General features: G+C 41.3%; 1 protein-coding gene across 1 annotated transcript; it reads left to right on the forward strand.

The window, feature by feature from the left end:
• The first annotated feature begins 15,467 nt into the window (after positions 1–15,467).
• PHF24 (PHD finger protein 24) lies at positions 15,468–45,583 on the forward strand. The gene is given in 11 exon segments (XM_078152702.1): positions 15,468–16,106; positions 27,303–27,353; positions 29,712–29,797; positions 29,800–30,092; positions 30,653–30,838; positions 35,446–35,524; positions 36,004–36,209; positions 36,715–36,875; positions 37,192–37,293; positions 39,599–39,656; positions 39,658–45,583. Coding segments are annotated over 9 exon segments (1,206 nt in total). The 5' UTR covers positions 15,468–16,106; positions 27,303–27,353; positions 29,712–29,715; the 3' UTR covers positions 39,697–45,583.
• The last annotated feature ends 26,506 nt before the right edge of the window (positions 45,584–72,089 follow it).

A 72,089-nucleotide genomic window follows, 5' to 3' on the forward strand; every position in this document is an offset into this window, starting at 1 on the left:
CCAGCACCACACCATTCGTTATAGCAAATGGAGAAATTTTGAATGTTGTGGATAAGTTCACTATTCTTGGCAGTATACTTTCCAGGGATGTACACATAGTGATGATTGATGATGCAACATTGTCAGGTGTAGCTTACTGTTTGGGAGAGTCCCAAGGAAAGTATGGGAGAGAAGAGGTATTTGTTTGGCTGCTTACCAAACTGAAGGTCTACAGAGCCATTGCACTGACCTCTTTGTTGTGTATCTGTAAAACCTGGACTATATACCAGTGCCTTGCCAGGAACCTGAATCACTTCCATTTGAATTGCCTTAGGAAGATTCTAAAAATCATCTGGCAAGACAAAGTACTGGACACTGATGTCCTTTTTCAAGTTAAACTACCAAGCATTCAAACCCCACCACAGAGAGCACAACTCCAATAGGTGGTCCATATTGTTCAAATGCCAAATGTTTGTCTCAAAGACTATTTTAAAGAGAACTCACACAAGATAAGCACTTGCACAGAGGTCATAAAAAGCAATAAAAGGACACTCTCAAGGTTCCTCTGAAGAACTTTGGAACTGATTGGCAGACATGGGAAACGTAGGTACCAGAGAACCTAGCATGGCATGCCCATATCAAACAAGGCAGTGCTCAATGGGCAAAGCAGAACTGCAATAAGCTCAAAAGAAATGTGAGATGCACAAATTTAAAGACACTACAAATATTCACATGGACTATTTGTGCCTGACCTGTGGTAGAGCCTTACAAGCTCATATCTGTCTGATCAGCCAGTCAGACACACTGTACTTGACCCCAACACAGTCATATCATTTTCATCCTGGTTTTGATGGGGGGGAGGGGTTGGGTTTTGGTTTTTTTGTTGTTGTTTCTTTTTTTTTGCTTTTAGGTGAGGCAGTTGGAGTTAAGTGACTTGCCCACAGCTAGGAAGTGTCAAGCATCTGGGATCAGATTTGAACTCAGGTTCTCCTGACTCCAAGGCCGGAGCTCTATCCACTCCTCCACCTAGCTGCCCCTGTTTTCATCCTGTTCAAGCACAAAGTACAACAACCAACTTAGAACCACATCTGGATATTGTGTTTAATTCTTGGCACATTTCAGGAAAGACACCGATAAACTGAAGAACATCCAGAGGTGATGAAGGTTCTCAAAGTCAGATTTTATAAGGATCAATTGAAGGAATTGGGGATATTTAACTGGACAAGAGAAGGCTTAGGGAGGAAATGTCTTCAAATATGAGAAGAGCTATTATCTGAAAAGATTAGACTTGTTCTGTTGCACCAGATGGCAGAACTAAAAACAAGGAGTAAATGATGCAGGTGTAGATTTAGACTCAGTGCAAGCAAAAAAATTCCTACCAGAGCTGTCTAAAAGTGGAACAGACTGCCTACAGATGTAGTGTATTCCCCTGACAAGACTGTTGGGACCATGACATCAGGAAGGTGATGTCACAACATGCAAGTGAATTGGATTTAAGCGAGGCAGGGCTGTACAAAGCCACCAGCCTCACTCTTTCCTCTGGAGCCATCTTGGTCCAGTGGCTAGATACAGATCAAGACGACTGCAGATGGCTACAGATAGAGTGGGAGACCTTGGCCTTTTTAAGCTAAAGTCTTCAATAGGACTCAGGTTGACTGAGGTAACACCTCATTCAGTGATTAAGGCTAGGTAAGAAATAAGGCACAGAATGGGGCCTCTTTCACCTAGTCAAAAAAAAAATCAATCTGGGAGGGGAAGACCCTCAGGGTTTCTGGCCAAAACAGAAACAATTGCTATTTACATTCACTCTGAGCCAATCAGGACTCAAACAATGACCAAGTGGTACTTGGCCTGGGACCTATTTTTGACCAGTCAATAAGAGCCAGCAATTTGGGTCCAAGGCATGGTCCTTTAAGCAAAAAAATAAAAAATTTTTAAAAAATAAAAAAATATATATATCCCAAGATATCTTGGGAGGTTTCAGCGATCAAAATTTACTTTCTTTTGGGCAGAGCACCTGCAGGTAAGGGTATGATAACCTATGTGGAACAGAGGGAAGGGAAAAAAATAGAGAAAGAGAGAGCAAGAGCAAGCAAGTGAGAGAGAGACAGAGAAGAGAGAGAGAGATGGTGTGTTGCCCAACTGACCAGTTCCAGTTGGGTCCCAGAACTTTCCAGGTGAAGACTGGGCAACCACTTGTCAGCCATGATGTACAAGGGATTCTTGTTCAGGTGCAAGCCTCTGAAGCCTCTTGTTTCATTTTGCTACCCTCAAATTCCAGCCTGACACTCTTCTTTCACAATCCATTCTTCATCTCTCAAGTCTTTTCTTCTTAAGCACAGTTCACACTTCCTGTCTTCCCCTATTAATCACCTCCTTACTAGAGGTCATTTGTCTCTGGCCCTGAGATTCCTCCAGTTTCCAATTTCTCCAGATGTTTGTTTCTGCCACCATCCTGATTCTGTCATTCAGCTTTTGTCTCTTCATCAAATTATCATCTACAAACCCCACATTTAAAACACATAAACAAGATGACTTGGCTTACATTCCTTCTCAGCTAAACTTGAAAAAGCTGTCTACATTCAGTGCTTCCATTTCCTCTCAAATGGAATATGGAAGAATGTTACATTCTATTGATTTTATTGAAAGTTCTCTTTCCAAAAGTGACCAATGATCTCTGAATTGCTAAATCTAGCAGCTTCTTCTCAGTCCTCATCCTTCTTGATCCCTCTGAAGCACTTAACACTGTTGACCAACTTTTCCTCTTCAATACTCTCTGGGTTTTTGTGACTATTCTCTCTTGAGTCCCTTTTCCCATCTGACCATTCCTTCTTAGTCTCTTTTGATGGACCTTCATCTTTGTCACTCCCACTAAATGTGGGTGGCCCCCAAGGCTCTGTGCTAGCAGGGGTGGGGAACCTGCGGCCTCGAGGGCAGTATGGCCTTCTAGGTCCTCAAGTGTGGCCCTGTGGTTCCCCACTCCTTAGTCTCTTGTCTCTTTTGTCTTTATACTCACTTATTTGGAGATCTTATCAGATCCTATGAATTCAATTATTATTTTAATGCAGATAAATCATCGATCTTTTTATCTAGTCCTTGTCTCTCTCCTGAGCACCAGTCCCACATCTCCAACTGCCTACTGGGCATTTCAAACTGGATATCCCATAGCCATCTCTAACTCAACATGTCCAAAAGAGAATTTATCTTTTCCCTTAATGCTTTCCCTCTTTTGAACTTCCTTATAACTGTGCAAAAGCACCACTATCCTATCAATCACTTCAACCTCTGTTATGAACTTTCTCCCACACATCTAATTAGTTGCCAAATCTTGTAATTTGCTTCTAATATAACAAAGAAAAAAAAACAAAGAAAAAATTATGCACATTAAGGAGAATGTATATCAATAGCTATATGAGATAGAAAAAAGATATATCCTTGTCAGTACAGCTGGTTGCACTAAATCAAACCAATCTGGCCAGATAAAGAAGGAGGGCATTCCAAAGACTGTTGAAGTCCATTTTCTTTTCTTTTTAGCAATTTAGTCTTTTTATACCAATTAAGGGAGGAAAGAAGACACTAAAGGGAACCAAGTATTACAGCTGGTCTTGCAGTTCATGAAGGGGTGAGACACAGCAAAATGGCAAATATATAACAAAATGGAATCAGTTATATCTTCCAAAAAATCACTTTCAACTCTTCTAATTGCTCTCCCTGCCTCAAACCTCTCAATCCATCCTCTACTCAGCTACAGAAAGGGCAACCTGGGCCCTTTCTATCCTTCCAATTTTCTCCTACCTTCCATGAACATTATGATTCAACCATACTGTCCTAGTTACTGTTCCTCACGTGGGATGCTTCATCTCCCGCCTCTGTACTTCTTCACTGGCCGTCCCCTATGCCTGCAACGCTCTCCCTCCCAAACTCCAACTCTTAGAATCCCTGGTTTCCTTCACTTCCTCCAAAAGGTCTTTCCTGCACCCCCAGCTGCTAGTGCTACTTATGCCCTCTAAGGCTACCTACCATCTACCTCATATTTCTCTTGTATGTTTTGACATATTTGCTATCTCCCCCATCAGAATATAAAGTCCTTGAGGACAGACATTGTTTTTTACTTTTCCTTCTTATCCCCAGCACTACAGGTATAAAATATGTGCTTAATGAATGAATATTGAACATTAATTTATTTATAGACTGATAGTGATATATTTAGAGATTTATTAATAGCCAAGGAAATAGAGGGAGCTCTGAAGGTTGGGGCAAGATGAAAAAAAAGAGCACAGGATCATTGATTTGAAGCTGGAAGACACCTTAGAGGTCATCTAGTCCAATCTTCCCCCATTTTAGTAGATAAGGAAACTGACCCCCAGAGAGTTGGGTGACTTAGCCAAGGTCACACAGGTAATAACAAAACAGGTGGGATTCAAACCCAGGCCTACAGTTCTAAGGTAACAGATTCTATTTGTTCCCATATGCATGTGTTTGTATTCTTGCTTAGATATGCTAGGCAAATTTAGCCTTGCACTTCCACCCCTCAAAGTGGTGAGAGAATCTAACGACCGGAAATATATAGAAAGATATTTGGAGATCAAGAACGATCAGAAACAACTGGATTTTTGCTTGTGGGGCAGCTTCTGTTTGCTTCTGTCTATGTTATGGACTAGAATGAATTGTCCATTATAGGAAGCTGAGTAATTGTAGAATTATATCACAGAAAAGATAGAAAGCCCACCCTAAGTAAATTAAACCTTGCTCAGGGCCCCCCAAAAGATTAAACGTTTTCTATCTTAAAGGCAGATTACCAGAGCAATTAGCAACATCATAAGCCATGTGTCACCCCCCCCAAAAAAAAAGGAAAAGAAAAGAAGAAAAAGGCAGTAGTTCTTGAATCAAGTAAGTATTATAGACAAGGAACATTTTGCAGAGGCCTGCAGAGAGCTTGCTAAATTTGTATTTCTCTCACTAAAATGTATGTGTCTGTACAGAGTTAATGTTGCTATCCACCCTAGAAGACCACATGAAAAGGTTAGAGGAACAGGTCTAATCTATAACTTGGGAAACATGAAGTATTTCTTGAAAGAATGGAAGCTCTTCAGGAACAAAAAGAAGATGAAAATATGGAGAATTCTCACCTACATCAGAGTTGGAATATAGAAGAATGTTACAGAGAATAAATGGAAACATTACAAAATATTTGGTGTTTGGTTCCCTGCTCCCCCTGCAGCTACAAGATCCCCTCTTTGTTGGGGAGCTAAACCATTTCGGAATATACAGTTTCTAATGCTCCAATGAACAACGATGAGAATTCACATAAGATGAGACACATGCACGAGAGTCAGAGAAGTAAAGACAAATCGTAGTAGCTGGGGATTTCCTACTGAGAAATAAAAAATAGTCATTTGTTTCAAGTACTTAAAGACTGGCATGTGAAACAGGAATTATTAGGCTTACCCTGTTTGGCCCATGAGGTAAAAAGTAGGAGCAATAGCTGGAAGGCACAGGGGCCAATTCCAGCTCGATATTAAGGGAAAACTTCCTAATAAGTAGAAATGTCTAAAAGTAGAATAAAACTTCCTCAAGAGAGAATCAGTACCCTTTCAATAGAAGGGATACTTCACAAGCAGAGAATACGGATGTTGTAGAAGCAATTTTGGGCTAGGTACAAGTTGGATAAGATGGCACCTCTGGTACTAACTCTTTGAGTGTGTGATTCTGTGAAAAATGCAGCTGGCAAATTACTCATTTTTAATAGATTTCTATAGCCTCTTTGCTAGCATTTTATTTACAATTTTGCACTAATAGTCATTCAGATGAAAGTCTGATTTCAAAGATATATAGGGAACTGACACGGAATAAATATGACTAAGAGCCATTAGCAATAAATAAAACTCTTCAAAAGAAGAATTGCAAACCATCAAACAACCATATGAAAAATGCCCCACATAGCTAATAATTAGAGAAATGCAAATTAAAACAACTCTGAGGTTTTACCTCACACCTATCAAATTGGAAAGATGAAAAAAGAAATAGTGTTAGAGGGGCTATGGGAAGGCAGAAACACTAACTCACTGTTGGTGGAGCTGTAAATTGGTCCAAACATTTTGGAAAACAATTTGGAATTGTGTGAGGAAAGTTATTAAATTATTCACACCCTTTGGCCCAGTAATCCTATTATTAGGCATACGTCCCAAGGAAGTCAAAGAAAGGTCTCATATATAGCAAAATATTCATAGCAACACTTTCGTGGTATCAAAAGGCTAGAAACAAAATGTATAACCATCAATTCAGAAATGGCTGAGCAAATTATGGCGTACAAATGTAATGGAATATTATTGTATCATAAGAAACAATGGATATGAAGAATTCTGAGAAACCTAGGAAGACTTGTATGAACTAATGCAAAGTAAAGCAAGCAGAACTGGGAACTTGGTACCCACAAAAAGTACAGCCCTATAATTTAAACAACACTAGAAGCAATCAAACTCGGATTAATTGCAACATCCAACCGCAGTCCTAGAAAACAGATGATGAAACATACATCCCTTCTCTTAGTTGGGAGATGAAAGGCCATGGATGCTGAATATTGCAAATGTTATTAAAGAGGGTCAGCTAGTTTTGCTTAACTGTTCTACTTTGCACCAGAGTTCTATGTGGGAGAAACTACTATAAAATATTTGTTGTGTAAAAAACATCCTGGAGGGTGGAGCCAAGATGGCAGAATAAAAGCAGTGACTTGCTTGAGCTCTCCCCCAAACCCTCTCCAAATACCTATAAAAATGGCTCTAAACAAATTCTAAAGCAGCAGAACCCACAAAAAGACAGAGTGAAACAAATTTCCAGCCCAAGACAACCTGGATGATTGATTGGAAAGGTCTGTTGCGCTGGGCTGGGAGAGGAGCGCAGTTCAATGTGGGCCACACAGGCAAAGACAGAGCCTCAGTGAACCTGAAGCAGGCCTCAGGGGACTGAATCAAGGGGAGCTACGGCAGTTTCCAGACTTCTCAACCCACAAACGCCAAAGACAACTTAGAAGGTCAGTAGGAAAGGTCTGTCAGACGTTGGTGAGAGAGGAGCATGGTCCAGCCCCAGTCCCAGCACAGCCCCAGGGTGGTGGCTGCTTCTAGAGCTCTCAGCCCATAGATTGAGGGGAGATCGAGTGGCTGATCAGAGGGGGATTGCAGGGATCTCTTTGCTGGTGTTGAGGGGGATTTTCTTGCTTTGCCCATGCCTGGATCTGAGTCACAGTCCTGGGTGGTGGTTCTGGGAGAGGAGGAACACTGGTGTGGTGGAGTTTATGGTGGTATTGAAGAAGGAATCCTCACAGTTCCAAAGCAGAAAAGAATGCTTGTGGTCACTCACAGACCAGAGCACAGGCCAGGAAAGGAATAAACACCTCGCCTTTGATCATATCACCTTGGAAGAACTGAAAATTTATAGATCTCTAGAAGTATCTCTGAAAACAGCTACACAAAACCCCTAAAGCTTGGGACAGTACATTCTCCAAACTAGAAGCAGACCCCTACCTTAACAAAGAGTTTAATAGTCAATTAATTGACTGGGAACGTGAGCAAACAGCACAAAAAAGTCAGACCATAATGTCTTACTTTGGTGACAAAGAAGTCAAAGCTCCTACATCCAAAGCCTCCAAGAAATATATGAATCAGTCCCAGGCCATGGAAGAGCTCAAAAAGGATTTTGAGAAGCAAGTAAGAGAAGCAGAGGAAAAACTTGGAAGAGAAATGAGAATGACGCAAGAAAATCATGAAAAACAAGTCAACAGGTTGCTAAATTCTGGAGAAAATAACACCTTAAAAAACAGATTAACCCAAATGCAAAAAGGTCCAAAAAGCCGATGAGGAGAAGAATGCCTTTCAATTTCTATTTTACCCTCTGGTTCAAGAATATCAGGGCAGTTTTCCTTAATAATTTCTTGAAAGATGATGTCTAAGCTCTTTTTTTTGATCACGGCTTTCAGATAGTCCAATAATTTTTAAATTCTCTCTCCTGGATCTATTTTCCAGGTCAGTTGTTTTTTCAATGGATATTTCACATTGTCTTCTATTTTTTTCATTCTTTTGGTTTTGTTTTATGATGCCTTGATTTCCCATAAAGTCATTAGCTTCCATTTGCTCCATTCTAATTTTTAAGGAGTTATATCCCATTCTTGAACCACACAGTAAAATAGAAATGAAAAGAATCCACCAATCACCTCCTGAAAGAGATCCTAAAAGGAAAACTCCCAGGAATATTATAGCCAAATTCCAGAATTCCCAGATCAAGGAGAAAATATTGCAAGCAGCCAGAAAGAAACAATTCAAGTATTGTGGAAACACAATCAGGATAACACAAGATTTAGCAGCTTCTACATTAAGGGATCAGAGGGCTTGGAATATGATATTCCCAGAGGTCAAAGGAACTAGGATTACAACCAAGAATCACCTACCCAGCAAAACTGAGTATAATCCTTCAGGGGAAAAATGCATATTCAGTGAAATAGAGGACTTTCAAGCATTCTTGATGAAAAGACCAGAGCTGAATAGAAAATATGACTTTCAAATACAAGACTCAAGAGAAGTATGAAAAGGTAAACAGGAAAGCGAAATCATAAGAGACTTAATAAAGTTGAACTGTTTACATTCCTACATGGAAAGATGATATTTGTAACTCATGAGATTTTTCTCAGTATTAGGGTAGTAGAAGGGAATATATACAGGCAGAGGGCACAGGATGAGTTGAATATGAACAGATGATATCTAAAAAATAAAATTAAGGGGTGAGAGAGGATTTTACAGGGAGAAGGGGAAAGGGAGAATGGAGTAAATTATCTCACATAAAAAAGGGAAGAGAAAGCTTTTACTGTGAAGGGGAAGAGGGGGGAGGTGAGAGGGAATGAATGAATCTCATTGGATTTGGCTTAAGGAGGGCATAACATACACACTCAATTGGGTATGGAAATCTATCTTACCCCACAGGAAAATAAGGGGGAAAGGGATAAGAGAGGGGGGATGATAGAAGAGAGGGCAGATTGGGTGAGGAGGTAATCAAAATCAAACACTTTTGAGAAAGGACAGGGTCAAAGGAGAGAATAAAATAAATAGGGGATGGGATAGGACGAAGGGAAATATAGTTAGTTTTTCACAACATGACTATTATGGAAGTGTTTTGCATGACTACACATGCATAACCTGTATCGAGTTGCTTGCCTTCTCAGTGAGGGTGGGTGGGCAGGAAGGAAGGGAGAGAATTTGGAACCCAAAGTTTTAAAAACAAATGTTAAAAATTGTTTTTACATGCAACTGGGAAATAAGACATACAGGCAATGGGGTATAGAAATCTATCCTGCCCCACAGGAAAATAGAAAGGGGAGGGGAAAAGAGAAGGGGGAGGGTGATAGAAGGGAGGGAAGATCAGGGGAAGGGATATTCAGAATGTACACCATCTTGGGGTGGAGATGGGGACAAAAATTGGGAACTCAAGATCTTGTGGATCTTGAAAACTAAAAATAAACGAATTAATTTTAAAAAAGAATATCCTGTGCTTACTACCTGATGGGCAAATTTAACCTCACCTCTCCCACCAAGTAGTGAGAGAACCTAGTGATAAGGAATGCATAAAAAGATATTTGGAGATCAAAACTTTTTAAAATAAAATTTACAAAGTAGGGCTGGAGAGGCAATATAAAAGAGTTGACAAAACTTTATCCATCAATTGACCTTCATTAAGCATCTACTATCTGCTTGGCATGGTTCTTGATGCTGCAGTGAGTCTTTGAGGACTAAAAGAAAACACCCCATTCAAGAGGCAAAAAATTAGACGAACTAAATAAATTGTGGATTAATCTTCCCATGAAGAAGAGAGAGGCAATTGCTGGCTTAAACCTGACAGTGACTCAAGGAAGTGACCTTTTAGTAGCCCCTAAACATTAACCATTTCTGAACAACTAATTATGAGAAATATTCCTTTGCCACCCTTGGAAAATAATGGTTTATTTCTGAGAAACAATATAGAAGGGCATTGCATAGTAGGTCAGGCCAATGATCCATCCAACTCAGCATCTCACTTCTGACAATGGTGCCAAGATACAATTGATGGGACTAACATCTACTGGGAGAAACCTTCCTGCCATTTTCTTTTTTTTCTTTTGGCTAGGCAATGGGATTAAGTGACTTGCCCAGGGTCACACAGCTAGTAAGTGTTATGTGTCTGAGGTTGGATTTGAACTCAGGTCCTCCTGAATCCAGGGCCAGTGCTCTATCCACTGCACCACCTAGCTGCCTCTCCTGCCAGTTTCTTGGTGGATAAAGAGCAAATGGAGCAGCCTAGAAATTCCAGACGGAAAAGCCCTGGGACTTCTCTGAAGGGAATCCAGTGATTCCTCGTTGGTTGCCATAGTAATTCCTCATTCTAGGTCATCAAGTAAGAAGAGAAGCATGGAGCCTGTGTTTCAGCAGTAAATAGGAGCATTTGGCATAAGCAAGCAACATCTTAAGCACTTCAGTGAACTATATCCCAAAACCAATTTAGGAAAGATGTTCTTGTGAGGCACCTATCTCTAAAAGCTAATAAGCTACTTTATTAAGATGGGAGAGTAGCAGGAATTAATGAGATACTGTGTTTCTCTTTCTCCCATACACAAGGAACTGTTATAAAATTAAAGGACTAACACCTAAGTTAAGTGTCTCTCTTCTTTATAATTAGATAAAAAATGTTTTTTTAAACAGTAGGCAAGAAAAAATATGAACTACCATTTAGTCTTTTATCTAGGAGTCACTATGCAGTTTCAACCGCATTATTCCTCTGCTTTTTGTTTTAATTTTAGATCCCTTACGGAGGATGTATGTGAAGAAACGGAGAAGAGTCACAGGATGAGAAAGCATGCGTGGATAGGTTGAGATCTGCACCACTGAAGGGAATACCTACCCTGAAGACATCATAGGCCCAGTGAAGTATTACCCTGCTTAAGAAAATACAGTGCCCCTCTCGCCACGCATTTATAACTGGTCTCATTTTTGCTTCTCAATCGTTTGATCAATAAGTATTCACTGAACATCAGTTATCTGTCATACACACAGTTCTCTACTTAAGGGAGATGAAAAAGAAATTGAAAACACAAATCCGGACTTTTGAAAAGCATCAGTCTGGTTGGGAAAACAAAACATACACACAGCAGGAGTTAGACTGGGGCACACTCCATGGAAATGCGGAGCCATTTCTGGGGAAGGACTCTGGGATGAGGAAACAGTCCCCTTATTGACACTGAGCAAGAACAGTATCGGGGGACTTTAAAAGGGGAGTGACTCTACCTTCTACCTCTCTTCTATCTGGAGATGTCAGCATCTCAAGGGGTGAGGGTGGGGCTGATGACCTGCAGAAACAGTAAACTTGGCAGACGGCAGCTCCAGCATGCTCAAGATTAGGTGACAGAGACTAGGCCTTGGGCCCGGGGCTGCTGCTTCTGTTTTATTCCTTTCCTGAGTACAGGTTTATGAAAAGTAATTTCTGAGATAGACATGTCCAGCCTCGGAGACAACCTTTAAGTTCAAAAGACCCGGAGATCCTGGGTCCCTTGTTTAGAGGCAGTAGAGAGAGTTTCTGCATTGGAGAGGATAACCACGACAGGAGAAGATCAATCAACCCTTGGTCAGGCTTTCCAGAAGACAAGAACATGGTGAGAAGAGGTGAAATGTGAAATCCAGCAGTCCTGCAAACTGCATCATGTGCTGATGTTTTGAGTATCAACCTCTGGAAAAAGAATAAGAATAGCTAAGGTTACTGGCTTCTTCTGGCAATGGGCACTTGTGGGTTTTGTGTGTTAAACATTTCTTTTGGAGGAAATAAATAACTGGCCTTATCTGCATTGTAGATTGAGTCCTTTTCTACTCCCCACTTTTTGGAGGAGATCTTGGGCATGAGCCCAAACTAAAACCTTAAGCAATTCTCGGTGGGGCTCCAGGTTAGGATTATAAAGAGCCAAAGAGTGTGAGAAAGAGGCTGACCCTTCTCTTAGGTTGTCAGACTCCCCCAGGACTGAAGCTAGTTCTTGTTCATGGGTCCAGACCCATCCTGGAGAGGAGAGTATACACCACCACAGCCTCCAGGGCCAAGCACACGTAAAACAACAAAAGACCAAATGATATAAGAATATGTTACAAACTACTTCCCATCACATCCTTTCTATTCTAATCAGGTTAGCCCCATCCAAATCTCACACACTCGTCCACAGGGCTTTGTTCATTCCTTTCCTCTTCCTAGGCTGCCTGATGCTCTTTTTTCTCCATTATGACTCAGCTCAAAGCTCAGTTTTTTCAAGAAGTTTCTTCTGAGTATCCTATCCCACTGTGATCAATCATATGCTCTGTCTCTCTTCAATCCAAGGATCTAGTATATCCTAAAATCACTTGGGCAGAGGAGAAAGAAATGCTGCAAAGGGCAGAAAAATATAAATAAATTAAGCTATGGCTTATTATACTTTTAGATAAGCAATAATGTATATTTTATGCATTTTATACATTATCATATTCCAGGAAGTCAGCAGAGATTTCTTAAGGAGCAGATTTGTGACATCTTCCTCTTCATTGATAGCTCTAGTTTTAACCCAGAAAGAAGCTCATCACCCTTTACAGGGTCCTCTGCCTATAGAGTTACTGGAGTAATTCAGCTCTGAAGGGGGTCCCAAACACCACTGCCTACCTGCTTGTCTGGGCTGTCACAGCAAATGATGTAGATGTTTATTTATCAAACATACCGAGAAAGGAGTGAGGGTTGCATAACTCAGTACATTATTAATATAGACAATTGAGCACCAGGAAAAGTAAGTTATAATAATGTAAATCAGGGGGTTTATTGAATATCATTGGCACTTATTCATGTCTTTTTATAATTTTTTTGTTTCAGGCACATATCAGTTTCTTTTTTGGTACAACCTTCCATCCTAGCTTTGAACACTAGGTATTCAAAGAATGTATGATAGGTGAACAGAAAAATCCATTGTATTAATCAGTTGTATAAAGTTCCTGAGTAAATGTTGTCAAAAGAATCTTGGGCAGTCTAGACATAAAGTAGGCATTCATTCTTTCAAAAAACACTTATCAAGTGTCTATTGTGGACAAGCCTAGGACAAGGATTGTCCTAGGCACTGTGAGAGATGTAAATTTAGCTAAAATACAATCTCTGTTCCCACAGAGCTTACAGCCTAATGAAAGATAAGACACAATCACGAATAATTACAATATATGATATTACATGATACATTAATTAGATTTGCAAAACAAAATGTTATATGAATTCCAAACGGGGCGGGGGAGGGGAGTCATTACAGATCAGGGAAGGATTCACAGAGGAGATGGCATTTACACTGAGCTTTAAACAACAGGTAGGAATCCAACAGGTGAAGGGGGGAGAGAGACATTGTTGATATAGGAAAAAGCATAAGCAAAGGCACATAGGCAGGAAAGTGTGTAAAGACAGCTAGACAGACCTTGCTCTTAAAAATAGAAGCCTTATTAATTATGTCAGGAAATGGTACCCAGAGGGCTGGTGTCATCAGCTCTCGAGGGCTTAGTTATCTCTATGAGGATGATTCCCAGATCCAAATCAATCAATCACTGGCTTCTCAAACTCCAAGAGAGCTCATGATTTCTCCCCCTAAATTCCCTCCTCCTCCAGACTTTCCTGTTCCTACTGAGGGTACCACAGCTCCTCTATCCGCCCAGGTTTGCAGCCACTGTGTCATCCTCAACTAGTAATCCCCCTCCTACCACTTGCCCAGTTACCAGACCTCACCAATTCCACCAAACTCTGTCATTCCTACCTCCCCAACATTTCTTGCTTAGGCCCCTTTCCCTACCCTTATATAGGCACCACCTCTGTTCTTGCCTGAACTACTCCTCCAGCCTCTCATTTTGTCTTCCTGCCTCAGGTCTCTCCCCACTCCAATCTACCCTCCACACAGTTGCCTAGTAATATTCAAAAGCACAGATCTGACTGTCATTCCTTACTCTCTAAACTCAAGCGGCTCCCTATTACTCTAGGATAAAATATAAGCCTTTGCTTGGCATTTAAAGCCCTTCACAACCTGGCTGGCCCCAATCTACCTCTCCAAACAGCCTTATTTCATGTTATTCCTCTTCATGAATACCAAGGCTGTTCCTTGAACACAGCACTTCATCCTCATATCTTTGCATGGGCTGCTCTTTCTTGTGCGGAATGTATTCCCTCCTCACTTCTCCAAGAACCGTTGGTTTCTTTCAAGGTTTGGCTCAAACATCACCTTCTACATGAAGCCTTTCCTATCTCACCAACTGCCAGTGCCTTTCCTCCAAACTTATCTGGTATCTGTTTTGCATATATACCTATAAATGTGCATGTGATCCCCCTCTTCCCCCAGACTAGGCTTCTCAAGGTCAGCTACTGCCATATAAAAGGTGCTTAATAAATGCTTCTGGATGGATTAATGTGACTAGTCAACAGTTAGCAGAAGTTAACAAACAGAATACATGTCATGTTTAAAAACTGTGACAGAGCTACTGAAAATGAGCTCCTGTGATTGGATGGGTCTGCCTGAAAAAGGTCAAGGAAAGGGAGCGAAAAGTCCCAGAGTAAGTGGGAAGATCAGAGAACAAAATCCTACACTTTCCAAGGGAGGGTGGGGAACAACTCTAGTTGTTCTATTTAGCGCTTTTGTGACCTTGGAAAAATCACATCCTCATTGGGCCTCAGTTTCCTCCCCTGAAAATCGAGGGGTTGGCCTAAAAAGAGCTGGAAGGTATCTCCTAACCAAAGCTAAACCTCCTAATCAGTCATTCCCGCTTCCCCAGACAGATGTGCAATGCAGAGCTTCACTCTCTCAAATTGCCAATCTGGCTCCACTGCAGCTTCACGCTTCACGGCTCGGGTCCACGTGGGAGTGCTTTCTAACGTAAGATACCTGTGCACCCACCACGAATGCAAAGCCACAGCCAAAGGTGAAGCCGGCTGGACCCCAACAGCAGCCCCGCCCCGCCCCCCCCCGCATTTATAGAAGGGTGGGGAGGGGTCTGAGTTCAGTTTCAGTTTTTCGATTGTATCGGGTTCCTTAGGTCCAAATGCTCTAATATGAAGCTCAGATTGGGTTGGATTGGCGCCTCCTCCAGGAGTCACAGTTCCTCTGACCTCCCCCTCCCTCTAAGATGCTTCCAGAGACTTGAGTCTGGAGGGGAAGTTGATGAGGGCCCGTGAATGAATGAATGAATGAACGAATGAATGGACAGATGAATGAATGAATGAACCAATGCATACACGCATGCATACTTCCACAAACTCCCTGCAATCTGCTGCTGAATGTATGCACGCACGCATGCATACATGCACACAGCCCCCTCCGAGGGGCCTAGCAGGGGAAGGCTCGGCTTGTGACTGACCTTGCTGGTGCAGTCACAGGCTCTGCAGTCCCCGGGCTTGGCGGGGGGGCGCTCATTGGTATTCCCCAGCCCGCCTGCGTCAGGCCGAAGCTGCTACACCGCTTCCCCCCCACCCCCGTAGCCTCGACTCCTGCCCCAGCCCGCCAGCCCGCCACCCTCTTCGCTAGCGAACAGCACGCGCTCTTCCTCACTCTCGCCCCCTCCCTCCCCACCTCGTGCGCCTCCTCCCTTCCCCCTCCACCAGGCGGCGCGAGCTGAGCCTCGTACCCGTCCCTGCGGCTCTGCTCCCCCCACCCCGCCACCGCCTTCCAGCGCGCTCCCGCCCGCCTGTCGAGAGGGGGAAGGGGAGGGGGCGCACAAGCTCCCGGCCCGCCCCCCTCCCGCCCACCAGCCGAGGGCGCTTCTGCCAGCGGGCCGGAGTAGTCTCGGCTGTTGGAACGGTGGGGCCGCAGCTGCCGCAGCCGGTAACAGCCGCCGCTCGAGCGGAACCGAGCCGAGCCTGCCTCGGCGGGTGCAGGCGGGGGGCTTCGCCCCGGGCTGGGGTCTCTCGCTCAGCCCCCCGCGAGTCCGGCCCCCGGGTGGGGCAGGTGGAGGGAGCTCAAGGTAGGACCCTCCCTCCGAAGCCCCCCGGGAGCGAAGGCGCAGCAGCTGCCCCAGCTCCCGAGCAGGCGGGGATGCGCAGGGCGGGGGTCACGTCGTAAGTCCCGGACCGGAGCCGGAGCGAGTCCCCGGGTAAGCGGTGGGGACGGCGGTGGGGTATGAGCTTGGGGCGCGGCCGGGCCGGGAGGGGGCAGGGCAAAGGGGGCCCCCGGCGGAGCGCGATCTCCTCCAGGGGCCGCCTGCAGCTGGCAACGCCCTGCAGCTCCCCCCACCTGGCCTCGCCCCCGCCCTGGGCCCCCGGGGCGTGGCTACCCCCCATCCCTGGAGATGAGGGCCCCCGGGGCCGAGCGTGAGCTCAGTCCGGTGGAGGAGGTGCCCCCTGATGCTGAAGAGCCCACCCTCGCCTGCCTTCGGCCGGGGTCTGGCCTTGAACATTACCGATCTCCCGGACTGACCACTTACCCCGCATGGCACACAGTAGGTGCTTAATCAATACTTGTTGTCTTGGGAGAGGAGTGGTTTTGCACCTGGCAAAATGTTTGGCGAAATGACCCCGCCAGGACTCAGAAGGCGCTTTGGGGTCCCATCTGCAGGAGCTCCCCCAGAACTTGACCGTGGGAAGGAAGAGTGTAGAGGAACTGGCCTGGCAGGTGCCGAGATCGAAAGTTGGAGCTTTGTAGTGGGGGGGGGGGGAGGCAAACTAAGAGGGAAGCCAAAGGAAGATTAAAGGACCCGTCTGTCACATTTGGCAGAAAGGGAAAGATTTCCAAACTGGGGAGTATTTGGCCTGAGGACACAGGCATTCCAGAAAGATGCTTTAGGTTCTTTAGGTATAGTATATAGATTGTTAATTGCCATAAAATTCTGTGTTGCTTTAAATATAGGTGGTATAGCTCTCTGTACATTCCTAGCTTGGTATGTACTGAGGTTGGAGAGGAAGGCGGTAACCAAGGAGAAAGATGGATTTTAGCTAGTGATCCTGAAAACTGCTGAGTGGTTATTTATTAAGAGCATGTAAGAGAGAAGGCTATCTTAGAGCAGTAAAGAATTTGTGTTTGTTGGTGTTGCTGCATTTAGAGCCTAAGGAAAAAAGATAGTCTACTTAGGCAGGAGTTCTTAACCTGGGGTCCACAGGACCACAAGGGGTTGGGATAGATTTCAAAGAGTCCATGAACTGGGGTGAAGGAAGAAAATTACATCTCTATTTCAACATAACTGGTTTCTTTTGTAATCCTATGTGCTTTATCTTATGCATTGTAAAACATTCTGAGAAGAGAGGTTCACAGGCTTCCCCAGACTACCAAAGGGTGACAAGTAAAATGTAGGGATGGTACCCTATGACTGAGTTCCAGTGGCTCCTTTTATTATTCAGCCTATGTAGAGAGCTCAGCCAAGTTGAAATGATAGAACTGGAAGGGACTTTAGAAAACATTTTTACAGATGAGAAAACTGAGCTCTTGGAATTCTCCAGGAAAGAAATTATTTGCCCAGGTCACTTAGTTGATATCAAAGCTAGAACTAAACCCCAGATCTCCCGACTCCCAGTTCAGTGCTTTCTTTTTTTTTTCCTACTGCATCACAGGGTTTCTTTCCAGGCTCTGGCCCTTGACATCATAAGCATTGTGATATTTCCATATAATTTGGGAAATCTCAAATCAGTAGTCAAGAAAAGGCAACTTGAAAATGGTCACTGATCCAGGGCTAGTACAAGAAGTGAAGGGAAGCACGGTGTAATATGATGGTGACGCAGAGGTGACCTTACCGGTTGCGAAATAATTGAGATTAATGAAGGACTGTTAGTCTTACCGTGTCTGACCATCTCTCAACTCAGCAGGCCCATTCTCACAGCCATTTGTGTGAGGAGTGACTAACGCTAGAGCTTGGGGTTAGAGCTGGGTGGCATTGAACTAGGAGAGTGTTCCAGTAAGTATAGAGCCACAGATCTGCACCAATACCTAAGATGAGCTCTGCTGGGAATCAGCAAATAGGAATCAGGAGTCAAGCAAAGGAAAGTGAAAAGCCTGGGTCTGACATTTAAGCAAATACTCTAGTTAACTTAATCCATGTCACCAAAGGACCATTTAGAGAGAATATTCCTCCCACCTCCATAGAACCAAAGGTAATGCGCTTCCCTTTTTTTTCTGGTGCCTTGATTGCCCTCAGTCTACTGCTCTTAACACTCTTGTATGTGCCCTCTGACCACACTCTTAGGATTTTCCTCCTACCACTCATATTGTTCTACCAGCACCTTTAATAGCTCCTCTTCTCTACATCCATTAATACTAGGCTAGTGGTTTAAACTAGTTCAGTACATAGGTGACTAATCTCTTACCTCTATCTCAGTTCTCCTGCTTCTAGATACTCTTTCAACACAACAAAAATGAAACTGTCTTTCTTCCTATCCTTTCCTTTGTCCAGTTTACTCATTTTACCCAGCTACCAAATACTACTGCTAATGCACAGGTCTGATTACATTATTCCCCTGCTTTTATACCTTCAGGAGTTTCCCCTTTGTCTACTACTGAAAGTACAGACTCTTAGCCTGGCATTCAAGGCATTCCCTAATCTATCTGGTTCCAGCCTTCTTCCAGGCCTTATTTCATACCATTTCCCTTCATGCATCCTACACTCCAGCCAAACTGGACCACTTAATGTTTCTGGGTTTCTTCTAGCCCTATCCCATCTCCATGCCTTGTACATGCCACCCTGTGTCTGCAGATTTTCCTTACGTGATGAAATCTTTTTTTTCCTACCCAGCTCAGGTGCAACCTCCTAGAATCTAGGACCTAGATGCTACCTTCCCTGATTCACTACCATCTGATCAACCACTATACTCCTCTTCTCAGATCACATATTCTAATTTGTATTCTGATTTGTGTACCTCTCTTATTTCTCCGTACTGGATTCTGAACTCCTTGAGTGCAGAGACTATTTTCTCTTTCCGTTGTTATATTCTGAGTTCCTACTAGTGTGCCTTATATACAGTAGGTTCTTAATAAGTGTTTGTTGAATTGAGTTGAAATATCTCTTCCCATCATAGCCCCAAATCCAGGAATTCAGGAGACTATGATCCTGGAGTTGACCACAGCCACCCATTTGGCTTCTACCTCTCCTGTTGATCCAGGGGAATCTATAGCATTTCTCACTTTCACCATCCAGCTAGGGGCACAACAACTCATTTAATAAGGCACTTTAAGGCCCACTGAAGCTCTCCTCCACTATCTCAGCCTGGTATGGAGGTGGCTTGGGATTCTCAAAGCCTATGACAGGGGAGCATAAGCTCTGGCAGGTCCTATCAAGTGAGACAATTTCAAATAGGGATCTACAGTTGGCCTGTAGGTCTACTGCCAACAGATCAAGCTAGCTAACTAAGATCAGAGATTCAGGATCAGGTTAGCCCCAAGATGATCAATTTTTTGGCCACAGCGAATCCTCAAAATCATGTACTAAGTTATAGGAGCAGAACAGTCTGTTCTCTACCGTGGGAGTACCTACACCAGTGAAATCATACACTTGAAGTGTTTTAGATCTACAAAATACTTTGCTCATAAACGCTGTATGAGCTAACTATGAGTTATGTGAGTATTTATCCCATTTTACAAATGAAGTCAGAGAAATTAAGAAATTAGCCCATAGTCACATAACTGGTAACATCGGAGCCAGGGTTCAAACTCAGGTGTTGGGATTTCCATTGCTGTGCCCCTTCCACTGTACCAGGCTGTCTTCCAGCCTACTGGTTGGGGAAAGGGATGGGGGTAGGGGTGGGAGGCAGTAACAGTGGTTCAGTAGAGAATCAGAGAAACTGGGCTTCAAATCTCAAGCTTTGCTACTGCCATTGTGGCCTTGAGCAAGTTATTTCATTTCTCTGGGCCTCAGTTTCCTGATTTATAAAATGAAGATAGTGGAATAGAAGATGATCCCTGCTAGCTTTGAGTCTATAATCCTAAACTTTCTATCTCCCTTAGCAGCTAGCAAAGGGCTCTCTGTACTTAGTAGGTGCTTAAATATTTCTTGATTTATTTGCTGGTTAATGTGCTTATATAACTTCTTGACAAAGCAGTTTTTACCAGTTCCTCCAATTTCATACAATTCTGTGCAGTTTGGTTTTTTTCTAATTACTACTAACTAGGGCTCACAAGTGTTTTAAAGATTTACAGAGTTCCAGAGTTACTTATAAAGCTACATAGTGTTTATTTATCTTCCTTTATTACATTGAAACTGTATGGCTATCCTATGCCTAATGTCCCAGTAACATCTTGATGAGTTGATCTTATTTCTCAGCAAACATACTTTTAGGTCCTAGAGGAGAAATGGCATTTCCTATCTGAACTCCTAGGTTACTATCCTGACTGTAAGCTGCCTATATAGACTTTCCTACTTGGTGGAGTTAAGGGACCATTCTTCTCCCCTATTTTCCTCTTTGATCCAAGGTATTCTCTTCTAGTCATTCTATCTTAACCATACTGTAAGCAATCTAGAAAAAGATTTTAAAGACCTAGCATGGCATGATCAAGAACAGGTTAATAGGAGGAGTTAGATTTGTTCTAGGCCTTAGCTGGCTGAACTAGGAACAATGCGGTAGATATGCAGAGAGGCAGATTTAGACTTGATACAAGAAAAAACTTCCTAACAATTCACGCTATCCTAAAGTTGAATTGATTGCCTTGAGAGATAGTAAGTACTCCTTCAGTAGAGATCTTCAAGCAAAGGTTGGATAACCACTTGTGGATGGGTTGTAGAGGGACTTTGTATTCATTTATGGGTTGGATGACATGAGCCTTTGAGGTCCTTTCCAACTCTGAGATTCTGTGATTTATTCCGTGATTCTTGTAGGTGGCTGTAATTTTTATGTGAGGTCATAACCATGGTGGCCCCCATTTTTTTTTGTTTCACAATCTATCTGTTGCTCACTAGATCTTAATTGTTTGACCATCCTGAGAAAGGTTCTCCAGTCTCCAGTCCCTCTTCCACAGAGCTGCCAGTAATCTTCCTATTCTAAAGCACAGGCCTGTCTATGTCACTCTCTCCTCAAGAATCTTTAGCAGGATCCTGTTGACTTGAAGATTAACTCTGAACTGCTCAGCTTAATCCTTCCCAGTCTGTCTCCAGCCTGCCTTTCCAGCTTTGTTGCATTGCACTACTCTTCATGAAGTCTACGTTCCAGCCAAATTGGCTAGTTGCTGCTCCCAGAATTTGACGCTCCTTTGATCACTTCTTTGCCTTTGCACAGGCTGTCCCCTGTGCCTGGACAATGTACTTCTTCTTCACCTCTACCTTTTAGAATCCCTAGCCTCCTTCAAAACTCACATCATGCACCTTTGCCTAGAGAAAGCCTTTTTTACCCCACCTTCTCCCCTCCCTCCAATTTATTAGTAGTCTCTTGTGTTTTGTCTTTTATGGTTTTGTGTCTCTCAGTAGAATATAGCTTCTTGAAAGCAGGAATTGCTTTTGTGTCTCCCTATGCCTTGCACAGAATAGATGCTTAATAAATGTTTATTAAATGGAATGGAGTTTCCATTCTTGAAAAAAAAATGAGGGTCAAACAGGAATCAGTGCTCTATACCTGTGGTTTCATTGGTATAAGGAACTACCAATGAGGAAGTTCCTTCTGCCATTACAAATCAACAATTTATAGTTCCTGGAGCGCTGAGAAATTATGAATTACCCAGGGTCACAGTATTTCACTGATGCATATGAAGAGGTAGGACTTGAGTAGCCAATGTGTATGAGAAGCAGGATTTGAACCTAGATCTTTCCAACACTGAGGCCAACTTTTTAACGACTACACCATATTGCCTCTTCTCAATTTCTCTTCTTTCCATTAAAAACAAACACAAATCTAGTAGTTCCATCTTCTGGTTCCTTTTTCTGGTATACTCACTATGGCTTTTTCCTTTAACGAGGTGTTCCCGCCACCGTAAACATGATCCTGGCCCAAACCTGTGATTCCACCCATTCCCATGCCCAACCTCACATGCAGCATAGAACACGAGAAGGAAATTCAGATGCACAGCCCTTTCATTTGATAGATGAAATGGCTTGCCAAAGATCACACAGGGAGTTGACTGTAGAATTAGTTTTCTAACCCAGGTCTTTCGACCCCTAATTCATGTCATTTCCACTACATCTGAGGCAGAGAGTGGAAAAGTAGCTGAGGTTTCCAAGTAGAATATAAGAGCATCAATTCATGGGGCCTGGTCTGGCTCCAAAGATGTTCCTCCATGTGGGCATAGAAGCGGAGGAAGCGATTGATAGGGGTGTGGATGAGCCAAGGCTGTGAACGATCTGGTCATGCACAGCAGAATGAGAGAGGCATGCAAAAATATCTAGAGTGTTGGAGGAGCCGTAATTTTAAATGTAGATTAAAAGATCTTTTATTGAAAGCGACGTGGAGGAGAGGAAATATGTTGAAACTCTGGCAAAATAGGTGGGGTTATTAAACATGGAGACAGCAGTAAAACCAGCAGGCTGGCCCTGGAAATAGTTTGTGAAATGTGTAGGAAAGGTACTGTGGTGTCTTAACCAAAGTTCTGGCAACAGTGAAACTTCTCAAGTGGTATTCAAGAAAGACAGTAAGTATAAATGTCCAACAATGGTAACAAAAGTGAGGATGGAGGTTGGAGGAATAGATTGAGGAGAACCAAGAAGAGTGAATTCAGTTCAGTCCAGCAAACCTTTATTAAGCAACTTCTATGTACAAGGCTCTGTCCTAGGTGCTAAAAATACAAAGATGAAGTTTAAGAGAGTATCTGGCCTCAGTGAGTTTAAGATATGCCATAATAGAGGAAATAAGACATAAATTCGAAACCGCAATGTAAATTAGAATATAAGAAAAAGTCTGAAGTTGTATTTGGAAAGAGAGATCACTTCCAGTGGGGATGTTCAGGGATAGATTCTTGTAGAAGATAGCACTTAATCTGGGCCTTACAAGAAGAGAAGGCATTCAAAAAGCAGAAATGGAGGGTGGGGCATCTTTTCCAGTATGGTATGTGTATGAGAAGAAGCATGGAATTGGGAGGAGAGGAACAAGATGAGATTGGCAAATGGCCTGTAGCCTAGTTTGATTCTAGAGCATACCAAGGAGAATAATGTATGAAGTCATGAAAGGGAAGTTGGAGGACCTTCAGTAAATGACTAAAAACCTAAGGTGTTCTTGCTTTATTTCATAGGCAGTTGAGGTGCCAGAGGTTTTCTTTTGGGGGAAGGTAGGGAGGTAATAATATAGGGAGGATTAGGGAAAGAATGGAGGCAGAGAGAAAAATTTAGGAGGCCTTTGTAATTATCTAGGTGAGAGGTTGTATTAGGATCTGAAGCAGAGTGGTAGATATGTGAATGGAAAGAAAGGAGGTACTGTGGAGGTAGAATAACAGAAATGGAGATGAAGGGCATTAGTAGACTTACGTGGGGCCAAAGCTTATAGAGAATAGGAACTTGTATGTGTTAGCTTGTATACTATCCTGCTACACAGAACCATCCCCAGTTAGGAACTTAATAAATACCTTGCGCAGTATGGTGGTGAATCTAAAACAAACATAACAAACCCACATCAGTTGTAGGTGGGATGAGTGATTCCTAAAATGACATCTTCCTGGTATGAGGAGGTACAAAGTGCTTAACTGCCAGAGCCACAGGTATGAAATATGGAGATGAAACATTACCTAAAAGGCATCCAAGGTTTCTTATTCATTTCTCTGCAAAATCTCATTTTCTGTGCAAAAACTATGTTGACAGTTTTAGCGCTTAACTGTTTGAATCACTGTTTCATTTCAAATCTATTTGATTTCTTAAAATAAACCACAGAACTGATGACATTTTGCCCACCAAATACTCCTGGCTTGGGTTTCCTCTTCCTCCACCTCTGAGTAATGTTCTTACTAATTGCAACACACCAATAGGTTCTTTGAGGGCAGCGGGGTAGTGCAGTGGATAGATTACTGGCCTTGGAATCAGGAAGACTCATCTTTATGAATTCAAATCTGCTTCAGACACTTCCTAGCTGTGTGACCCTGGGCAAGTCACTCAACCCTATTTGCCTCAGTTTCCTCATCTGTAAATTGAGCTGGAGAAGGAAATGGCAAACCACTCCAGTATCTCTGCCAAGAAAACCCCAAAATGGGGTCACAAAGAGTCAGACACAACTGAAAAAACAACCAAACAACAATAGATTCTTCAACTTGTGCTGTGCTGATGCCAAAAGTTTATACTAGAGATAAGTTTTCTCTTAACAGAGAGAATAGACCTAGTTCCCCAAAGGCCAAAAACCATTGTCATACTTCATTCTAATTACTTTCAGTGCATTATGGCTACCTAATCCCTGGTGTTTTTGAATGGCGGGCAAGAAGCCTCAGCTGTTGGCTACATTATCTGCTCCCCAGGAACCCATATACCACTGAGAACAATTTTGGTGACTGTGGTCTCCAGATGCTGACTGTAAGCTGTTGTTGCAGCCCAGGGCAAACAGAGGTGAAGTACAGAGACTGGGTGGCACCAGCTGTATCTCTTTCTGGGACTAGGGACAAGTCAAACCTAAAAATAGCCCCCCAGGTTATTGCCAGGAGACCAAATGGCTAGAACAGAACCCACACCGGGAAATATGGGACTGTAGTATATATACTGAAATCTTAGTGCTACAGTCATTGATATACCTACAGATCACCAGCCCCTATGTTGCATGTAGATCTATCATGGATGTTCATGTTTTACAGTCAACAATAAGAGGACTCTGACTTCTTTCCCTCACAGGCTTAAAACTTACATTTATATCACTAACAAGAGCAAACCTAAATTGTAAAATGAGCACATGATGTATGCAGTTAACAGAATGCAGTATGTCTTATTAAAAGTCATAGTACTTTCATAGTCATGTTTGGTCATATTCTTTATGAAGCACAGGCTTTTCCTGGCCATTCAGACATATTTTTGGTATTTGTTTGGACCAATCACCAACCAATCCTAAATGCTGTGATCCTCAAGTATTGGTGGGAACTCAGGATATACTCCTCCACTAGGCTGAGGAAATAGACATCAAATCTTAGGCCAAGAGCTCTCCTTTGATGGTCTCTTGTGCTGGGAGGCAGCGTACTACAGGACATGATCCCCCAACACTTGGCACCATATTGACTTTGGTATTGTTAATCTCCCTTGTTCTGCCAGTGTGGTTTATGTAATTGGATGAGTATCAAAATCCACCTCTAGCTAGCTGTGTCCTGTGGTCAGAGAAGTCACCACACTGCCGTCAGCTGCTGATTCCCTTTCATTTCTGCTGACCCTGATCTCACTTCTTAGACAGCCTAACTACTGGAGAAGCAAGATAGATATGAGTCATGATATAGGTTGGGTGATTCCATAAAGGTTTTTGAAGATAAGTATTTAGTCTCACTGACCCTTACACCATCTTGAGGAATTGTTTTATGTGGTAAAAAGAGCCCTTGAACTTGGGGTTAGAAGTCCTGGGTACTTATACAGGCTGTCTTCAAAGAGTTCTTATGAGAATCACATGAGATAATATATGTGAAAACAATTTTTACCTGTAAAGGGCTATGTCAATGTACATTACTATAATTATTGAGGGAAAGGTCCTTGACACAATGAACTAAAATAAATCCTCTCAGCTCTTCCCATAGTCTCCCACAGCATTCATGAAATAACGTTTTGGAGCCTCTACTGTGTACAAGACAGCAAGAAACAGCAGCTCAGGGGGCAGCTAGGTGGCGCAGTGGATAAAGCTCTGGCCCTGGAGTCAGGAGGACCTGAGTTCAAATATGGCTTTAGACACTAGCTGTGTGACCCTGGGCAAGTCACTTAACCTTAATTGCCTCACCAAAAAGCAAAAAAAGAAGAAAGAAACAGCAGCTCAATTTGCAAAGCACTTCCCATACATTATATCATTTGAGTCACAACAACCTCTTGAGGTAGAAACTACAGGCATTATTGCCACCATTTTTTTAAAATTTATTTTATTTATTTATTTATTGGTGAGGCAGTTGGGGTTAAGTGATTTGCCCAGAGTCACACAACTAGTGAGTGTTATGTGTCTGAGGCCAAATTTGAACTCAGGTCCTCCCGACTCCAGGGCCAGGGCTCTATCCACTGTGCCATTGCCACCATTTTAAAACTGCCATCAGTTGCTGATTCCCTTTCATTTCTGCTGACTCTGATCTCACTTCTTAGACAGCCTTAGACAGAAACTGAGGCTGAGAGAAATTAAGTAACTTGCCCATGATTACACAGCCTTTCAGTGTCAGAGGTGTGATTTTAACTCAGGTCTTCCTGACTCCGAGACTCTCTTCACTATGTTACACTGCTTTTCATTCTCTTCCCAAGAATATCCCAGAGAAACATGGGATCAAGGGCTCCAGCCCTAGCCATTAAGCTATTCACTCAGCTATTAAGGCTACAGAACTAGAGTAAGATTCCTTCACAACTAGTGGGTGGTCCTTCCCCAGAGACCCAGGGAAATCTCAACCAACGAGCACAACCATCCTCGCTGTAGCTTCTCCCTAGTTCTTTGCTGAGAGCATCCAGCTCTCACCAGTCCCCACCCCTCGATTTTTTGCTTGCCTGCTGCTGTAAATAATTTATCTGCATTGTGAGCAGGTGTTCAACAGAAAATGGGTGTGTAACACACACACACTCCACTGCCTACATAAACACGTTTCTCTCACTCTTACTGTCAAACAGACACTTTAAGACAGACTCATCTCTCACTTTTACTTGGCTCAAATCCTCTTGTCCAAGCTGTCCATCGCTTTCTCCTCTCTCTCATGCTCCTCTTCCTTGGCCTCCTCCCTCACCTTTTTGTTCTTCCTAAAAGGATACTAATGTCTAACATTCATATTCTCTTCCCCTTACCCCAATGTCTGATTCCTAGTAATCTCCTCCTACGCAAGGAAACGAGGACTCCAGATCTATCTCCCAGCCAGAGAAATAGTCATGAAATCTCTGAGGACCTCACCACCCACTGGACTTCACTAGGCCAAGGCTGTTACTGAGCAGATGGGAATCTTTTTTGACCAATCACTAATTACTACCACTTGTCCTGCAACTAAGCTTGTGGTTTTTTTTTTAATTTCCCAAAGCACCCCAGGCACAAATCACTGTGATTTAAAAACAACAACATTTAATCAAGGTACTTTTTATGAACATTTCTAATTTGTTCATACCAAAAGCTGCAAGTAAGTTAGTCTCATTAGTGGAATCCAATTCTGTTGCATCCTCAGTTTCCCCTCAAAATCAAAACTATATTAGTTCTAAAAGTAGCTTGTTTAATTAACCCAGAGATCATAATTTTGATGGTTTTCTTTTTTTCCTTTCGTGATCCTATAACAGTACTGCTGCACATACAAATCTAGTGTGGCCAAGGAAATCGAGCCATTTCGGGTAAGAAAAATACAGAATCTCACAGAGAGTTTATTCAAAAGATAAGGTGATTTTGTGCTGGTGAATACTCGAGCAAATCTTTATCAGAAGGGGTATCATTTACAATTGAGATTTTTTTAATAGTGATTATTTTTGTAATTGTAAAGAACAACAGGATGTAGAAAGAAAGGGGGCATTGAGAGGTTAGGATATTTAATATTCTGATACAATATTAGTAAGTCAGATAACTTTTGAGAGCATCCATTTCTGGTTTCCTGGCTTTGTTTAATAAATTTTAATATTCCTTCCCACAAAGCCCGTAGGAACCTACTTGTATGCACTGCCTTTATTTTACCCCAGTGAGCCAGTCTTTGACAAGTGAATTTGATGTTTCTCCGATGTTGTCTATACTTTGTCTTCCCACTGCATTGAAGTTCTCTGAAGAAAAGCATGACACTGGTAAATCTAAGATTGCATAAAAGACAAATCTAGCATTTCCTAACTGGAAGAAGGAAGTATATAGCCCCTCAAAGTCAAGACTCCCGAGTTTCATTTCTAGTTCTGCATCTTATTTGTAATCTGATTGGTGACTGCCCCTCTCAGTGTCTCAGTTTTTCCCATTGTAAGATAGGTAATTGTTTTGTTAAAGATCCGTTTGAGCAATGTAGCCAGTGACATGAATTCAGTAAGTCAATCAGTGATTCACTGAGACAACACTCATTCATGTGAATATCCTTGCCAGGTGAGAGTTGTTGACAGAATTCATTCCCTTTGAACTACATAGATATTTTTAAAGAATTTTAAAGTTGTGATTAAGGACATTTAGATGCTCAGAAGAGAGATATTTTGAGGGGTTTGTTTTTGGTTTTTTTAGGTATTCAATTTCCGAGATGTGAATCCCCTAAATGTATCCCTGAATTTGTTCCTAAATCTTTCTTAAACATATCCAGTCTACAAAAAGTCAATGCTATTTATGCTCAGTAAATCTCTGTTAGCCAATTCTAAAAAGAAACAACTTGAAATTATCTATTTTAAAAACAGAATGCTTGAAAAAAATCTTTCTTCTTCTACTTGCCAAGATCCCAAATTCAGGAATCTGGGTTTCCTTGGTAACAACTGATAGCAGAGCAAACACTAAGGCAGAAATTTGCATCACTCTTGCGCAGGTGATGTCATCATCTGTTACTGGGGACAGCACAGAAACTTCTGGTTTCTGGTGGTCCAACCATGTATGTGAAGAATTAACAGTTTCCAAGTGTTGGTTGAAACAGTTAAGGCAATGCAAAAAAGATCTGGCTGCCATTTGGTTATATTCAACAGCTTATGATGTATCAAAGTTTGCAAAAAGCAAAGAAACTTAGAGACCAAGATTAAAATGAATTCCCACCTCCTTTTCCCTCATTTCTCTGTATCAAGCTGAATAGCCTCTCCTGGCTGGTATGGTAGACCAGAATGCCTAGAAAGTGACAGGATCAGTGGAGATGTACAATGTAATGTCTTTATTTTCCTTCCAAGTTAACATCATTAGTACCATGGGAAAATGGTAGTTGTCAGGTTACTTCTTACCTAAAATCAACTAAATGAAACTAGTCCAAAAAATGGAAGCAACAGATATGGGAATGATAATTTGACTAAGATGAGAAGTAACGAATAAAATGCATTCCTATCTCTGTATGCATGTATATGCATGCAAGAGGGATTGCAGGAAGGAATTAGAGATACAGCCACTGACTACAAGAAGTATTGGCTTGTACATGAGTGATCTTAAACTATGCCAGGGGTAGAACTGTACTTTGGATGAGAAGTAGGAGTGACAGGTTACTGACTATTCCAAGAGTCCTCCTAAAGAAGGAGGAACCCATTTACTTTGGACACTCGAATAAAGATATGTTAAAAGATATCCACACCCTCACCCTAGTAGTTATGAGGCTTTCTCTTGGTCAAATGGGCTCTGTGCCTAGAAGTATGGAACTCTGAGGCAGAAACCAGGCCATTTCTGCCATAGAATTTCTCAGCTGGCAGAAATTGGACTTAAGTCCTGAAGTCTCTGCCACTTTTAACAGAACAGAGCTCTGGAACTCTGAACTAAATTGGATTTAGGAGCAGGAACTTATGTCATCTGAGAACCAACTTCAGTAACAGATGGCATGTGCCCCTTTCAGTGATTGATGATCTCTTTTGGATACCACATTGAAACCCATTTGGCTGAGTGTAGCATTCTAAGGATGTAAGGTCATTGAGAGCTTGGACTGTCTCACTTTTATATTTGTAATCCCAGTGCCAGAGATAAAGTAGGCATCTATAGTAGGTGCTTAATAAATGCTTGTTGTTTTGTGTGCCTAGCCAGATGACTGGATGCCTCTGCTTTTTTGCTCATAGAATCATGGGAGTGTTGATGTCTAAACGGCAGACAGTGGAGCAGGTTCAGAAGGTGAGCCTGGCTGTGTCAGCTTTCAAGGATGGGCTACGGATAGGCCTTCTCTCCGGCGTACAGGTGAATCAGCTGGTTCTCGAGAGGGCACTGTGGAGCACTCTGTCCAGGAAGTACAAGAGGAGGATGAGCCGGAGATAGTGGCCGCTGTCCCACAGGAAGAGAACACTGTCAACAAAGCAGCCTGGGAACGGCTAAGGGATGGCCGTGGGGTAGAACCTGAGGAGTTTGACCGTGCCAGTCGTTTCACACCACCTGCCTTTATCCGACCTATTCGGGAACTAAATGATGACAAGCCACTTGATATCTGCTTGGAACCAAGAGAATCTGTAAGTTCTAGAGTGAGGCAGTAGAACTACAGGGGAAGGGGAAGAATGGGCAATATCTGAGTTTACAGAGCAAATGGTAGGCTGCCTGGAGATCAGAAAGCAGGACTGTGAGCCCTGGGATGTGAATAAAAAAGCATTAAGAAAAAAAGATAAGATTTAACCAACTGATAGTCCTTAGTCCAAAACAAACTGATTTAGCTTTTTCTGTCTGAGTCCAGATATAACTAACTGAGCTTGTTCTCGTTGTAGGAAAGTAGCTTGGCAGGGGATGTAGAGAGAAGGGTGAAATAGGGGAGCCACTGCATATCCATCTGTCCCTTCTACCATATGATAGCATGTCAGCTGGAATAGCATACCCCTCTTCTGGTTCAGAATGCCAGAGTTTGTTGGCTCTGTTGCATTGACACTGACTGCTATTGGCTGTATACCCAAAGTGTGCATTTCTTAATGGTCTGACCAAGAAATTTAGGTGTGAAAGTCAAGGCTTTGCTTAGATAGAAGTGGGGATCCTGTTTCGTGTTTTTGAACATCTCTTTTCTCCACTCCTACTTTCTCCTCAGGTTATCAGTGATGAGATGTGTGAGATTTGTGAGGTATGGACTGCTGAAAGTCTCTTCCCGTGTAGGATCTGCACAAGGGTTTTTCATGATGGCTGCTTGCGCCGCATGGGCTATCTACAAGGAGACAGCACAGTGGAAGTGACCGAGATGGCTCACACTGAAACAGGCTGGAGCTGTTACTATTGTGTGAGTTTGGTGGGGTTGTGGTGGTAAGAAAAGTCAATTAAAGCCAGTTCTTTTACAAGAGGCTATATCATATTGGATCCTTATAGTCAGTGGCCCTACACACTTAGAGTAGATTCAAAGGATGTCTGAGAAGAAGAAGCGGGGATGTCTATTTCCATGACACCTTATCATCTAGTTTCTGGAGCACAAATAAACCCAGAAGAAAGTTTGGTAGCACCAGTGATTTCCATAATGGTTTCTAGTCATCATAAAGCCATATCCAAACACTAAATTGTATTCAGCTGGAAAGTCCAACAGAATCTCAACAATGTTACTTTCTATATGGAATGGCTTTCTTTCATAGGTGACCTTGTGACAAAAGGCCATTGTCTGAGTCCTAGTCAGCAATATCCCCAATAAGTAGTCATCCAGACCTTAATGAGATTCAACCCTACATCTCCCAAGGCAGCCATTTCCATTTTCAGATAGCTCTAATTGTTAGGAAGCTTTTCTTTCAAGCCTACACTGCCTCTCTGTACCTCGTTATTGCTCTACTCTCTGGGGCCAAGGAGAAAAAATCTAATTTCCCTTACATGTGATAGCCCTTCATATACTTAAAAGACAGTCATCCTGTTTGGCTGTCACCCCACTCCCAAATCATCTCTTCTCCAGACTAAACATAATCACTTTCTTCATTCCAGCTTCATGTAACATATGAATATATATTATATCATAGTCCTTCATCACCCTGTTGTGGATACACTACCATTTATTCATGTCATTCCTAAAATACAGTGCCTAGAACTAAACACCATACTCCATATGTGGGCTTTGTAGGGCAGACTACAGCAGAACTCTTTCCTCCTTAGTCTGTTAGGCTCTGGCTGCCCCTTAATGCAACAGAAGGCCACATTTGTGTTCTGGGCCATCGTGTGACATTTTTACTCAGGTTGTATTTGCAGGCCACTAAAACTCTCAGATCTCTTTCAAATGACCTGCTGTCTAGCCATGCCTTACCTTAGACTTATGAAGTTGGTTGTTGTTACTGTCCTCCTCTTCTTCCTTTTTTTTTTTGCCAGGCAATGGGGTTAAGTGATTTGCCCAGGGTCACACATCTAGTGAGTGTTATGTGTCTGAGGCCAGATTTGAACTCGGGTCCTTCTGGCTCCAGGGATGGTGCTCTATCCACTGCACCACCTAGCTGCCCCTTTGTTGTTTGTTTTTTTTTTAATGGAGTATTAAAATTCGCATTTACTCCTTTAAATTTCATCTTATTAAATTTTGCCCCATATTCCAGCCTTTCAAGATCTTTTTGAAATTTGACTCTGTCATCCAGAATATTATCTATAACTGTCCAGCTTTTGTCATCTGCAAATTTGGCAACCTTATCATTGTTGCCTTTATCTCAGTCATTAATAATAAAATTGTCAAATAGCACCAGCCCAATGACAGACCCCTGGGCACTCTATTGAAGACCTCCTTCTAAGTTAGCATCAGATTTCTATAATGTAACATTTTATTTTCCTCATCCTTCCTTTATATATGTTCTTCCTCCAGACTGGAATACTCTCGCCACCCTCCTCTCAACCTGTCTGAATACTACCCTTCCTTCAGAGTCCACCAGCAATCTTCTGTTGTTTAAGTACACACTGAGCAGTTCCCTTCACTCTATTGCATTTATTATCTGCAGTACTCACTTGTCATTTTGCATAGTCCTGTATTGACTGTTTAACTCATAGCATGTATAAGTGTAAACTCCATAACAAAGACTATGTCTTATATACCTTTTTTCTTCCCCAGTGTTCAGCACAGTATCCTGCACATAATAGGAGCTCCATAAATACTTGATAATTAATTCATCATAAGTAGCAATTAATAGGCCTACTCAGGCCCTTGATTGGGCATGGAACTACAGAGATTAGAGTTAATAGTTCATTAATTCAGCAAATTCCATTAAGAGCCTACTGTGTGCAAGGAACTCCTGATAGATTCCTCCCACTTTTTTAGATTTATAACAATGATAATAATAATAGCTACCATTTATATAATGCTTTAAGGCTTGCAAAGAACTTCACGTGTCTTATCTCATTTGAAACTGACACTTGGCAAAAACCCATGGGAGACGTGCAGTTAAAAGAGGAATTATTGGGATTTGGACGCCTAAGAATACTATTTCTCCAAAGCCAATAATAATAAATAACTCCTGCTACTTCTGTAGCCCTTGGACTTTGACACGTGTTAACTTGTTCTATCTTCACAGCAGCACTATGAAGTAGACATGGCAAATATTTTCATCCCCACTTTACAGATGCGGAGATAGACCCAGAGAAGTTAAGTAATGTACCTAAGAGCCCATGGCTAATTAGTGGCAGAGCTGGGAGAGTGCTCTTTCTACTGCACAATGCTGCCTCCTAAGGAGATTGCCTTGTAGCCCCCCACTTTCAGTGCCTTCCCAAACAATGGCTGTGTCTGCAGAGGCAGGTGATGTGCTAGTAAGTGCCAAATGCCAAAAATAAGTTACTCTGCTTCACATGTAGAGATGGCAGTGGTCGCTACCTCATTTGCAAGAGTACCTGAAAATTTTGATGTGTGAGCAAGAGGTTCTCCACGTAATTTATGACTGTAGAGATGTTTTGGTTCAGAGTTTGTAGCAATTGTCATCATTTGTGAGTGCCTGGTAGATTCGGCCAACTCAGATCCTTGGCTTAAAAAGAACCCTGCATCTATACATCTTCCTCACCTCATTGGTCTTGACTGATACACACTAGTCTTGCTGTTATTTTCTTGTTTTTCTGGTCACAGTTTTAGAAGCTATTCTAAAGGTCAAAAAAAAATATTCCTTGTGTTTCGTATTACAAATGACCATGTAAATGTTGGAGTGCTCTGTGATTGCTAGTAGGCATTTCCCACCCTCCCTCCACCTTAATCCTTACTCCCTAACCAAACCACTTCAGTCAAGGGACTCAGATCAACTCTGGAGCAAGAAGAATATATCTAAAGCAGTACCAAATACACACAGATCACTCTCTGGCCATGCTGTGGAAGACTTACAACCAAGCCGCATTACCCCAAAGCCATTCAATACTAGGCTTATTAGACTGTGTGGGCTCAGATTTCTAATTACGTCAACATTGATTTCATTAACTGTGAGCTTAGCAGTGTTCCAGTTTGACTGCCCTGCTCCCATACCTCTGGACTGGGCAGACCACTAAATCTAGTTAGATTGCTTTCTTCTGGAAGAATCTCAGTCCTGACTGAGAACCAGGGCATAGGGAGAGGAAACGGATCATTCTTCTGACTAACCCCATGTATCGCTCTTGCAACAGAAACATTTTTGCTCTGGACTTTGGTCCCAAATTCATCAGTAGCCTGTTCTGTGACTCTGTGCATGCAGTTTGACATTTCTCAAGGTCCTTATTTCTGAAATACAAATTACAGTGAATTAGAAATTGTAAGAACTCAGTACCTGCTAAATCCCTTATTTTATTTATTTATTTTTGGTAAGGCAATTGGGGTTAAGTGACTTGCCCAGAGTCATACAGTTAGTGAGTGTTGTGTGTCTGAGGTCAGATTTGAACTCAGGTCCTCCTGACTCCAGTAAATACCTTATTTTAAAAGTGTTAAATGAATTCCTCATTTTAATTGAGGACAAAACTTCTCTTGACTCCCACTGAAGCCTAGATTCACATCTAGTACTTGATTCTAAATGGGTAAAGTTCACTATCATCATCATGGCACTTTAAGGTTTACTTTCTTTTATACTCATAACCATCCTGTGATGTAGGTAGAATACTTGTTATCCCTACTTTACTAATGAGTAGATTTGATCTCAGAGAAAATAATTGACCTGCCCAGAGCCATATAGCTAATCAGTGACAGAGCTGGGATAACAACCGCTCTTGAAATGACCTGTCATTTCTACTGCTAGCACTTCTTGTTTTATTCATCTGAAGTTCCAGGGAGGGTATATTCATAATTAACCTTCTGGGTAAGAGGCAACTCCTGGTTTCTCCTCAACCAAACCCTACTTTTCCTCCAGATGTCAGCTACCATCCCTCCAAATCCTAGCCTTTTTCCCTGGTGACATTTTTGCTGCAAGATTTTCTACTGCTGTAGGATTTCCTCTTATAATTAGGTTGAAGATTTCCTCTTTCTACACTGAACCCCCATCTTCTGCCTCCACATTGAACTATGCATAAATTAACTACCACCATCACTCCAAGTGTCTGCAGGTTCTTGTCCCAACTTGATTTGGTACCTCATGAGACAGGTGGCTTTCTGTCATCAGGAAGTTTTGCACTGATCCTCGATGGCACTTCTAGGCAAAATGCAACCCTCAACCAAAGTGTCTTTGGAAATTAAAGAAACAGATCAGCATTCCAGAATATTATTAACAATTTTATGACACCTCATTTGCTTAGTTATACAGCTCTCTGTCATTTACTCTTCTAAGTACTGCAGGGGAATGATTTCAGGTGATCCAAGCAGTCAAGAGTAGAGCTAAGATTAGAACTCCAAACCAACCCCTAATCCTTTTTTCTTTCTTGCCTTTGGAGCCATAATGCCCCTGCAGCCCCTGCCAGTACTAGTGCTATTCACTTGATCTGCAGCTCTTTCCTTTTCCTTAGAACAACCTCAACCTGCTTCTCACAGAAGAAGAGATGTACAGCCTCATGGAGAACTTCCAGCAGTGCAAAATTATTCCCGGTGAGGACTGCCAAGTGGCTTCCAGAGGTTGGGAAGGACACTGGACAGGTTCTCCCAGAAGTGAAGCCGTGGATGTATAACTTAGCTAGCCCTCCTACCACACTTTTTTAATTGAAGTATAGTGGGGTTTCCTGTCATATCAGGAAAATAATCTGTGGTCTTTGGGGGGATAATAGGGAACAGATAAGTTTTTTTCAGAGGTCCCTGCAAGTCTATGAATTTCCTTTTTGAATTTCTGACCCCCAAATAAGTGGCTTCTCCAAACACCTCCAGGCCTGAGGGTTAGTATTCCTTGATGGAAAAGAGAGAGACTTGTAGAGACTTGTAAGTGGTTGCAGCCAGTGTTCAGGACCAAAGCATAATATTTAGAAGTGGGAGGGAACAAGGGTGCCAGTTGAGGATAAATGATGAGCTGGGTCTAGAACTTGGTAAGTGTATACGAGGCACTAGTGACCCTGAAGGCATTTTTCTTCTTACAGATTGTTCCTTGACACTGGAGGACTTCCTGCGCTACCACCATCAGGCAGCAAGGCGAGGAGGAAGTGAAAGGGCACTTAGTGAAGAGCAGGAAGAGAGGGCAGCTCAACAATTTGCTGCCCTTGACCCTGAGCGCAGGGGCCATGTTGAGTGGCCTGACTTCTTGTCGCATGAGTCCCTCCAGCTACTACAGAAACTTCGTCCACAGGTGTGGCAGTGCTGGCTGACCCTGGGACATTAGATTGGGAGACTGGAGGTTAAGGAGGCAAGAAAGCAATAGTTCTTGAACTATTTGTAGCAATGACTTGAGAGAAACAAGAACATAAGAATCATTAGGAGTGAAGATGGGATTTAGGGCTTTTTGTAGTGACTAATATAACCAAATGTCCAGTGTACCCTAATTAGATGGGGAAAGGAATTGAGGGAGTGAGATCATGGAGGTTAATTTACTTTTGGTTACACTAAAAACCTCAGGACTCCAAAATATATAGAACCTGGAGACCTTAGGATTGTGGGATTTATCACTGGAAAGGCCTTAGATGTCATCTAGGCCAACCACCTCATTTTACAGGTGAGGAATCTGAGACCCAGACTGCTTAGGACTTGTTCAAGGTCATATAGATCATAAGTAGCAAAGGTGAGATTTGGAAAGCCCTACTTTCAGCAGAAAGTGTCTATAGTAATCTTTGATTCCCATATCCTTCTTCCTTAAGAATTCTCTGTTAAGGCTACTGACGGTTAAGGAACGGGAACGTGCTCGAACAGCCTTCCTAGCCCGAGGCATTGGGGGCTACATCAGTGAGACTGAATGCCGTTGTGCCCAACACACCTGGTTCCGAAAACGACCCTTGGAGGCATCATCTTGCAATGTTAGGTATGCTTTATTTTCATCCTTACTTTCCCTCTCAAAATCCATACCAACCTTCCCAAAATCTCTTTTGATATCCCAGTAATTATCTAATCACTTCTTATCATTTGTAACCAATCCAGGAAAGCACCTCAACTCCTTTACTACTCTCTGCCACCATCCCACAAATACAAAGAATAGAGTTATTCCTAGAGTCCAGGGCAGTCATTGCTAAGAGCTACCAGAAGTCAGAGGATAATATGCATCAACTCATAGGGGCTCTGGGATAGGACCAAACCCCTTGATCTTGTCCATCCCAACCACATGTCCCTGTGCCACACAGTATCAGCCATGTGGGACCCATGTCAGAAAACAGCCCAGCCAGCAACAGCAGTGCCAGGAGCCCAGAGAAACCTTTGCAGACAGCTGAACAGGAGGAACCCAGGTGAGATATCCTTAAAGGTGTCACCCCATCCTTGACAAAAGCCATCATTTCTACACTCCACAGAGTACCATCATTTTCATTGATTGACCTTAGTCCTTCACATATGAGACGATATAGGCCCACTACTCTGGCCAAGAAGAAAACCTGCTCCCCAGGAATTGAGGTCTTGACAAACTCATGAGGTCTCCTGGAGTATTGTCACAATTAGAGCATACCACGTACCAGGCTCTGTACTACAAAAAGAGGCAAAAGACAGTCCCTCCTTTTATGGGGGAGACAGCATGCAAACAGATATATACAAATCAAGCTATATAAAGAATAAATAGGAAATAACAAAGGAAAGGCACTAGAATTTAAGAGGGGTTGGGGAAGCCTTCCAGTAAAAGATGGAGTTTTAGTTGTGACTTAAACAAAGCCAGAGAAGTCAGAAGGCAGAGATGAGAAGGAAGAATATTCCAGGCACAGGGAACAGCAGAGAAAATGCTTAGAGCCAAGAGATAGAGGGTCTTTTTCATGGAACAGCTAGGAGTCTAGTGTCGCTGGATCAAAGTACTTAGGTGGGGAAAAGGGGTGTGTAAGGTATAAGAAGACTGGAAAGGTAAGGGGAGCTAGGTTTTGAAGGGCTTTGAATGCCAAAGAGAGCATTTTGTATTTGTTACTGAAGGCAATAGGGAGCCACTGGAGTTTGAGTGACATGTTAGGGGAGGTGATATGATCAGACTTAAGCTTTAGGAAAATCACTTAGTTGCTGGGAGGATGAATTAGAGTGGGAAGTATTTGGGTCAAGTAGACCCACCAGCAGGTTATTGCAAGCATGAGGTGATGAGGGCCTGCACCAGAGTTGGTATTGTCAGAGAAGGGGCCATATTTGAGAGATGTTACATGGGGGAAATCCACAGGCCTTGGAAACAGACTAGACATGGGGGATAAGAGAGAGTGAGAAGTCCAGGATAACTCCTAGGTTGGCAGCCTGAGGGCCTGGGAGGATAGTGTTTCCCTCTACAGTAATAAGGAAGATTAGGAGGGAGGGTGTGGAGGAAAGATAATGAGTTCCATTTTGGATTTTTTTGAGTTTAACATCTCTGCTAGATATCCAGTTTAAGTTGTCTGAAAAGTTGTTGGAAATGGGAGACTGGAAGTCAGTAGAGAATTTGGGCAGAATAGGTAGATTTGAGAATCATCAGCATGGAGATGGTAATGAAATCCATGAGAGCTGATGAGTTCACCAAGTGAAGTAATAAAGAGGGAGAAGAAAAGAGGAGACAGACCCTGAGGGACACCTATGGTTAGAGGGCATGATCTGGAAGAGAATCAGGAGCAGTCATTTAAATAGGAGGAGGACCAAGAGAGAGTAGTGTCCCAAAAACCTAGAGAAAAAAAATATCCAGAAGAAGAGAGTGATCAAGTGTGTCAAAGGCTTCAGAGATGTCAAGGAGATCATTGGTAACCGGAAAAAAGAAGTTTTGGTGGAATAAGATCAGAAGCCAGATTGTAAGAGGTTAAGAATGGAGTGAGAGGAGACAAAGTTGGAGGCACCTCTTGTAGACAGCATTTTCAAGGAGTTTAGCCACAAAAGGCAGAAGAGAAATAGGATGAGAGCAGGGGTTCAAGGATCAAGTGAAGGTTTTTTTCAGGATGAGGGAAACATGGGCAGGTTTGTAGGCAGTAGGGAATAAACCAGTAGACATATTGAACAACAGAGGAGGAAATCTTTGGGAGGAGATGGATGGAATGGGATCTCTTGAACAAGCAGAGGGGTTAGCCTTTGTAAGGAATAAGGCCACTTCATGATGTGAGATAGGGGTAAAGGAGGGGAGAGTGGCAGAAGGCACCAGACCAGTAGGAGATGAGGAAGAGGGAGTTCATGGTAAATGCCCTCAATTTTTTCTGTAATATATAAGTTAAGGTTCTCAGCCTTGAGGGTGGGGAGATGGTGGGTGAGGAGGGATGAAAAGGTTTGGAAGAGCCACTGTGGAGAATGAGATAGTAAGTTGATAAGGGAGGTATAGCAGAATTGCCTAGCCACAGTGAGGGCTCAGTTGAGGTTGTGTGTCATAAATTTGTAGTGGACTAGTAAGAATGGTTTTATGATTTTCGCCATCTTTGTTCAATAGTTCACATGTAGGAGCAAAGGCAGCCAATGATGGCATAGGATTCTTGTCACAACTGTTAGCTCTTCACCCAGCTGTAGCCACTTCATTCATGTTCATCTAAGCTCACACTCCAGCCTATAATAATTGAATTGTCTCATCCTTTCAGTGTCATGAGACATGCTTCACCTTCTGTTTTTTCACTCACACTGTAGGTCTGTGGATTGGCCCACCTTCCTGAAGGAGAATGTCATCTACATCCTTGCTGCTCGCCCCCAACAGTGCTGCCATTCACTTGAAACCCCTAGGGTAGGGTCTCTAGAAGTAGAGCTAGCCCCTACCCAGCCATGGCTGGGGCAATGGGGGCTCATCTCCTTCCCCAGCACCTGACACTGAAAAAGACTGGGAGAGGGGAGACCTCCAGCATCTTTGTTCCTGAGCTTTGCCACAGGGGATCTAGATAACATCTCCTTTCATAGAAAGGGGAGCAAGCACATTGCCTAAGGGAGAGGTTCTGGGAGAAGAGGCAATATTCACTCTACCCCTCAACAGCTCTGTCTGTTGCTAGCAAAAAAAAAAAAGTTCCCTCCCCCACTGTTCCTTCCTCATCTCAACCGGTGTCACTAATGGGGTAACTCAAGATTCTTTATCCCTCCAAACTTCCAGAAGTTTGGTTTCTAATTGGTTGAGAAGGGACCAGACTTCATTGATGTCCTGGGTCATCATAGCTGAAGGAGGCCTTAGTGATCACCTAGTCCAGCTCTCTGTTTTAAAGATGGGGAGAATGAGGCCCAGAGAAGTTTTGACTTGCCTAAGGTCACACCAGGAGTGAGCAGCAGAACCAGAAGTGAAAGCCAGACCTCATGACTCCTAGTCCTGTCCCTGTACAAAAACACCCCAGATTTGTCTGGGGGTGAGGCAGGGGTGAGGGGTAGTGCCTACTCCTTCCACAGTTAGCCAGACTTGGTTTCTGATTGACCAGAAAGGGACCATAGTCCCTTACATCCAGAATTTTTTTGCTGAGGTAAAAGCAGCCTACCACACCTATCCTTTACTAACCTGTAAACTACTGAGTAGAGACAGGAAAACTAAATCCTCCCCAGAATTCCAGTAACTTTGGCTGAAATAAATCTCATCCAAAGTCAGTTGAATTCTGATTAGCTTTACAAATGAAACTGGTAACCTTAGATGAGGCTGTACCTAAGATGTCACTGTATTGGAAGTGAACAAAGTGGATTCCAGTTCTGGCTTCTTGGAACCAAAGGCCTGATTTGGTGGACAGTATAGAAAACTAGCCCCACTTACAGTTCAGAGGACCCTACTAGGTATTATTCACATTCTGCTCTCTCAATCTCAACCAGTTCCTATAGACAAAATAATTAATATCATCATTGTGGAGAATAAAGAAGTCTTCCTTAGCATCTCTAGGAAGGAAAAAGGGATTCTTCTAGATAATTAGTACTGCAGGTGATCTTCCATTCCACTTCTAGAATATGAGACATACTGGGAGAGAAGAGGTTTTAGAATTCAAAGAGGACTTGGGGCTACCCTGTCTTCTGAGGAACAAAGCTTTTCCTAGGGTTTGGGGGCTAATGGAGTAGGCAATGACTCAGAGAGAGGAAGGTAGCCCCACCTCTCACTGTCACCAAGACAAAAGTCTTATGATTGGCCTTCCCACATATTCCCATTAGGCTAGGTATTACCATTTTGTGACTTCTTTTCCCCTTCAGATCTGCTCTGGATGTTATATTTTGTCAGTATAGAATTGGGGTCAGCATGAGGGGCTATGTAGTATGGATTGCCTGAATGTATCCCCCTGGGGTCCAGTGAGATAGAGGAAGGTGCATGGTGTACATGTCTAGTACTCCTTTGACTTCAAAATCTGGCCTGGCTTAGGAAAGCTGCTGTGCATAGTCCTTAGTGAACTAAGGTACAGATAAGAGCCTTAGACAGCCACTGAAGACACTATGGCTTGTCCCTATGCCCCAGCATTGTGCATGCTGGTCTTTAGGGAGAGCAAAAATGAAAGGAATCTTCTTCATCTTCCCAAATTGCTCTCTATAGCTGTTAAATAAGGAAACTCCAACTCTTATTCAATGCCTTAGTTTCTCTGCCTGTAAAATTTGGAGAGGAATGAGCTCTGTCATATGAAAGCCAAGTTTTCCCTAGAAGTTCCTTTGCAACCTCCTATCAATCAAATGGAGAAATAGGATCCAGTGTTTTTGATGGACTTTGAGATCCTCAGCATCATTGACAATGAGCTGAGCTCAGAATTGAACACGAGGAGGAGAATGGGCTGGATTGCCTTTGTGAAACTGCACAGTGCTTTTAATGACTCCAAATTTCTCATTAAAACAAAGGCTCATCTTTTTTAATCTTCTTCTTCCAATGGTATCTGTTGTGTGGCTTCAAGTCATGGGATACCACAGTCTCTGAAGAATTAAAATTATCTGAAAGGCAATAGAGTGGCATAGGGTGGGCATGAGTAAAGTGCAACGTGTAAGCAACCAAGAAAAACAGTATAATAAAGGATATCATCAGATGTATGATTAGAAAAGAAGATGGATTTGTCATGGCCACTGCAAAGACAAGAACTCAGTTGGCATTCATGTAATATCAAAAGAACCAGAAGTCTTCCCTTGTAGAGGATTTATGGGAAAATATGGATGAGAAGTGCACAAGACTAGAGGGCGTGAATAGGTTTCTGCCTGAATTATTGGAGAGAGTATCCACATTGATAAGATCATAGATCCAGTGAAATACTGAGATTCTCAAAGGAATGTCAGTACATGCAATGGAGTCATGGAAATTTGTGGTCCACAAAACTAAGGAATCAACTTGGAGAAATAATGAAAGTTGTTTGAGTATTTAAACCTGAATTCAACCCAAGATCAGAGTGGGACCACTTTTATGGTTCTGAGAGTTTCACAAGCTACTTGCAGAGGTTCCTCTACTGAGCTCAAAATATTGACTGATGCTAAAGGTTATGGTCATTCCCACTGAAAAAGGAAAAAGTAAGCCGCCTTCTCTCATTCATGATGGCATCAAGGACATTGCATTCCATCATAAGCTCTTGTCCCAAGAAGTACTGTACTCTTTCTCACTGCATGTCAAGTCAGAGGCCTAGGGGATCCCTTGAGAATAGTCTTCTCAAAGAACTGGCTTCCACAAGGTAAATCCAGGAGGCACACACTTTATGCTTCAAGAAATTGAGGGATCTCATCTTCTGCACTCAAGCAACTTAATGGCCTTCATTAACTACCAGGATTATGATTCTAGGCTCTTGTTCACTTATCCTGCTTAGATGAAAATTGATGCCAAAAAAAGTTGCTCCCTGGCCATAGTCCTATGTCTTCAGTGTGTGAGAAAAACTATGTGAGAGAGACCTTACAAGGCAGGCACATCCTCGGGCCATCTAAGCAGAACTAGGTATCTGGGGTGCCTAACTATTGCTCCTTTCACTTGGTGTTCAGGTGAGGCTTTAGGTGAGTTCCTCTTCCCCTTCTCATGGGGAATATGGGAAGGCCTTATATGGAAGGCCTTTTCCCTCTGAGTAGGGGGGTTAAGGTACAGAAGAATATCATAGAAGTGGATCCTTATTTGGGAACCAGATTCCCTATATTGGAAGGAAACTTGAAATATTCATCCTTCTTGCCTCTAGGCAGGACTAGGCAGTGGATAGCTCTACCATTTTTCATAAACACATGTCATTAGCTAGTGAGGGAGATTGCAAAGTAATTACCTTAATAATTCAGTGTTCAAGATCCTTGGTCATAAATTCTGTTCAGCCTAAGTCTTGTGTTCTACAATTTGTTTCTTCCTGGTGTCTCACTGGGGAGTTGTATAATAAACTGTCCCTTTCCTTCTGTAAAAATTCTTGGAATATTCAAACACTCCAATATATTCTTAACAAAATCATCCCCATTTAATTTAACTTTTCCTCGTAGGTCATCCTAAGACCTTTCAGTTATATTAGTCTAAATTCTCTCAAGACTCAACATAGATATCTTCCCCTAGTAAAGGACCTCACTTTCTTCTCATTGGCTTCAGCAATAAGATCCTAACACCTCTCCTTTTTCCTTCTGAGGGGAGGCATTTATTATACATCAAATCTCTTTGGAGAAGACTGCTTCCCCTAAAATTGCTCATCACCCATCAAGCTGCCTCTTTAAAACCGGATTAAAATTGTGCAGTCCCCGCCACTATGTTGTATGGGAATGCCTGCCACAAAGAAGCAGCTGCTGCCACTCACAGTGAGGTATTACACTTTTGAGCCATTCCTCTTTCCCCTGTGGCCTTCTTGCCTGCCTATTTTCCTTTAACATTGAGGAACAGGTTCCAGATAGTTATCTAGACACACTTAAAGCTAATCCTGGGTTCTTGAGTAATATAAATATATGAGATTCGAGGAGAAAGAGGCTTCATCCCCTAGACACCAAAATCACACTCAAGGGTTCATCTCTATTTTGATTCCAGCTCCACACAAAAGTATTTTGCCAGTGGAAATGATGAGCACACACACAAACACACACAAATACACTGCCTTCTCCCCCTACCCAATGTCACTGTGACTGAAGGTAGTGAATGATATCTGTTCAGATCCACTAGCCTTGCTAAGCTCCTGACATCCAAGCTTTGAGGGCATCTGAATGGAATGGCAAAAGGCCTGGAACCTTTTATCCTTTGTAGGAGTGACCACTATGAAACCCTACTCACCCTAAGCCCTTGCTTTTTTTATAATTGGAAGCACAGCACAGTCTGTACTGCCTACTGGGATGTACTACCTTATAAAAGGAGGTCTCACTTGGGAAACCCCTGGAATCTCCAGGCAGTTAAAGTCAGACCTGCTATGATCATCCCAGCACCAGTGTGAATGAACTGGGATGTCAGAACCTTAGCCAGCAAGGAGAGATGGAAGCTTAGTAGGAATTGATTAGGACAGCAACAGGCACTAGGAGTCCCCTTCATCCTCAGGACAGAAGCACCATAGCAGGTGGCTCAGGAATGCTAATGCTTTCTCCACCCAGAATTCTTAGTGGAGGACTGTGACCCTGCAAAACCAAAATGTGCTCTTCAGCTGGTGGCTTGTAATGTGAAGTATGCAGATACTGCAGTTAAGAGGCTGAGCAGTCCTAACTCTAGAATTGCAGGAGACACCATCAGCCAGCACGAAGCCACAGCCAGAGCCACTTGCTGCCTGGCTTACAGTTGAATCAATCAGCTGCTGCCTTTTGCATGCCATTTACTCTGTAATCACTTAGGATCTCTGAGCTTCTGAGGAGTAAGTACATTATTGTGTGCTTGCTGCATCTCAGTGAACTGAGAGTTTCTCATCATCAGATGTTCATGACAGTTCAGCCCCTTGGGAACAGTGTCCTACATTTGATCCAGCCATACCATTATCATTCTTTTCCCCCCTGGTAGCCCCTGGATTGAGCCATGGTTCTTAAAGAAAGAAAAATGAAGACCAGAGTCACCCCCTCTGTGCCATATTTCTTTCATGATCCAATGTGGCTGAAGAATGTCATTCTTCCCCTGTGCTTTTTGGAGTGGATCCTATTGTCTGATGCAGGTATATATTACTGGGCAGTCTTCTGTTTCATATTGGGGGATGTATGCTTCAACCTGGTAGGGAGTTGGAACTGGCCTTAAGTGGTCACTTACCACCACAACTCTCTAAAGTTCTATAACCCTTGGCATTGGGTTGGCATACCCTTTCACAGGTAATAGCACTGGGGCACAGAAAACAAAAGGAACTTTTCAAGATTCCTAAAGCAAAGATATGGTTGAGGATAGAACTGAGGTGTCCTGGGTCCCAGTTATGGGAGCTTGGCCACAATGCCTGAAGAGGTATTATCCTTGTGTCCCCTGTGATCCTTTTCTGAAGAACACTGAAGACATATTCTAAGAGTACTTGGGCAGCAGTGGGTTCCACTTATCCCTTCTTCCTCCACATTCTCACTGTTAGTAGATGGCATGCCCTTTTTAAAAGAATCTGCCCAAGCCCTGTACTTGCCTTTCTGCAAACTAACTTGGACATTGAGGGGTAAGATCCCCAACTTCTGTTTTTCCTTTGACTATAGTTGCATGTTTCTTCTACCCATGCCCAGCCCTCGTGGGCAATGCAGCCAAATGGAGCTGGTGCTCCCAAAGTCTGGGCACACACAGGATATCCTAATAAAGAAATCTTGACACTACTACCTCCATGTGTGGTGTTTATGGGAAGGTGGGAGTGTGGTAATTCCAGGGCCAGCTAAAAAGACCTCAAAGAACTTAAGTACTCCTTGTCAAGGATTAGGCAGTGTGTAAGTTTTCCAGACATGTGCTACAGGTCCCATGTCTGTGCCATGGATGCTCATGTTCTCAGGACCTTGGCCTACACTTGTCCCTTTGAGTTGGGGGTGGTAAAAAAAAATAGTCTTCAGAAAGTCACTGAAGAGGAAGCTAAGGAGCACTGGGCCTTTCCAAGGGAATCACAGAGCCTGACTTAGCTCCAGGACATTTCTGGTCTTAATCTTCCTGAGAACTAAGCAGGAACAAGACTTTTAAGGACTAGAAAGGGAAAATGGAATTTCCATTAGAAGTGGTCTAACCACCCTATCTATAGACACACACACACACACACACACACAATATATATATATATATATATATATATATATATATATATATATCCTAATAACCTGGAATCACAAAGGCTGGACTTTTCTCCAGGTTGGAAGGATGGAACAGAGCACACAAAGGTCCTAACTTAACCTCAAAGATTTTTTATTCTCAGAGTTCTCATCCTATGCTCTCTGAATCTGGTCAAGCAACCTCCATCTCTGATCACTCATGGACCAACACTGTTACTTAGTTACCATTTAAACTTTTCCTAAGTAGTAAGGCAACAAGGTGGACACACACACACACACACACACACTGAGTGGGGTTTATGCTCTCCTAGCTTTTCAGACCTAGCTAGATCCCCAAGCCCATCTCCCAAACCTCATCCCACTACATCCTGTCTAGGTAACCTCTGTCCTGAACTTGGTTTTATAAGAAAAGGCCTAAGGCTTACAATGAAACACTTAGGGTCAGGGGTGTAGCGGGATAGGCAATAGAGGAAGAGAAATTCAGGACAAAGGATATGACTGGATTTCTGTTGCCAGAGGGGGTACATACAACTGAATCTCAACCAAGAAGAATCAAATGCCAGAGCCTCGGTCCTTCAGACCATGGTAAGCAAAGGAAGTGGATCAGGAATGATATTTCAGAGAAGCCACCCCCATGGATTTGGCAATCAACTGTCCTCTGCTTCACACCTAGTTGATGTGTCTTGAGCTCCCATCATTTTCACAACAGGATAGCTTCTTGAGGCACCCAAAGACCACAAGTTTTATAGGAAGGGTCTTGGTTCTTCCTTAGCTATGTATGATTGATTTTTCTTCTCTGATGTCACAGTAAAGGAGACACTAGGAATTGCTTCTAGAATTATATGGGGAAAGCAAGAATAGGAGATAAAATTTACTAGAAAAGACGGGTGTCCAGAGCAGAGGCAACATGTTCCAGGTAAGCCTTATGGGTCTCAGGCCAGAAAAGGGGTTTTTTTTTTATTTACTACACCTCTTTATTGCAAAAGAAGGGGTCAGGTTAAAGGGCCATTGTCCCAAACTCATCAGGGGGATCAATAGCATTTAATAGAGCTGTTCAACACTTCCATTCCCAACCAAAACAAAACAAAACACAAAAATGGATTTTTGTTTACATTAACAATCAGAACAATACATTTTCTTCCTACCAGCTGATTCTCTGCTTTTGAAAGTCCCAATGGGAGAGCCAAGATGGAAGAATAAAAGCAGAGACTCATGTGAGCTCTACCCCAAACCCCTCTAAATACCTTTAAATAATGATTCTAAACAAATTCAAGAGCAGTAGAACCCACAAAAAGATAAAAACATTTTTCCAGCCCAAGACAACTTAGAAAGGGGGCAGGAAGGGTCTGCTGCACCAGGGTGATAGAGGAGTGCAGTCCAGTGCACACCACACTAGTGCAGACCTGGCCCCAGCAATCCAGGAACAAGCCTCAGGGGTGACAGAATCAGTGGCAGCAGTGGCAGTTTCTATACCTCTCAGCCCAGAGTTGCCAAAGACAACTCAGAGGGTAAGCAGAAAAGGTCTGTTGCACTGGGTGAGAGTGGAGCACAGTCCAGTGCAGGCCTGCACCAGCACGGCCACAGTGCCAGCAAACCAGCAGCAGGCCTTGGGAGCCACTGAACTAGTAGTGGCAGTGGCCGCTTCTGGAGCTCTCAATTCACAGATGGTAAGGGAGGTCAAACAACTGGTCAGAAGGAGATTACAGGGGTCTCTTTGCTGGCACTAGAGCAGGACTGTGTTGCTTTGTCCATACTCAGATCTTACTGGCACACCAGAGTCTGTGGCCATAGTGGAGCAAGGACTTTCCTCAAAGTTCCAGGGCAGAAAAAAGTGGTTGTGGTTGCTCACAGACCAAAACACAGGCTAGGAAAGTAATAAACACCTCTCCTTATATCATACCACCCTGGAAGAACTGAAAATTTACAGCTCCCTAGGTGTATCTCTGAAAACAGCTACACAAAACCCCTTAAGCTTGGGACAGTGCACTTTCCACCCTGGAAGCAGAGCCCTACTTTAACAAAGAGTTAAAAGTCAAGTAATAGGACTAATGGGAGATACGCTTAATATGAATGTATAAACAGAACCTATATCAGATTGCATGCTATCTTGGGGAGGGAGAAGGAGAGGGAGGAGGAGAAAATTTTAAACTCAAAATCTTATGGAAATGAATGTTGAAAACTAAAAATAAATTAATGAATTATTTTTTTAAGTCAAGTAATAGGCTGGGAAAATGAGCAAACAGCAGAAAAAAAATCTGATTGTAGAAAGTCACCATGGGATCAAAACATACACTCAGAAAAAGATAACAAAGTCAAAGCTCCTACATCCAAAGCCTTCAAGAAAAATATAAATTGGTCTCAGGCCATGGAAGACCTCAAAAAGGATTTTGAAAATTAAGTAAGAGAGGTAGAGGAAAAATTGGGAAGAGAAATGAGAGTGATGCAAGAAAATCATAAAAAAAAATGAGTCAACAGCTTGGTGAAGGAGATACACACACACACACACACACACACACACACACACACACACACACAAATACTGAAGAAAATAATACCTTAGAAAACAGATTAGGCCAAATGGTAAAAGAGGTACAAAAGGCCAATGAGGAGAAGAATACCTTAAAAAGAATTGCCCAGGGACAGCTAGATGGTGCAGTGGATAGAGCTCTGGCCTTGGAGTCAGGAGGACCTGAGTTCAAATCCAGCCTCAGACACTTGATACGTACTAGCTATATGACTCTGGGCAAGTCATTTAACCTCTATTGCCTCACCAAAAAAAGAAAAAGAAAAGAAAAGAATTGCCCAAATGGAAAGAGGCACAAAAATTCACTGAAAAAAAAAATAAACTCCCTAAAAAGTAGAATTGGCCAAGTGGAAAAGGAGGCACAAAAGCTCACTGAAGAAAATAATTCCTTAAAAATTAGAATTGAGCAAATGGAAGCTAATGATTTTAATAGAAATCAAGAAATAATAAAACAAAATGAAAAGAATGAAAAAATAGAAGATAATGTGAAATAGCTCATTGTAAAAACAACTGACCTAGAAAATAGATCCAGGAGAGATAATTTTAAAATGGTTAGACTATCTGAAATCCATGATCAAAAAAAAAAAAAGCCTAGACATCATCTTTCAAGAAATTATCAAGGAAAACTGCCCTGATATTCTAGAACCAGAGGGTAAAATATAAATGGAAAGAATCTACCAATTACCTACTGAAAGTAATGATGAAAACTCTCAGGAATATAATAGCCAAATTCCAGAGCTCCCAGGTCAAGGAGAAAATATTACAAGTAGCCAGAAAGAAACAATTCAAATATTGTAGGGCCCCAATCAGGATAACACAAGATTTAGCAGCTTCTATTTTAAAAAATTGGAGGGCTTGGAATATAGTCTGGTGGGCAAAGGAACCAGGATTACAACCAAGAATCACCTACCCAGCAAAATGAGTATAATCCTTCAGGGGGGAAATGGAAATTCAATGAAACAGAGGACTTTCAAGTATTCTTGAAGAAAAGACCAGGGCTGAATAGAAAATTTGACTTTCAAATACAAGACTCAAGAGAAACATAAAAAGGTAAATCATAAGGGATTTAATAAGGTTAAACTGTTTATATTCCTACATGGGAAGATGATACTTGTAACATAAGAATTTTCTCATTATTAGGGCAAGTAAGAGTATATATATAAACAGAGGGCATGGGTGTGAGTTGAATACAAAGGAATGATATCTAAAAAATAAAATTAAAGGGTGAGAGAGGAATATACTGGGAGAAAGGGAAAGGGAGAGGTAGAATGGGATAAATTACCTTACATAAAAGAGGCAAGAAAAAGCTTTTACAGTGGAGGGGAAGAGGGGGAGTGAGTGAACCTTACTCTCATTAAAATTGGCTCAAAGAGGGAATACCATATACACTCAAGTGTGTATAGAAATCTATTTTACCCTACAGGAAAGTAGGAGGGGAAGGGAATAAGAGAAGGGGGAGTGATAGAAGGAAGGGCAGATTGAGGGAGGGGGTGGTCAGAAGCAAAACAGTTGAGAAGGGACAGGGTGAAAGGAGAGAGAGTATAGAATAAACAGGGCAGGGGAAATAGAATGGAGGGAATTACAGTTAGCAAGAGTAACTGGGGAAAAACATTTAAACAAGTTTCTATGATAAAGGCCTCATTTCTCAAACATAGAGTCAACTGAGTCAAATTTATAAAAATAAGAGCCATTCCCCAATTGATAAATGACATAAGCAGTTTCCAGATGAAGTAATCAAAGCTATCTATAGCCATATGAAAAAATGCTCTGAATCACTATTGATTGGAGAAATGCAAGTTAAAATATTGAGTTACTACATCATACCTATTAGATTGGTTAACAGGATAGAAAACAGAAATTACAAATGGTAGAGGGGAAATATGAAAAATGAGAACATCAATGCACTGTTGGTGGAATTATGAACTGATTCAACCATTCTGTAGAGCAATTTGGAGCTGTTCCCAAGGGGCTTTAGGGCCATGCATGCCCTTTGACCTGGCAGTACCACTGCTGGGTCTGTATCCCAAAAGAGATAATGAACAAAAAGGAAAGGGACCTATATGTACAAAAATATTTATAACAGCTCTTTTCTGGGGGCAGAGAATTGAAAATTGGGGGGATGCCCATCAATTGGGGAATGGCTCAATAAATTGTGGTGTGTTATTGTGATGGAATGCTATTGTGCTGTGGGAAACAATGATCGGGATACTCTAGGAGGAACCTGGAGAGACTTGTATGAGCTGATGCAAAGTGAAATGTACTATGTACAAAGTAATACCAATATTCTAAGATTATCAGCTGTGAATGACTTAGCTAGTCTCAGCAGTACAATCATTCAAGACAATTCTGAGGGACTTATGATGAAAAATGCTGTCCATCTCCAGAGAGAGAACTGATGGTGTCTGAATGCAGATTGAAGCAAACTTGTTTCACTTTATTTTTCTTGAGGGTATTTTTTAGTCTGTTTTCTTTCACAACATGACTGTTATGGAAATGTTTTTCATGACTACACATATATAACCTATGTCAAATTGCTTGCCTTCTCAATGCCGGGGGTGGGGGGTGGGGGGGTGGAGCGGTGGGAAAGAAAGAAGGGTGAGAATTTGGAATTCAAAGTTTTAAAAATGAATGTGAAAAGTTGTTTTTCCATGTAACTGGGGGAAAATAAAATATTAAATGAAAAAGTCATCTTCACTCTATTATTCCACTTTTTTCTTAATCTTCAAAATAATCCACAGCCTGGCTTTAGACCTTATTAGGCTCCTGAAACTACTCTCTCCACAGTTACCAAAGATTTCTTAACTTTCAAATTTAATAGGCTTTGCTCATTCCTCATCCTGCTCAATCCTTCTGCTGTATTTACCACTGTTATCTATCCTCTCCTCAGTTCTCTCTCCTGTCTAGATTTTCATAACATTGTTCTCTCTTGGTTTTCATCCTATCTGTATGGCTGCTCCTTTTTCTTTTCTTGTTTGTTATTGATATCATACTTCCTAATTGAGGGTATACTCCAAGGTTATATCTGGTACCTTCTTTTCATTTCTTTCTACATGTTCTCTGAATGACCTAATAATTTCCAATAAGTTCAGTTATCAACTCTATGCAGAGTACTCAGAAAGGTACATATCCAAATCCCTGTCTCTCCTGAGCCTGAGTCCTACACCAACAACTACTTGTTGGAGATTTTGAGCTGTATGTCCTTGAAATATCTCAAACTTACTATATCCAAATTAGAACTCATTATCTTTCCTTCAAGAGCCACTCTCTACTAAATTTCCCTATTTTTGTCAAGGGAACTATTATCCCCCTAGCCTTCTAGGTATATAAACTAACTCATTGTTATTCTTAACTCTTTATTATCTCTTTCTCCACCTCACATACCCAGTTACCAAAATTTTCTATTTCTACCTCTCCAATGTTTATTTCATCTAACCCACTTGCTTTACTGATAGTCACAACCTTAATTCATGCCTTTATTGCTTCTTGCCTGGACAATTACATTCACCTCCAAATTAATCTCTCTAACACAGTTATCTCTATCCTACATACAACTTTTAGTGCACTTTACCTTAAGCCACTTCTGATCAGTACCAATTCCCTTTCTCAAGAATCTTCAGTGGCTTTCTATTATCTTTAGGATAAGCTAGAAACACTTTTATGGGAGAAGTGTTTAAAGCTCTTTATTATTTGGCCCCAAATTTTCTTTGTACCCTTATTATATGTTACTGATCTTTCAAAAGTTTTTATTTTTTACTTATTATGCGTATTTCTTCTGTGCATGCTTTTACATGTATTTTTTTTCCATTCCCTAATCGAATGCAATCTCCTTGAATGCAGGGATTTATTTGCTTTTTTCTTTGTGTCCTAAGTACCATGCACAGTGCCTAGCATGCAGCAGGTGCTTAAAATGTTTGTATATTGGTTAACTGATGACTTTCAGATCACTTGAGGTGTTCAAGCAAAAGCCAGATTAACACTTTTTAGAGAGTTTGTACAAGGGATTTCCCCATCACATATAAATTGGATGATGTAAATTTTTAGGTCTCTTCAATTTCTATAATTCCATTATCCTCTTATATATTTATATCATTGACAGAGTGGGTAGTCATTTCATTCTACTACTCCTCTTCAAGAATAAGAGAAGTTACATAAGAGCAATTTGGCAGAATATTTTTCATTGGTTCTGATAGCAGAGTGGGAAATGCAGATTGTGATTTTATTTTTACCAAGACTAAACCTCCAAACCAATTTTGTTTTGCAGAATTGCCTTTTCTATTGAGTGATTTAAAAATATCCAATTATACAATCATTATCATTTAGATATCTACAAATGCCTTATTTGCAATAAACATTTAAAGAGATTTGTTTTGCAGTAGAAATATTTATAAAGTGTCTGTTCCTCTATATTTTTATTTATAAGAAAAAGATCATCTTTATTTTCTAAACAATGCTTAATACATTTTGCAACTGCTAAACTTGACTAGAAATATTTTAATCACCAGGAATATTGAAGCTATGTGTATGTATAACTCAGTTTAACACTATTTTGAATTTTATTATTGTACTTTGGCATTTATTTTGTGATTTAAAACAGATGTTATCATAATATGAAGGAAGGTTAAGCAGGAGTTAAAAAAAGTAATTTGTAAGTTTTAAAGAATTGCACTTAGGAATTATAGCTACTATGTAATCTATATTTTTATTTAGTAGTAGATTTCAATCAAATATTTTCTCACATTCCTCTTAATTTTTGGTATTCTGACACTTGAACTTATTATAAGGTGTCATGAAGAATTTCATTTCTTCTGATAAGTCTTTGGGCTAACTAAAGTTTTGTAAATGTATACTGTTTCATGTTTAAAGTTTGACAGCTAACCTTGGTTTTGCCCTCATATTAATGCCTACTATAAGTTTCAATATAGGGATCAATACTTTTACATAGAACATTATGCTGGCTACATTTTCTCCACCTTACACAGATGAAATATTAACCAGCTTTCAACATGCTACTGTTTTGCCTTAACTTGATCTTTCTTAACAACATTAGCTGGCAGGAAGAAATGGAAACATATCCATTTAAAAGAATATTTCCATCAAATCCCATAGTCTACATCAACTCAGTGTCATTCTTTGTTTCTTTAACATAAATCAAAGAAGAAAGGATATTATTGTAACTTTTTAAAAAGTAAGTAGACCTTTCTCCACAAAGAGTTTTAACTACACAATGTGTTACAGTCTTCCTTGTAGAGGCAGGATGAAACATAAGGAAGTGACTTTGTAAGAGTTTCAATAGTTAATTAAATATTTCAGAGCCATGATTTCAAGTGCATGGATTCTCTGTCCACAGTGGCATATTTCAAACCTCTGACTACCTTAGAAGATAGTTTTATGAGTTGCTGTGGCACAAATGAAAAAAAGAAAGAAAGAAAGAAAGAAAGCCCTTTGTAGCCAACCTTCCGGTTATAGATGAAGTTAGCTCACCTTTAGTATTGGAGGAGAGATACTCAAGCCATCACCAGGGCAATATTTGAAACCTTTTTAGCTTGGTAGCCTTTGTCAACTCTTGCATTCCAGTAGCATATCCTTCAAGAATACAGGATCACATTATTGCTAATATACGGTATTAGAATAGGATTTTAGTGAAGAACAGGTTTCAGTAATCCTCTTTAATGTATTTAAGGTCATTTGTAACTTGCAAACATAAAATAGCTCTCTCATGTATTATCTAGCTACATAGTTTTTCTTGGTTCCAGGTTACCCTAAGAAATATAAGGAGTATCTCTTTGCTCTACTGCCTTTGACTCAAGCCCCCACCAGCTATATTTCCTCCAATTAGTTAGGAAACTAGTGGTTGGCTTCTATTTTATGACAGCATCATTTGGTCTTTACAAAGGGCTATTTAATTTAAAGTATTAGCAAGAACAAAGATATAAACATTTCCCTTGCCACCTCCAGCACATAATCTCCATTCACTCTCTGAGCCCCTAGGGTAAGATTAGGCTCCAAATTGAGTTCAGTTACTACATAGAACTGATGCCACCAAGCTCATCTCTGGGACTGTTGCCAGATAAATCCTTCTTCTGGCCTGGGAAACCTGAAGATCACTACCAAAGATTGTCCTTTGCTCCACTGGGCATTATTGCTGGGATGGCTGCAGCTTGGATTACAACTCCTGAATTCCTATAACTTGCTTTCCCAATCCTGATCAGATCCCAATCCTCACCGTTCATCTGGAAAGGACAAATATGTATAAACAGGCCAAAGAGGACACATGTCTTGGTGCCATTTATTTCTCAGGACTTCATAGATGAAGAAAACTCTGAAGTTTTTTCCTACATAGCATAGTCTCTCATTGGCTTTGTAAGAGTAAAAGAGTCACCTTGTTTGCCCAGATGCAAATAAAGCAAATAAAGAAAAAAGCAGAGATATTCAAAGCTAAAATGCCTTTCATTTTTAATACATTCAAAGCCAATCAGTGAGCTTTCCATTTTTTACATGGCTGAACAACTAGAAGAAGTTATAGAATAATTAAACATGACCCAGTTTCTCTAAGGCACTTTCTTTACCTGCCATCACTATTGTCCCTAGAAGCATCTCTCTAGCATCCTCCATATGGAGAGACACCATATAAGCAATCATATACACTCTATTACAAGGCAAAATTGAAAAGTACTTGTGTTATTTTGAAGAATCATTAATAATCAATAATGTCCAAGGAAGATTTATCTGTTTCCTAGACTATATTTCCTTCTTTCCATTATTCCATATTTGTTATAAAAATGTTTTTTAACCTGTTTCCTATATAGTTTTCACATTTTTTTTCTTGAAACACCGAGATAGCAGTAATTATGAAAACTATCGTACTAGTTAAGTAATAGTAAATTAGATTAATAGACTAGAGTAAACGTATAATTTACAGAAGCAAATAAACATAATAATCTTTTATTTGATAAGTTTAAAGAATTAAGATTTTGGGACAAGAATTCATTATTTGGTAAAAAATTGTTGGGAAAACTGGAAAGCAATATGGCAGAAACTGGGCATAGAATAATATCTTATGCCATTTACCAAGATAAGGTCAAAATGGATACATGACTTAGATATAAAGAGAGATTTTACAAGAAAATTAGAAGAACATGGAATGTATTACTTATTAGACTTATAGTTAGGCAAACAATTTGTGAATAAATAAGAGATAGAGAACAAAGTTAGATGTAAAATGGATTATTTCTATTATACTAAATAGAAAAATTTTTGTACAAATAAGACAAATGTAGCCAAGATCAGAAGGAAACAGAAAATTTTTTTGGGTGGGGGAAGTTTATAGACAGTTTATCATATTTAATATATATATAAAGAACTTTTTTAAATCTATAAGAATATGAGTCATTCCCCAATTGATAAATGGTCAAAGGATATGAACGAGCAGTCTTCCAATGAAGAAATCAAAACAATTTATAGTCATATGAAAAAATGCTCTAAATCATTAATTATTAGAGCAATGCAAATTAACACAAGCTTTTTTTGTTTTCTTTTTAGGCAATGGGGCTAAGTGATACCCAGGGTCACACAGATAGTGAGTGTTATGTGTCTGAGACCAGATTTGAATTCAAGTCCTCCTGACTCCAAGGCCAGAGCTCTATCCACTGAGCCACCTAGCTGCCCCTAAAACAACCTTGATATCATTTTACACCTATCAGATTGGCTAATGATAGAAGGGAAAAGTGACAAACATTGGAGGGGATGTGAAAAAATTAGGACACTAATTCATTGTTGGTGGAATCGTGAACTGATCCAACCATTTTGGAGAGCAATCTGGAATTATGCCCAAAGAGTTATTAAACTACTTATACCCTTTGACCCAGCAATACCACTACTCGTTCTATTTCTGAAGATGATTAGGGGAAAAGGAAAATTACATATATGTTCTAAAGTGATTGTAGCAGCTCTCTTTGTGGCAGCAAAAACTAGAAATTGCAGGGATATCCATCAATTTGGGAATGTCTGAGCAAGTTGTAGTATATGATTGTGATGGAATACTACTATGCTACAAAAAATGATGAGCTCAATGATTTTAGAAAAACATGGAAAGACTTGGACAAAATAATGAAGAGCGAAATAAGCAGAACTAAGAGAACACCATATATAGTAATAGAAATATTGTTTTTAAGAACAACTTTGAGAGAATAAGTTATTTTGACTACTATCAATGCCCAAGTTAATTATAAAGGACATATAAAGTTGCTATCTGCAGCTAGAGAAAGAACTTATAAATAGAAGTATGTATAGAATAGTTTTACATATATACCTATTTGTGTCTCATGGTAGCCATCTCTAGGTTGGGGTGGGGAGAGGGAAGAAAAAAAAGAAATTTACATGATGATTTTGTTGTATATTCAAAAGGAACAGCAAATTGTGCATAGTAGATTTGCAGTTTCATATACAATCATCTTTTTTATTGTACTAAGTTATGGAAATGCTTATTTTAGTCCATAATTTGAAAATATTTTTTTTAATTAGGCAGTTGGGGTTATGTGACTTGCCCAGGGTCACACAGCTAGTAAGTGTCAAGTGTTTGGTCTGAGGCTGTATTTGAACTCAGGTCCTCCTCACTTCAGCACCGGTGCTCTATCCAGTGTGCCACCTAGCTGCCCCAAAAATAAAATTTTAAAAAAGAAACACTGGGGGGTAAAAAGTCCCTACTGCAGATGCTTTGGGGAGCTGTTGTCCATGGTGCTGAAGGCACCCAACAACCCAGCTGAGACTGTCCCACAAATCCTAGATCCTATTTTTTAAGGGTCTAAAACAGTTATTCACATCCCCAGTAGGTCACACCATATTTCAAAGAATGTCATAAAATTATCAAGATAAAACTAAATTTAATTCATTTTGTTATATTTTGTAAATCTATCCCACACTGCACTTTTCAAAATCATGTCATGGAATCAATAATTTAATTGCGCCTTACTTTCTTCATAAGAATAAAGGAGCCAATGGTATCCAAGAAATACGTCTTCCAGTTCTAACATTCCAGGAACCTATAAGCTTTAAGTATCCACAATTACTGAGTGGTCGATATTATGTGCCTAGCCCTACACTGAGGAAAGAGAAAAAGACAGTAAAAGACCTCAAGAAGTTTATAATATTTTCAAAAAAGCAATACCAATGGCTATGAAATGGTGAAAAAAAAATTATTATGTGGTGCTGCTTCCTCAGATGAGCCCTTTGTGTTGCTTAACAATCCTACTTTACCCTTATTCTCTATCTCATTCCCCAGAATGACCATCACAAACTTTTTTCTACTCATGGCTGCAACCATCCCCCACCCCACCCCCAACACTTAAGTGACTCAGTCTCTCCGGCTTTGCTAAGATCAAGATCATCCAACATGAACTTATTTAACTCTATTCTTCCATTCCTCAAAATTTTGCAGTATTATTATCCACATTCACCTTTTTTTCTGAATACTAAAGAGATATACCTGTTTGTCACTAAAGGTAATCCCTCTGCCTATGTCCTTGATCTCCAGCAGAACCTTAGTCCAACAATCATCAATTATCTCTCACACACTTCCAATTTCTCCTTCTCCTGTTATACCTCCCTATTTTTTTACCTGGCCTTAATCACTGAATGGGTGCTACATCAGTCAAACTGAGACCTGCTAAAGACCTTAGCTTAAAAAGACCAAGGCTTCCCACTGCATCCAGGGCCATCTCCAGTCATCCTACTCTATATCTGGCCACTGGTCCCAGATGGCTCCAGAGGAGAAAGTGAGGCTGGTGACTTTGCACCGCCTTCCCTCTCTTAAATCCAATTCACTTGCATGTCACGGCATCACCTCCCTGATGTCATGGTCCTCTTTGAGAATGAAGGACAAACAACAGCATTTGCATAGGCATATTTAGATCTCTCAAATCCTTTTGTTTTTGAGCCTTTCCTTGAGGTTCTATTTTGTCCTACTATTCTCCCTTTCACCAGCAAACTTCTGAGAAAATATTATTCACCTACACTCAATGCTTCCACTTCCTTACCCCCACCACCATCACCACCAGCCTCCTATTCTTCCAAAGGTCAACAATAACATCCAAATCACAATTCATAGGACCATGTGATCAAAGACTTGGACCTAGAAGTAACTTTAGGGATTATCTATCGCTACCCCCTTCATTTTAAATAGGAAGAAACTAAAGCCTCAGGAGGCTAAACAAGTTGCATAAGCTCACAGATAGTAAGCAGCAAAGGGTTCAACCCAGTTCTTCTAACTACAAGATTAATTACAAGTTCTAACTACAAATACTAGGTTATATTCGTTTGCTTCCAATTCCTTTTTAATGCTTATCACCTAGCCCACATGGCACTTGATCCTTTCAAAGTACTTTAAATTGTAGCAATTCTGTTGAGAGGTCCTACATGCTCCTTAAGAAGGAAACAAACCAAGTGACCTGACGCCTAAGGCCACAGTGTTCAGGTTTAAACTTTTTTTTCATCATTTCCACCAAATAGGAAAGCTCGCACTATTTTTAGGCACTTTGCTTCTAACTGTTCTTCCTTCATATTGCTGCCAGAAAAATCTTTCATATGTTCTTGTATAAAAATTGTGTATAAAGTCACTCTTCAAAAATCTTCAGTACTTCCCTATTGCCCACCAAGTAAAATTTAGACTCCTTTATCCAGCATTTAAGGCCCTCTACAACTTGTGATCATGACTCTGCACAATAATGACAGAGAGTGAGAGAGAGAGAGAGAGAGGAGAGAGAGAGAGAGAGAGAGAGAGCGCTCTGCCTCCTCTGGACCTTTGCTCAGCTATTTCCTATACCTAATGATTCTGCTGAATTATTGATCATCTTCTAAAGCCCAACTCAAAATCAGCTACTTTCTTCCACAAAGCCCCTACCCCTACCATGGCAAAGAACTTTGTTCTGAACCTTTCTAATGGACTTATTATGGGATATTATGTGTTATAATCATCTGTGTATAATTGTCTTATTCCCCCTGTTTAGAGTCATAACCACAGGCTTTGACCCAGGATGCTTAATCTTGTGGTTCTGCTGTCTTCAGGTCATACCTCATCCTTCATCAAACTCAAAGCACAACTACCTCTGCTCCCTCACCTTCAATAGCTTAATATCCCCTAATAGTCTCGCTGTTGCTATGCCTCCTCTACCAGGCCTGTTGGTTGACCTGCTGTACCATAGGAACATTCTTGTATCCTAGGGAAGAGGTAGGTTACCACCATGCCTTCTTCAGCTGCATCCACTTTGAACTCCTCAATGGGATGGGAAAGTGTGGGGACATGAGTCAGATTCTCTAGGGAATGTCACCCCTTCCTTGCTATGACTGCTCCTAACTGGAGGTGAAAAGCACTGAAATGTGTACCTTGACCATAATAAAGGTGACACTCCTCTTTTACTAGGGCCCTTCCCCTAATCCTTCTCCCAACGGAAGCCTCCTCATCAGTGGCCTTGGAATGTCTCAACTCTTCCTCACAGGGGAGATGTCCTGGAGTCTTTAACTCCACAGAGCCTTATTTCCCAAGGAGGCATTTCCCTAAGATCTCCTTCTCTCCTCAATCTTCTGCACTTCCCAGTTTGCCCTTAGCACCTGAATCACTAGTTAAATCTCTGCCCAAACTAAGTTCAATTGAGGAGAGAAACTACGACTTATTTAAACTTTGTATCTTTCCCAGTATTTGATGCAATATTCTGCACACAGCAGGTTCTTAATATGTTTGTTAAATGAATGAATGAATGAGGATCAGTTATAACTTCTATCAGTATCCAGTGGAGAACTTCTTGAAGTATTGAAAATATCTCCCCTTCTCTATGTAGAGAAACATGCTTCTCCTTGTAGAGTGCTTGGAGGCAGATAATGATAACTATATTTATAACATAAGTACAATTTACTAAGACCTAAGATAAATCCCTCTTTCTTCCAAACATTTTCAGGAATCTTGTTCTGATCCTAGAACCTCTGCCTAGAAAAGGAATTGCAGTTCCCAGTAAGAGATAATTGCACATCAGAAAATGTTATAGCATATTTCACCATCCTCATCCTCCTTGACCTCTTTGTAACTTCTGACACAGCCAAAAATCCCCTTGTCCCTTAAATTCAGAGATACCATATCCTTCCCTGATTTCCCCCACCTCTGCTCTGTCTTCTTTGCTCTCTTCACCTTGACTCCTTTTTGGGGTATTACTCAAGGGTCTGTCCTTGTCTCCTCTTTTCTTCCTCTGCAATCTTAATCACTGCCCTAACTTCAACTATTGCCTTTATGAGACATAACTTTATGCTACCTTTTGAAGATAAATCCCAATCCCAATACCTGTCTCCAGCCCCAGCCTCTCTTCTGAACAGCCTACAGGACATCTCCACTTGGATTTCTCACTAGTATCTCAAGCTCATCATGTGTAAAACTGAGCTCATGATCTTTCCTCAAAAACTTTCTTCTCCTTATGACTACTATTTTTATCTATGGTCGCACCTTTTCAATGTCAGGTAAGCTTTGATTTTTCCCTCTCCCTCACTGTTCACATCTAATCAGTTCCCAAACATCTCTGATTCTTTTTCATCCATCCTTTCCCCTCTATTTCCATAGCCACCACCCAAGTTTAGGCCCTCATCACTACCTGTATGTGGTTTAAGTGAATAAATTGGATTACAGAATAATCTATTACAACTAGAAGAGACTTTAGAAGTCAGCTATGCCAATTCTTTCAGTTTATAGATGAGAAAAGTGACTCTCAAAGAGATTACAATGGTTTGCCCAAAGTCACATAGTCATCAAGGCAGTGTTTGATAAACCCAAAGACCCCTAGCTTTTGGGATAAGAACTCACTATTTGACAAAAATTGCTGGAAAAATTGAAAAACAATAGGACACAAATGAGGTATAGACCAACATCTCACACCTTATAGCAGATAAGGTCAAAATGGGTACAAGATTTAGACATAAAGGGTGATACCATAAGCAAATTAGAAGAACAAGGAGTAGTCTACTTGTCAGGGAGGGGAAGAATCCATGACCAAACAAGAGATAGAGAGCAATTAATTGATTATATTAAATTAAAAGCCTTAGGATAGACAAAATCAATGCAACCGAAATTAGAAGGAAAGTAGAAAGCTGGGAAACAATCTTTACAGCAAGTATCTCTGATAAAGGCCTTATTTCTCAAATATATAGAAAACTGAGGGGCAGCTAGGTAGTGCAGTGGGTAGAGCACCAACCCTGGAGACAGGAGGGCCTGAGCTCAAATCCAGCCTCAGACACATAACACTTACTAGCTGTGTGACCTTGGGCAAGTCACTTAACCCCATTGCCTAGCCAAAAGAAAAAAAGAAAACTGAGTCAAATTTACAAGAATACAAGCCATTCCCCAATTGATAAATGGTCAAAGGATATGAACAGGCAGTTTTCAGATGAAGAAATCAAAGCTATCTATAGGCATATGAAGAAGTGCCCTAAATCACTTTTGAATAGAGAAATGCAAATTAAAATAACTCTGAGATAACACCTCACATCTATCAGATTGGCTAATGTGACAAAAGGAAAATTTTTATATGTTGGAGAGGACACTGATGCAGTATTGGTGGAGTTGTGAACTGATCCAACCATTCTGGAGAGCAATTTGGAACTATGCCCAAAGGGCAACCATACTGTGCATACCCTTTGATCCAGCAATACCACTACTAGGTCTGAATTCCAAAAAGATCATAAAAGGGGGGAAGGGCCTACATGTGCAAAAATATTTATAGCACCCCTTTTCATGGTGGGAAAATATTGGAAACTGAGGTGATGCCCATCAGTTGGAGATTGGCTAAACTAGCTATGGTATATAAATGTAATGGAATACTATTGTGCAATAAGAAACAATGAATAGGCAGATTTCAGAAAATCCTGGAAAGATTTGTATGAACTAATGCAAAGTGAAATGAGCAGAACCAGGAAAACATTGTATACAGTATCAGCAATACTGGGTGATGATCAACTATGAATGACTCAGCTCTTCTCCACAACACAATGATTCAAGACAAGTACAAAGGACTCAAGAAGGAAAATGCTATCCATATCCAGATAAAGAACTGATGGACTCTGAATGAAGATCGAAGCATATTTTTTCTCACTTACTTTATTCTTTCTTATGGGTTTTTTTAATCTGTTTCTTCTTTCACAACTGTGACTAACATGGAAATATTTTTTACATGATAGCACATGTAGAAACTATATCAAACTGCTTACCATTTTCAGAAGAGAGGAAAGGAGGAAGGGAAGGAGAAAGATTTGGAACTCAAAATCTTGTAAAAATGAATGCTAAAAATTTTCTTGACACATCACTGGGGGAAAAAATAAAATACTATCAAAATCTCTGGAGAGAGAAAAAAGGAGTCACATAGTGATCAAGGCAGTAAGTGGCAAAGCCAAGATTTCAACCCAGAGTCACTAACTCCAAACCCAGAGATATTTCCCAAGACTGTGGTGAGGAAAACTATTTTGTAAACTGTACCTTGGGGCAGCTAGGTGGCACAGTGGATAGAGCTCTCGCCTTGGAGTCAGAAGGACCTGAGTTCAAAACCAGCCTCAGACATTTGACACTTCCTAGCCGTGTGACCCTGGGCAAGTCACTTAACCCTCATTGCCTCACTAAAAAGCAAAAAAAGAAAAGTAAAGTAAACTGTACCTTGTACCCAAATAAATATGAGCTGGCAGGAACTAGGGGGACACATTCTCTTTCTTGCAGAAGTTGGGGAGAAATTCAGGAGTGTAAAGATTTTAATCCTTTCAACCTTCTTCCTAACCTAGTTCCCAGCTCTCTTCTCTGTCATGAGCGGTACTAGTGTCCTAAAAAGTGCCCAAACAGAAAGGAAATATGCATGGTGGATAGAGCATTGGAGCCAGAAGGTCTGTATTAATTTCCTACCTTTTACTACCTGTGTGACCTTGGACAGATAATTTGACCTCTGTGGGTCTAAGGGTCTCAGTGAGGGTCTCCCTCATCTGTAAAAGAAGTCAGTTAGGCTAGATGGTCTCTGAAGTCACCTCTAGTTCTAAATCAGTGGGAGCTGGCCTCAGAGTCAGTAAGTTTGATGTCCCCCCTCTACCATATAGTGGCCATGTAACCCTGGGCAAGTCATTTAATCTCTCAGTATTCCAGGCAATTCACAAAGTCTCTAGATTTCTGAGAAAGTGCCAATCTCCACTGGCAAAGGGAGTTCCTCACCTGGGAGCTCTGCACACCAATGAAATCACAGATCTAGTAAGAAAAAAAGTGCCCTAACAACCTCAAACCTTTTCTCCCTTCTTCCACATGGCTTCCATCTCCTTCCAGTCACCCATGCTTGGCCTGCAGGGAAGAGGACTCAATCCTAGAGAACAGAGGAGCTTTGCAGAATTCATCATTCATTCATTCATCCAAACCTCAGGACAACAGAGAGCCAGTTAGGGACTGGGCTCTGGGTGCCCTCTGGTGACAATCTTTGGTACTGTCTTCACTATCACTATGTTGGGATTTGGGTTCCTTCCAGTCCAGTAGTCTGATTTTGACAGGGGCATTTTATTGGGGAAGGTAGTAGCTTCCCTCTATGATATCATTTTCATAAGAGTTCCAAACTCCCCTGGAATTTTACCTATTGAAGATCTAATATCACCTATTCATTTAAGCAGATATATCTTTAAATGTTTATATTTTCAGCTTGTGCCACTATCTTATTCATTTAATCTGTTATTTGCACCTACTACGGGCAAAGCATTGAGCTTGGCACTTAACGGTCTAAAAAGGAAGGAAATATGCATTTATTGAGCATCTATTGCATGCCAGGTTCTATGCTAACTGCTCATTACAACAATCCTGGAAGGTGGGTGCTATTATTATCCCCATTTTATAGTTGAAGAAGCTGAAGAAGACAGAGGTCAAGTTACTTGCCAAGGGTCACACAGCCAGTAAGTATCTGAGGTCATATCTGAACGCAGGGCTTCCTGACTTCCAGCCCAATGCTCTATCCACTGGACCTGCTAGTTCCCTCTTCCTCTCAGGAGGCCACAGTTTAGTAGGGGAGGGGAGGGGAAACATAGAAAGACCCAGAAAGTGAAATACCAATTCTGAGCAGTGCATGCTAAGTGCTAGTGAATGGTAAGGAGAGAGAGAGAGAGAGTAAGTGCCCTAGAATTTCAGAGGAAGAGATTGGCACTGGCCGGAGTGGTCAGGAGGAGGTGGAGGAGGAGATGGAGGAGATGGAACTTCAATTGGACCTTAAAGAATGGGCAGAATTTGGGTCAACAGAGAATGGAAAGGAGGAAGGGCACTTCAGCTATGGGCACAGCATAGGGGAAGAGTTAATTAAGAGAACACAAGATGTATTTAGGAAATAGGCCAGGCTGACTGAAGTGGAGGGTCTGCATTAAGAAGCAGTAGGAGATAAGATTGGAAAGTTAGCTTGGAGTCTGACCCTAAAGAGCCTAGGCAAGTAGTTTGACTTTTTCCTATAGACAATATAAAGCCACTGAAGGTTTCTGAGCAAGGGCACTGGCATGTAGTTTTTTTAACCAAACTTGTAATTTCACTGGATTTCCTCTGAATGAGGAAGCTCTTTCTACCTGCCCTACAATGTATAGTCTTAGACAATTATCTGAAGCCCTGAGAGGTTAGATTACTTTACTAGTCAGTATGTTTCAGAGGTAGAGTTTGAACCCAGGACTTCCTAATACTATACCAGCTTTCTGTTACACTATGCTGTCTCTCAGTATCTGCAATAGGAAGATTAATTTGATGGCACTGTATAGGATGGGTTGGAAGGGTAAAAGACTGGAGATGAGTAAACCTATTACAGTAACAATTCTAGTAGTCTACATATGAGGAAATTAAGTAAGTTCAAGAGAGAGAAGAAGAAGGAGGAGGAGGAAGGAGGAAGGAAGGAAGGAAGAAGAAAGTATGTATTGTTGTTATTTGTCCTGAAATGACCTCCTTTAAATTTTAAGGAGACACTGCCATCCACCCCAGTTCTAGTATCAATTAAAGTTAACAAACATTTGTTAGGCATTTACTTACTATATACAAGGAATTGTGCTAGGCACTGAGGATAGATATAAAATAGTCTTTGCCCTAGCTTACAATCTACTAAAATGGTAAAAGCATACTCACAAATAATACAAGTTTCAAAAGCATTGTGTGAAATAGGTGAAATAGGAAGGCCTAGAGGATATGAGGAGGGAAAACTCTCTTCAAGCCAAGTCAAGTCAACAAACATTTATTAAATGCTTACTATGTGCTAAGCACTGGTAATACAAATACAAGCAAAAAAAAAACAGTTCCTGCCCTCAAGGAACTTACATTCTAATGGTGAAAACAACACATATAAGGAAGCTGAAATGGAAGGGAGCATGATGGAGAAGTCCGGAAGCCTGGTGAAAAATAAGAGAGCTTGTGGGTTTGACGGATAGAGATAACTTCATGAGTGTAGTTGTGCCCAGAAGTGAAAACTTCTGAATGCCCATATAAAGAATGTTCTCTTCCCAGCTCTCAACCTCTTACCCTAGTTGGTAATAGTGAGCCATTAGAAGTTTTTGAGCAGAGAGGGGACATGATCGAGCGGGTATCAGAAAGATTATTTTGGCAACTGTGTGGAGGGTAGATTTCAAAAGGAAGATAGATATTGGAGTCAGGAAGACCCATTAAGAGTAGAAAGAAAGAGATGAAAAGGGAGATATCATTGAGGCAGAATCAATAGAATTTGACAACTAATTATATGGCATGGGAAGTGAAAATGAAGGACTAGTCAAGAATGGATTCAAAATGTTGAGCCTGGGTAACTGGGAGAACTGTAGTTCCATCAACTTAAGTAGATTTAGGCAAACATACCTAGGAAAAAATTTTGAGCCTTGAGGTAGGTCGAACTCCAGAGATAGATAGATAGATAGATAGATAGATAGATAGATAGATAGATAGATAGATAGATACCTAGCTCAAGGAAGAGACTGAAGTTGGAGATAGAGATTTGGGATTCTAGAGTTTGGGAACCAAGTCCATTCCATCTTCTTTCTAATTCTTTGGACTGTGATCCTGAACCTTCTTGGTTTTCCACTTCCCAGGCTAAAGAGTACCCATCTCTGAAGTTAGTCCTAATTGTAGACACCATCCCATCTTCTGACCTCCCCCAATAGATACCCTTGACTTATCCTTCTCTGCCTGAAGGGAAAACAACGGAGTTCCACAAGGAGTTCCACAGTTTGATGATTTGTCCAGAGCTGCCAAAATAACCAGTCCCTGCTAACAAGCTTGGGAGAGTAAAATCTCCAGCAGATACAGACTTACAGGCAGACACCTACACACACACACACACACACACACACACACACACACACACAGTGGGTGATGATAGCATATTCAGCACACAAGGTAGGCACTCTATCACTATTTCTTGAATGAGTGAATGAATGAATAAATGAATGAGTGAATGAATGAATGAACATTTGGATCATCTTCAAATTAATCTCGAGAAGCTTCTTGGAAAAGATAATTTTGAAGAGGCAGGAAGGCTTGATTGCAGATCATTGAGGGCTATAGTGTAAAGGGCAATAGACTTTTAGTCAAAAGACTTGGGTTTGAATCCTGGTTCTTCCACTATGTTACTTGGGCAAATTACTTACTTCTTTGAGTCTGTTTCCTCAATTTGAAAAACAGGGATAATAATTATATTACTTTCTTCACAGGTTTGATATGAAATAAAATGAGATACATATTCAAAATGAAAAGTATACTCATTCAATAATGCATTTTGAAATGCTTTGTAAACCATCTAACTATATAACATGATTTATTATTATTTTGTTTCACCAAAGCCCTGTTCTGATGCCTTATGCTGTCAGTGGAAGTGGTCCTGGGTTCTCAAAGGTTATGCCAGCAAAGCACAAAATCTTGATCCAATCAAACTGAAAAGCCTTCAAATAAAGATGCAGCAATGGCAATGGACTCCATATGTCTAAGTGCCACACTAGCTATGTCTGGAGATGCTCCCTGTCAAAAGGTTGACCCAGAGATGAATGAATAAATGAATGCATGCATGCATGCATGCCTGAACAAATGAATGAAAAAGCATGCATCAAGTGCTTACTTTATACAGAGCACTTTGTTAAGCTTTAGGGATACAAATACAAAATTGAGATAATCCTTGCCATTAAGAAGCTTACATTCTAACAAGGGGGAGAATTCAACTGCAGGCCAGAGATGGACTAGAGAGGGTGCTGCAGAGTGGATGGCAAGGCATGTTGTTCCAGACAGCATAGCAGCAAGGGTGATCGCAAGATCCAGTCAATTTATACGGGATCATTGCATATCCTTCTGTGAGACTGATGAATATACATCTGAAAAGTTCTTAATTTCCTTCTAAAATTCACCCTTGTTGCCTCCAAGTTCTTCCTGTCTTTTGTTCCTCTGCTTCTTCTCATGGCATAGGCCTTTCTCTGTGGCCTCCTGGGTTCTACTCTCAGCATGACTAGACTTTATCATCAAATTCCACTTGTTCTCTTGAGTTCAAAAAGCCGATTTACTATCAGGATCATCATGAATTCTTGTCTCCTTCTTGTTCCCTTTTTTGCAGATGATCTCAGTAAGGAAGACAGAGGATGTCTTGGAGTCAGTGTGGGGGAAAGCCAATTGAAGACATAAAAGGAAGACGTGCTATTAGATGTCTGATTAAAACACTCTTAGCTTCCACTGATAAGTTTCTGTCCTATTTGAAAGGACTGAAGGATACACTACAAACCATTTCCTCAAAGATCTTTATGGAATGGTTGGCCATAGCAACCCAAGAAGACCATTTATGTGGATGTGGAGAGATAGTGGTGTTAGTGAATGGATAGAGTACTCACACCAGTGAAATCACAGGTCCTTGTATTATTGATATTATTATCATTCATCTCATCATCTTTTTGTATTCAATTCAGATAGAAATAGTCTGGGCACAAGTCACTGTCCCACTACTATTGTTTTATATTTGGAGTTCTGATGACTACTGCACAGGTAGACACAAAGGCTGCTTTTGGTAATTGAATAAAAGTAGTGGATATGAGCTCATCTTCTGTAAGCTCACTGAAAGCATCTTCTGGACAACTCCAGGAGCAGACAGACATATTGGGTACGAAGGATGGATGGAATATATATTTATTAAGTGCCTAGTATGTGTCGGGTACTGGGGCTAAGTACTTCACAAATATTATTTCATCTGATTCTCACAACAACCACCCTGGGAGGTAGATGCTGTGATTATTATTCCCACTTTGCAGTTGAGGAAACTGAGGCAGACAGAGGTTAAGAACCTGCCCAGGATTATACAACTATTAAGTATTGGAGGCCATATTTGAACTCAGGTCTTCCCAGCTCCAGGACCAGCACTATCCACTGTGCCACCTAGCTGCCTCCAGGAAGATATTTATCTCATTCTGTTCCCACATTTAATTTTTGTGAATCAATGTTATGTCCAGGCAATTGTGGGCAACAAGTTTCATTATTATACAGTTATTTTTTTTTTCAAAATTGGGAATAGATTTGCGCTGAGCCATCTCTGGCTGTGTTCCTTCATGACCAATACCATGACATCCGGTAGATACAAGGATTAGTGTGTGAATGGGGTTAGTGGTCGGTATGTGAGCTTAGGGATTACTCTGAGCCCAGGGTTAGAGATCAAATCCTCAGTTGCAAAGCAGTTCATGTCATCAGTTTACACATCATTTTCTACTGGACTCTGAAAGGACAGCTTATTGATTTTGAGAAAGAACATGTCTGATTGTGTGGCTGTGCCTGGGTATAATGTGCATGATTTTATGTGTTTGTGTGTAAGCATTATTGTCTTTGAGTTGTCTCTGGACGGTGCATGTTTCATACGTTTGGGTGCATGATATACTGTACCTGTAACTGTGTATCTACTTGTTCTGATTTGAAAGCATCAGGGTCTGGGAGCACTTCGAAGACCTCTGTCTGACTGAGATCTGAGCTCTCTATATAAATGAGCTGAAGCTAAAAATTCAAATGTGAATGATCTTTGGACTGGTAGATGAGGGCAATTAGTTACCAAACCTTGTCAATTCTGTCTCTGCAATACATCTCATATCACTCTTCATTCACATGGTCACAATTCAGACCCATATCACCTCTCACTTGCACTATTACAATAGCTCAACAGGTCTCCCTGTTACTGGGAGGGTCTCTCCCACCCTCCAACCCATCCTCCACACAGCTGCCTAAAGCACAGGTCTGACCAAGTCACTCCCCTGCTCAAAAAGCTCTTACAGCAGCTGCCTCTTGTCCGTAGGACCAAATGCAAGCCCTTCCATTTGGTTTATCAAGCCCTTCACTATCTGCCTCTGGCCTACCTTTCCAGACTTATTTCTCATTACTCTCTCCCTCACTCAACATTCCAGCCAAATGTAAACAACATTCCTTCTCCCTTTCCTATGACTTTGCTTGGGCTGTCTCCTGTGACTGAAATGCCCTCCTTCCCTATCTCATTGAATACCTCAAAGCTCAGCTCAGGAGCCCCTTACTAGAGGAAGCCTGTCCCGATGCCCCCAGTTTCTACCCTGTTTAGCCCTCCAACTGCTCCTCCTCCCTGAAAGGCGGCTGAATAGTAGGACTTTTGGATGCTGTCATGCTCCTGGTGTTAATGTCTTATTTCATATATATTTTGTTGTATATACATGTTATACCCTCCTCCAACTCCTCCCCATCTCCCCCAACCCCCAGCTCCCTCCTTCAGGAAGCAAATGACTTTCATTTTTGCTTTGAATCTGAGCGTAGTACCTGGAATTTAATAAATGGCTTAGTTCATCTGTAGATGGTGATAGTGAATAAAGTCGTAGCCAAATTTAGGGGTCAACCTCTTACCCGGATCAGGGAGATGATATTTAGTCTCAAAGATCTGAATTAGGGCCTAATTTAGGGGCTTAGAGTTAGTCCCTAGAGCTGACTTGGGCTATAGATTATATTAGTGCTAATTTTGAATCAGATTAGATTGGTCAGGATTAGGAGTATATTGTGTAGGTTCAGTGATTATTCTGTGACTGAGGCTAAAGGATCAGACATGTAAGGAATTCATAAAATAACATGTGGCCAGGATTAAGGATCAATCCTGGCGTTACAAAGCAATCTAAAATCAGAGTTAGAGGTCAACTTATAGCCTTTCCAATGTGGCCTCTATTGGTAAATTAGAAGAGGGGAAAGGAAGGTGGTGAAAAAACAGGTGGTGGAGGGAGATGGGACATATTACAGACTGCAAACAGCCAGGAATGGGATTCAGCCAGCACCAGGGGCATGAACAGCATCCAAGAATCCTAACATTTAGCCCCTCCTCAGGGAGGGGAATCAAATTGGGTAGAATAGAGTTTTTTCTCTACATTAGGCCTTATCCTTCCAAACCAAAGCTTCCCGACCACATCTTGGGTCAGGGCTGAGTTGGGGAAATGAGGTCAGATATAAGATAGAGGAGATAATGATCCCTTCAATGATGGAAAGGAATCCCTTGAATTTTTCCCTGCTCCCTGGTTCTTCCCTCTTCCCTTTGAAGGAGCTGAGGCTCATTCCTTTTTGAGAATGGGCAGGTAAGGACAATGTATTTGGACTCAGGCTGGGGAAATAGACAGATAGGAGGGATAGACAGTCCCCCAGCCAGTGCTGAAAGAAAAAGGGTTGGGGGAAAATGCCACAGGCGACTCTCCGTCTCCCTATGGTTGCTGCATCTCCCTTGGCAACCAGGGCCTTGGCAGCTGCTTCTCCCGCCCCCAGAACTTAGCAACCGTGGGAGCCCCTAGCAACCACTGCCATGGCAACATGGTAGGAAGCTGAGTACAAGCTGGGTGATGCGGCCCTTGAGCACCCCCTCAGAGCCCCCCGCTAAATGTGGGGTGGACTCAGGAAGTGATGGAGAAGCAGTGAGAAGAAAGATGGACAGGTCCCAGGACTCATGATATCCTGGTCCTTTGCCCCACACTGAAGCTTTCCCTCTGCTCCCACCTTTAGACCTCCAACATTTCTAATTTCAAAGGGGCTAGAAATGGGGGCACAAAGATCTGAAGTGGTGACATCCCTTACACACATTACAAATCTCATATATGCCGAATCACATATAATATATCCACTCAGCTGCACACACAATCACATAGTCATAACAGACACATAGTCACTGACACATGTTTACATATTCACAGTCACTCTTTCACACAGATCTACAACCATACATGAAAGCTGCATGCACACACAATTACACAAAATCACCAACAAGTAAATCACAGGCAAACCACCAAACAAGCAGACACAAAATAATAGATATATCACATCATACAAATCATACACAACCACAGATGACTCAGAGACAATAATCTATACACAGACACATGTAATCACATAATTACACAGTGACATAACCACACAATCACTAACAAACCACACACTCTGGTACACAAAGACATACTCATAGGCAGATTTATTTAATCACATACACAGGGTCAGAGTCAAGTGGGATTAGTAACCAGAGACCCAATTCATCAGGGAAAAAGATGAAAAACAGA

The sequence above is a fragment of the Phascolarctos cinereus genome, unplaced genomic scaffold, assembly GCF_003287225.1.
Source record: "Phascolarctos cinereus isolate Bilbo 61053 unplaced genomic scaffold, phaCin_HiC Scaffold_4;HRSCAF=312, whole genome shotgun sequence".
NCBI lineage: Eukaryota > Metazoa > Chordata > Mammalia > Diprotodontia > Phascolarctidae > Phascolarctos > Phascolarctos cinereus.